The sequence below is a fragment of the Lactuca sativa genome, chromosome 7 (assembly GCF_002870075.4).
Source record: "Lactuca sativa cultivar Salinas chromosome 7, Lsat_Salinas_v11, whole genome shotgun sequence".
In the NCBI taxonomy this organism is placed as follows: domain Eukaryota; kingdom Viridiplantae; phylum Streptophyta; class Magnoliopsida; order Asterales; family Asteraceae; genus Lactuca; species Lactuca sativa.
Window position 1 is genome coordinate 206724070 of NC_056629.2, and position 71233 is coordinate 206795302.

Below are 71233 nucleotides of genomic sequence, written 5' to 3' on the forward strand. Positions count from 1 at the left end.
TTGAATTAATTTTTTTTACATGTCATTTTATGAGTTTTTCTGTTTTATTAAATTCCACATAATATTATAATGTAATAATTACAATAAATAGATATTAATTTAATTAATAAACTTACCTTTTAATTTCAAATTTTACACAATTAAAGCTCATTAGTTTCTTTTTTATTTAAATTATTTCTTTAAATGTAAAAGATAAAAATATTTTCATTATAATAATTCATTATTTTTTTTATTTTCTTAAAAATTCAAAGTTCTCAAATATTTTGACATTTATATTTATTATTATTTTTTTTTAAGTTAACTCATGTAATACATGAGTTTCACAGCTAATATATAATCAAAATACTAGAAATTGTTTTGTTTTGTGTTGGTTTTTCTCACATGTGTCCAAGAATATTTTACAATATAGTTTAAAAAAGAAATTGCACAATATAGTTTTGTCTATGGTACTACTCCGATACGGAAAACCATAATTATCTTTCAGCAAGACTACATTGCACCAGTCATGCTTTAATCCATGACAATGCAGCATCAAAATTCCAACCTATCCCATTTTATTTTGGTTAAGGGGTTGTTGGTAGCCTCTTAATTTAAAAATTAAGAAGTAACCTTTTAAAAATTCAGATTTAAAGTGTTTGGTTGTATCTTATTTTTTGCCTCTTAATCTAAAAATGTCTCTTAATTTTTCAAACATAAGTTTGCATTGGAAAAAAAAGGTAGAAGTGTGTTCCTATTTTGCTCAAAATATATTCCCTCCTATCTTTTCTATTTCAAGACACGACTTCCTCTCCCACATCTCCGACAACCTGCAACTCTCCACCACTCTAGCCACCGACCAGTCATCGCCTCCCTCCAACCCCATTCTTTCTCACATATGTTTCTTTCGCTCTTTACCTTCGCCACCGATAGATAGAGAACAACCGACGACCCTCATCCCCATCACCCTCTCGATCTGTTTCCACCACATATTTGTATTTCACTCGCTCCGTTTCTCTTGTTAATGGGTTAGATTATTATTATTATTTTTTGTTTCGGTCACTGAATGTGAGCATCCACCTATTATAAGGTATCATGTTGCCATCTTTGCAATGGTTCAATCTTATTATCAACATCAGACGTTTTACTTTTCCCCATTTCCAATTACAATTTTATTGATATCATTAGAAGTGTAGTTTTTTTTTTCTTCTAAAGAACATATAATGAAATTTCTGTGAAATTTCTTGTAAAAAAGACTTAGAACTAACTGCTCATTACATCTTAAATAATGCATGATTTTTTGTCTGCCTCTTCCAGAATTGATGGACCTAATGGTTTGCCACACGACCCATATGATCAATAACTGGTAAAATATTATGCATATCAACTCTTTGACAAAATGTCATCTCTATTCCATTTACGAGCAATACTAAATTTGAAATTAGACATAAACCTATATATGGAAATTTAATTTCAAATTTAGTTTTTTTTTTATTTATTTTTTTAAACTTGTTTATTGATGAGAGATAGTGATGAATAGGGAGGGTACATCCTGGAGTTCATGGTTATGCAATCTATGTGGGAATGAATTTTTCTGTGAAGATGAAAATTACATCTAATTTGATTCAACAACTGTGGTTTGAGCAACCAACTTCCCAATTATGATTATGCTCTTTATTAGATTACCATTTTGATTCCCTTATTACATGAAAACAAGGTTTATCTTTAAGTTAAGTAGGAAAACTAGGAGCCACATTAGTTTTTGAAATGACATTTTTTTTTTTTTTTTTTTTTTTTTTTTGAGAAGATTAGTTTGGAGCCACATGATTACACTGTTGATTTCCTATTTACAGGTCAAAAATTGTGATTTGCCAATACTTTTCAATTTTCATTTTTTTCGCAATTTCTAGTTCTCATTTGTGACTTTTGATAGTAAATAACAAATTTAATTTGTGATTTATTGTTTGTACTTAAATACAAAAATCATCATTTGGGTTTTAATTTGTTGCTCTTTTGTGTATATAAACTTTCTTGAAGTATAGAGAAAGTGTGGGGAAGAAGTTAATGTCTGACTTTTAATAATGCAATAAACACGGACCGACTATAAAGATGCTAAATTATACAAACTACTCTATTCAAGTGTTTGAGAAATCTTAAATATGACATTTTATAAAATTTTCTTATGTTTTTGATGTAAAGTTTCAATTGTTATATTCTGTTTTGTTTATTGGTTTGACAAAGTATGCAACTGGATCCTAGAGGACTTTACCTACGGGGAATTTTACCACTTGATAAGAAGGCAATTGCTATCATATATTTAGTTGCCTTCAAAATAAGTATTTTTTATAAGTATCTAAATGATTATTATTCTTTGTAATTATATTAGAATATAGGCGAATTACACGTTTTGCCAATAACTTTTGTATTTGTTTTAACTTTTAATAAGTTTCGTAGTGTTTCTGAATCAACACATGTTCTTTAACGTTAACGTCCATCTTCTTGAATTGTCTTAAATTAAAATTGTTCTTCTAAATCCATGTCTAATGATGAACATGTCCTCATCTTCTTTATTGTTCATATCTTTCATCTTTATGTTAAAAACCTTAAGCCCTAACATTAATTTGTATATGACAAAAAAAAGTTTAACCAAACATCGTATAAATATATTTTTAGAAGTATAAATACGCATTTTATGTTTTTTAGAAATATAAAGACATATTTTAAAAATATTAATATATTTTTGATATCAGGTTAACCTAAAAGCCTGTTACTACAGATAACAAAAAAAAAAAAAACTTGACAAACTTTAGGTATTAATGAAAAAAAAACAACAAAAATTGAAGAACTTAAGAACTTTCATATCCCTACTATATAAGCCTAAATATAAGTTTTTTTAGAACGACAAATATAAATAATCAACCACACAGACTTTTTTTATTTTATTTTAACCATTGTAGTGAATTGTGTTTTATATCAACAATACCAACTACTTATATTGTATTAAATGTAATTTTTAGAGTTTTATGTTTTACTCATCACCTCTCTTTTTTTAATAATGTTAAATTACTTCCTTATTTTTCTTTAAGCTTTATAAATTTATTATTTTTTGATTAATTATTTTTTAATCTCCACTATTGGATATTAAGTTCGATCATATTATTATTATTATTATTATTATTATTATTATTATTATTATAAATATCACATATGTTTAAAATTAATAAATTAGATGTTATGGTGATATATTGTTTTTATTTAGTTTTATTGTAAATTACGTTTTAATTTTATAAATATTACATATGCTTAAAAATAACAAGCTAGATAAAGGTGATTTATAAAATATTTAATAAAGATAAAATAAATTGATTAATTATATAAAAATAAACTTTTTAAAAATGGTTGATGATTAGAGAGGATTTAAACAATGTTGTAAAAATCGTTGAACGGTAACTCGACGGTCAACTGGTGTTAAAGGATTAATCGGTTTTGACGGAGATTAATCGGGAACCATAGATTATTAATAAAATATTAAAATTAATAAAATATTAATATATCTTAAGAAAAATAAATACATCAAAATTAGAAAATAAGAAAATTTGTAATTTGAAAATACAAAATTATGGACATTTTGATATAATATTTGAAATTTTGAAATTTTAAAAATTTGAAAATTTGAAAGTTTTGGAGTAAAAAAATTTGATTTTTTGAAATTTTTAAGTATTTTTTTTGACTTTTTTATTTTCGTTGACCGATTAATCCCGCCAAACCCGATTAATCATAAATTTCCGATTAATATTCTAATCCTCAATGGTTGGAAAACGCCAAACGATTAATCCCGATTTCTGCAACCATGGATTTAAATTAATAATATTTTATTCGATAAAGATGGTGAAAATATGACGTGACAAATCAAGAAAAACTATATAATAAGTCGTTGGTTGAAGATACCGGGAAAATTACAACAATGCAAACTATCTCCAACAATAGTTAAACTAGTAAAACAAATTGTCTTCACACATAATCATTCATTCACCAATCTCAAAAACAGGATGTCTTACATGAGAAGATGACTTATCACATTTATCTTTGCATAGAGAAATCACTCGTTTTTTGTTGCTTGATGCCCCAAGATTATTTGCAGCTAGAATCACTCCATTTCCAACACCACTACATTTCCTCAGATCCTTTAAGCTTCTAACACTTGTCACTGTTGGAGGAGTCTCTGGTGCATACTTTGGCACTTGTGGTCTTGGGTTGACTGAAGTCACTTCATCGTAAACAGAAAAGTACTTCTTGATAATACCCGAAACTGAAACTGATACTGATTCAAATGAATAAGCATCCGATCCTTGTTTATGTTCATTTTCCCTTTTCTTTATTCTTGATAAACCGTTATGAACAACTACTTGTGATTGTGGGGTTGATGGGATTTTCTTGTTTAAAGGGTATGCTTCTGTGTATAAAAACCATGTTCCTTTGGAACCTTGGAAAGCATGCTTTATGGGCATTGATTCAGGCAAGTGATAAAAGTAAGACTTCTTCTTGATCTGGTTAATAACAAGATGAAATTTTTAATAATAAGCATATAACAAGAGGTAACACAAGAGCTTAATTAGCTATACCATCAATCCATTGACTTTAATATTTCCTATTCCAGGGTAGCAATCTGAATGTATGCTCTCAAATTTTCCTACATAAATCAAGATCACCATGAACAACTAGAAGATCGGATAATCAATAGCTTAAAGGTACGGATAACCAGTTAAATTTGGTATTTTTATTTTAATGATCATCAGCTTCTTCAAATATTGTTTTTTTTTTAATCCTAAAATCAGAATCATTCAAAGTAATCGGTTAAATGCACATCCAAACGCCCCTAAACAATATCTGTCTATCTGACCCCTTTCAACATAGAGCAATCGTTTGATAACGAGGTTAATTTCGCGTATCCAAAACCCTGATTCTTTCTTTTAGTTCATTACATGTATTACAATAGGTAAAATAGTCGATGGAGCACGAGAAAAATAAATGAAATCAGTAAATTAGTTAGGAATGAAACGAAACAGGGAGTTCAATTTCAATGGCACTTGCATCAGAACCCATTCAACCAATTTGAATCTAAGCATAAAAGGGTTGAGGAGGGAGAGATTCGTGTTACTCTTAAATTCCGCGGCTGTAAGATGAGGAGAGACAGATATGGCAATGCGGGTGCCTAAGCTGGTGTCGATGAACACAGGGACTTCAATCTCAATGGCCCTTGAATCAGAACCCATTCAACCAACGCCCCCAACAAGACAACAAGGGTTTTAGGCTTTAGCAATTAGCAGTCTCGACTCTTTGCTTGATAGTCTATGGGGTCCGTTTCTTACTAAATAATTCCACTTTAGCCCTTAAAATATGGTTTTTTTTGTAGTTTTTAGGGGTCAAATCACAAAATAACTCTCAATTTTGCTTTTTTAAATTACTTATTTTTAATTAAGAAACCTTTATTATTGTGTGTTTGATTACAATACTATAGTTGATCCCAACTTTATGTGACGTTCCATGGACGATGTTATTGTCGGGTCTCAATCCATGGTACTAAACTGAACCGACCAAATTAACATTGAATCAATTTTATCATATTAGATTTAACAAACAATGTACATAATATAATGGATATAATATAAGGTGTTACAATACCATTATATCGTGATGAAATCTACTTAACGGTGTAATGAAACAGTAAAGAAAAGTTTATTGGTTTATTGAATACAATTAAAAGATGAATAGCTTAAAGAGTTAATAGTTAACGGTAACTATTTAATGGCATTATACATGTTCTCATTTACAAATTATATTTTTCCATCTACATAAGAGCATACACCATGGTTAAATAAGTCCAAAGCTTATTGCTTATGTCAAATCTATTAAAAAAATATTTTTAAAATCTTCTCAAATGTATAAACTGTTTTGAAATATTTTTTACTAATTAAACATTTATCTTCGTCTATTTGAAAATGTTTTGTAAAAGGCCTTCCTATAATCTTCTATTTTTAAGAACACACCATAATTTATATAGGTGTTATTTTATCAATCATGTAGTTAAAAATATAAAAAATAAAATGCTATAATTTTAATTTACATATTTAATAAATTAGATACAACATGAGCTAACACTAAAATGAGATAATGCCAGTATAAATACGATAATATTGATTTATTGAAACCATGTGTCGATGCTTACAAAAAGATACAATATAGTCGAACACTAATAATATATGTACATACAAATATAATTACATTGATACTAAGTCTATACTCATCAATACAAAAGATACAACATGTGCTAACACTAATAATATAGAGATGCTATTAATAATATGGACTAATACTAATCATATACATACACTAACAATGCATGTATATTATTAGTGTGAGCTCATGGTGTATCTTTTGTATGCATTGTCCATGACCATGATATCAGTGCATTTATACTTGTATTATCTCATTTTCAAAGACAATAAAGATAATCATTGAATAATATAAAAAATACCACAATATATAAATAATATATAAATAAGTAGCTGGTGGATAATAACGGATCGATGAAATATTAAAAAATACGTACTTTATATTATATAAATGAAGAAACCATGATAAATCATAAATATGTTTTAAGCCTCAAATATATAGTAGACTTTTTGTCTCACCTTTTGTTATATACACTCCTTGATAGGGATCAACTTTTTTACCGAAAAATCGAGTCGGAACCAGAACCAGTTAACAGAAATGTTGTTTTCAGTTTGATTATCGGTTCTCCCAAACACAAATTTTATCTCGTTTTCAGGCCACTGGTTATTTCGAACTTTGGAACCAGAATCGAAAAAACATAACTTATAACAAGTTTATGACCATTATCAATGTCGTATAAAATATATCTATGAAAATATTCAAGAACAAGACATTAAGTAATTATATCGTCACATGAAGATGTAAAACCCATTTTTGTTATATGTCAGTTACATAGTAAAATATAATATCCATATTATAAAAATATAAAAACAATGTAAAAAAGAAACTAAAATGGTAAAACGATCTTAAAAATATAAAAACAATGTAAAAAAGAAACTAAAATGGTAAAACGATCTTTTTACGTTTGAAATGGACTATAACCACAAAAAAATCTGATTTTGGACCACTATACAACAAGCTCAAAAGATTTTGGATCTTATTCACACTTTTTTAATAAGTACGTGGACCAAATTTGCACTTTAGTCTAATATTTAACTCCAAATGAAAAAACCCACATCTTCTTCTCTGCTCAAACAAAATCCCCATATCCGTTTTCTGTCGCTCTATTTTTCCTCTGAAACTATTTTGATGACAATTCTTCACTTGCCTGCAATCAAAGTGTTTTGCTTGACAGAGAAGAAGCATAAAGATGTTCCTAGCAAACCATTGAAGTTTGGAGAATCAAATTCAAGAAGCACAACTAACAGAAAAGGTAATGTCGATTCTAGAAAAGGCCCATCAAGATTGAAGTTAAGCTGCAATCTTCTTTCTTTACCATGAAGATTGTATCTACTTATTCCACGCTTAATGATTTCTACGTAATTCGTTTACCTATCTGTCTGTCTACTCACACCTGTTGCTGTCTATGAATAGGTTCTTTTCAACAAGAACGCAAGCCCAAGAAGGTGAGTCTGGAAATCTCACCTCATAGAGCTGGTAAGACTTTAATCTTTGTTGATAAACCGTGGGGCAATTTCTTATCTGAAATAGGTCCTGGGTAGCATAAATACGAATTTCCAACACTCGAGTGTTTTGTTTGCTTCGATTCGATGGTTCCTAAATTATTCTGTTATGATCATACAGTGTCTGCAGTGAGGTTAATGCGGATAGAGTTTGGTGGTGCTTTTGCTGATCTTTTAAACGAGAAAGGGAAGGGTTCAGGTGATAACGAGATGGGATATGTTGAAAGAACACTTGGGTTTTGCACTCGTGATTTGGATGATAGAGATCTCAGATTGGTCCTTCTCTTACCCAATAAATTAATTTGATTTTCCCTCCATTAAATCTTATCTTTTTGATATGGCCGATTATAGGTAACAGACATTGTTGGAGGTACAATTCGTTGGAGAAAATACCTTGATTATTTAATTTTGTCCTTGTGCCATGATCCAAACTCGTTTAGTCATATGGAGCCTCTGCTATTACAGGTACATTTTTTTAAAAGGGTGTTTTTGATCTGTTGAACTTACTAAATCCAATTGCTTTCTATAGATTCTTCGGATTGGATTCTATGAGATTGTAAAGCTAGAGGTCCCTTCATATGCTGTTGTAGATGAGGTAATACTAAATAGTAAATATAATGGTTTTTAAAAACCTGTAGGCAAATGTTCCAAATTAAAACAAAGTGAATAATGGAATTTGGCCAACATTATATGTGAAATTGCAGAACGTGCAGCTTGCAAAAATTGCCCTTAGACCGGGTGCTGGTAACATGGTGAATGGGATTCTAAGGAAGCTTGTTGCACTTAAGGTTTAATCATTCTCTTGTATCACTCAAATTTTCAAAAATTCAAAAGTAGTAATAAACAAGGATTTGTTATTTGATAATCATTGTATACAGTGCAAATAGTGCAATGTGAATTTGGAGTTTAAATTAAATTAGGTTTCACTGTATGCAGGAAAGCAACTCTCTTCCTTCACCTCAACTAGAGGGTGATGATCGAGCACAAGCACGAGCTCTTGCTACTATTTATTCTCATCCAGTTGTAAGTTCTAATTTCCATGTCAATGTCACTAAAATTACACTTTTACTTTTATCCATTAAGTCCTCTATGGCTAAAGTGACTGTTATATGTCTGGATAAAGTGGCTGTATACATAAGGTCTGTGTCTGAATGAAACTAAATGACCATTTTACCCTTACATTTCCAAAAAAAAATAAAAATTCACAGTATTCATCCGTTTTTAACGCTAGAGGAGTTGGAAGGGAAAAATAGAGTAAAAAACAGCCATGTATAGTTGTGTAGATGAAGTGGTTAACCATTAAGTAAAAATAGTGTCTGTCTATCTGCTAAAAACTTTGAAGCGTAGTGGATGGTGAGGCGCTGGACAAAAGACATGGGACGTGAAGAAGCTATTAAGCTTATGAAGTGGAACAACAGCAGTCCCAGTTTTAGTTTAAGGTTTTAATGCCTCTCTCTCTCTCTCTCTCTCTCTCTCTCTTTTTTAATAAAAGATAAATGTTACAAATGTTATCATCATCTCCTACGAATTAATTATGGCAGGGCTAATAGAGGAAAAGGTTTTACACGATCAGATCTTGTGTCACGACTTGAAACTTTGAAGGTGCACTTCTGTCTTCCCCATTTTGTTAAAATTTGTTTTTTTTAATTTTTTTAATTTAAAAAAAAAAGTAATTTGGTACCAACTTTTGTTAAAAATTTAGGTGCCCTATGAGCTCTCTCCTCACCTAGATGATTTTGTTCGTATCACAACGGGGATGCAGGTATATCTCAATTGTCAAACACTACACAAAAAAAAAAATTGTGAAAGACTTGTGTGTAGAATTGAGATTAGGGAATATGTTTCTATTTTTTTTTTTCCATGTTAAGTCCTGTATGGGTAAAGTAGGTTCATGGGTAATAATGTATGTCTGGATAAAGTGATGTGTTTGTTTCTTTTCTAGACTGAATCAACACTGTCTGAACGACAGACTAAATGACCATTTTACCCTTACATTCTAAAAACAAACTTCACAATACTATAGTCATCAATTTTAACATGAGAGGAAAAGCATTAAGGGTTAGTGTCTGAATACATTAAGCCAGGTTTTTTGGTTTTAACCCATAAAGTCAGTTCCTCCATAGTAAAGTCGAAAGGAAACAGCCATGTACACTTGTCCAGATTAAGTGCTTAATCCATTAACTCAAAAAGAAACAAGCCCCTCCTAGTTATCTGAATCTGGTGCATTTGATGATATTTACAGAGTGTTTTACAAGATGGACTACTAAAAGAAGGATTATGTTCTGTCCAAGATGAAAGTGCAGGTTGTGTTTTTCACTCAGGATTTCATCTAGTAACCCATATATATTCATGGCTAATGATGATACACTTGGGTTGAGGGGCAGGTTTGGTAATTTCTATTGTTGATCCACAACCTGGAGAGACCATAATCGACTGTTGTGCTGCTCCGGGAGGGAAAACACTCTTCATGGCTGCCCGTTTAAATGGCCAAGGTACTTTTCCTTCTACAACCAAACCAATATATATATATATATATATATATATATATATATATATATATATATATATATATATATATATATATATATATATATATATATATAACATATCTATTTTATTTTATTTTATGGGGTGTAGGAATGGTAACTGCAATTGACATAAACAAAGGGCGGTTGAGGATCCTCAAAGAGACAGCTAAATTGCAACAACTTGATGATGTCATCACTACTGTGCATGCTGATCTTCGTTCATTTCCTGTGAGCAAATTTCAGTGTTTGTTTTTCTATAATTTCCAGCATGCTTTACTCTTTCTACCAAATTTGGGGAATTTACTTTATCTTTTACCTGTAATAGAAACTGTTTCAGATCCAAATTATTGATTTTTTTTGTTTGTTTGTTTGTTTAAGGAGAATAATCATGTGAAGTATGATAAAGTGTTGTTGGATGCCCCTTGTTCTGGACTTGGTGTTCTTTCCAAGGTATTTTTATGCTTTTGATTCCTCTTCCTGCATCACAATATTATTATTATTATTTTTATATAAAAAATTGAGTATTTTGCAGAGAGCAGATTTACGGTGGAATAGAAAGTCTGAAGATATGGAACAACTTAAAAGTTTGCAAGATGAACTTCTTGATGCGGCTTCCATGTGAGGCATATTTTATATATAACTGGTCAAACGGGTACATTGTGAAGAAATTTTATATAAAGCGAACACCTGAATAATCGAGTAATTACAACCAAAAAAATTGGATGATGATTTTAATTAAGAGTAGATTGCTTTTTTGGTCCCTGAGTATAGCCGGTTTTTTTCGATTTTATTGCCAAATGGTTTTCTCTTACAATTTTGGTGCTTAGTTGAGGTTTCTGTAACTTTTTTTGGTCCCTGTTCCAGGTAAAATGATTATATTTTTTGGTCCTTAAGTATAGCTGATTTCTGCAATTTTGGTCCCAAAAATATAGACTTTGAACATGGAACAGGGATAAAGGACCCGTTAAAACAAGGACCAAAATTGCAAGAGAAAACTTCTTGGGACCAAAACTGCAAGAGAAACAGCTATACTAGGGGGGGATTAAACATGTAATTGTCATAATAGTTTTTGTAATGATATTAATTAATTGTTTGTGGAATTCAAAATATTTGTCTATGTTGAGCTTGATGAGTGTGCAGGTTGGTAAAACCTGGTGGAGTGCTAGTATACAGCACCTGCTCAATTGACCCTGAAGAGAATGAACAGAGGGTGGCTGCATTTCTTCTCAGGCATCAGGTATGCTACTATCCTTCTTTTTTCATTTTTGGTCCCAAAAAGTTTTCTCTTTCAATTTTGGTCCTTTATAATGTGTCTTGATGTATCAGGAATACAGCATAGAGTCTTCAGAGAGATACATATCGCCTGAATTTTTGAGTGAGGAGGGTTACTATTTCTCTAGCCCTGTCAACCATTCTCTTGATGGAGCCTTTGCAGCACGCCTCCTTCGTTGTTCTTGATTTACCATGCTTCTTCTGTTTTGTAAATTGGAAAGAACACCAGTATTAGTAAGCTCATTGGATTAACCAAGCTTTGATTTAGTGTTTTCTTAAAAAAAAAAAAAAAAAAAAAAAAAAAAGTTGACCATGTTCATGAAACTTTAATTATTTTGACAGGAGATGATCTTTAACCACAGAAACCATGCAGAATTTGACTTTGCAGATTTAGAGTTGATGTTCTGAGGCATGCAGATGGCTACGGGATAACACGAATGATGGTTGTGAAATGAAGAGGCTCAGCAGATAATGAAGAGGCACATCATCAACCTACTAGTTAGTATATGACTTATGGAACCCATGTATGTGGTTATACCATATCAAAAGCAACACATTTTAGGTGTCAGTGGTGTAAATTACTTCATGTTTGGAAAAACACAGTTTGTGCCACTAGAGATATACAGTCTCACTCTCACAGCAGCTCCAAAACATTAATAGCTTGTTTATCTCTTTTTCTCGGACCCTTCTCCTCCTTAATTATTGCTTGTATTCTATATATAATGGATAATAACTCGCTAACCTATTCAAGGGGTGGGTGGGATTTTTTAATTTCTACATCTCCTTCTCTTTTTAACCCTATTTTATTTGTGAGAGATATCGTGGATGTAAACCTGAGGGATAGGTGGTGGGTGGGCAAGGTTTCGTAGAAAGTAGGACCAAAATACTTTGGTGGATTTTCAGTATCCACCCAAAGAAATTTTGTTTCCACTTGAAATGTTGAGGGTCCACCGAAAATGGAAAAAATGATAGTCTGGGTTTTTATGCTTTGATATAATCTTTGTTGTTGCTATTATCATGGAGATGTTTTGTTCGCCAATGTTTGTAACCAAGATATTTCTTAAGTTTCATTTGTGTGTTATTGTCCTTGTTTTTACCAGAAACAATGTATGCTTTTGACCAAAAAATTTTGGTTGAATTTGTTGTCCAATTTTCTGTTTTTCATGTTCTCTTGGATTGCTTTTGTGATTTGTTGTTATTGAATGATGTGGAAGTTGGAACATGTAGATTACATATTTGTGGCAAGTGTTTGTGATGGTAGTGGAAACAACAATGGGGTTATAGCGGTTGTGATGGTGGTAACTTGATAATAGTGGTGGCAGCAACACCACAATGGTGTGATGGTTGTGATTGCAGGATGCTGGTGGTAGCAGCAGTGATGTGGTTGTAATGGTGGTGGTTGTTGGTTTTAATTCAAAATGTGTTCAAAATTAGGAGTAAGCAAACTTGAACCCATAAACTAAAAAACCAACAAAAATAGATGAAAAATCAAAATCAAACCAGATTTCAAAAATCAAAAAATTGGTTTTAGTTTCGGTTTTAGGTTCAGAAACCGACCCATTAAAATCAAACGGGCCTAAAACCCAAAAACTAACCCATAATATACATTTCTGATTAATTAATATTTAAAAAAAAAAAAACTAAAATATGGAACCTAACCCGATAGGTAAGGATTGAAGATTGGTGTTTTCATGTTTTGGTTGTAATTGACTAGTTTTGTTTTACTTTGATGCCTTGATGGTGTTTTCATATTTTAATTGTAAACTTCTAAACTTTGTAATTTTAATATTTCTTTAAAGTATTTAGTTGATTTGGTGTTTTGATTGGTTTTAAATGGCTGGAATAGTGGAAAAAATATGATTTACTTTGTTTACATTGGTTGGAAAATGGTTTAAAACCCATATCTCATAAAACGAATGGGTTGGACTCTAGAAACCGAACCCAATGGGTTCTAAAAACTGAAAGCTAAAATTAACGGGCTTGGTTCGGTTTTTCTCCAAAATTGACCCAAACTGACCCATGCTCACCCTTATTCAAGAGACACGTGTTTTTGCTTAAGTACATGTTAGTAATTTTAGTCGAAATGTGTTCAAAAGACGTATGATTTTAATCCAAATGTGTTCAAAATAATAATGGTGGTGATGTGGTGGTTGTGATGGTGGTGGGTGGATGTTATGGTTATGATTGTGGTATTGGTGCTGATGTTAATTGTAATTAGTAAGTGATTAGTAGTTTTAATTAGTAAATAATAAGTCAATAATAGAAGATAAACATAAAGGCAAGTTAGTCATACTTAAAAAATTACAACCAAGGTATTAATCTTGTTAGGCTTAAGGGTATTAATCTTTTTAGGATTAAGGGTGTTACCAAACCCCCTAAATAAAGACCATCCATGACAAAAAAAACAGAAAATAAGACCAAAAATGTTATTTTTGCCAACACAAAAATATATTTTACTCTAAAAATAATAAAAACATAATGCATATCCTTTCACAAAGAGCACTACAACTCCAAGAAAAGAAAATTATAAATTTTGTATTAGGAGGGTGTTTAGGATTGAGTTTTAAAAGAATTTATTGATTTATTGGTTTTTTGAAAAAGTTTGTTTAGAATTGTTTTTCCAAAACAACTTAGTGATTTATTGAGTTTTTGAAAAGCTAATAAAACAACAAAAAGAAGTTTGACAAACTCAAAAGCATTTTTAAAGATAGTTTTTCCATTAGCTTAAAAAAACTTAAAAATGAGATTTTAAAAAAATATGTAAATTTGACTTTTTGAAACTCTTTTTAACTTTTTAATCATAACAGCTTCGAAAAAGTGATTTAAGTTAAACACCATTTAACTTATTGATTTGTTGGTTTTTGACACCACATTAATCAAAACATTTTTCTTAAAAACTCTTTTGCCACCATCATAACTCAATAAATATTTTTGTTTAACAGTACTTTTTGTAACATCCCAAAATCCAGGTAAAGCTATTATATCCTTCCATTTTGTCAAGTTGTCAAAAGTGGTCCCTTGAAACAGTTCTTGTAGCAAATGAGTACGTTGGGCGTACTGGGGAGTACGTTACGCATACTCATGCGCTTAATTTGGACGCGGACTCGCTTGGGTACGCTGGGTATACCCAGGGTTACGTTAGGCGTAATGGTCCAGATGCAAACCCTAATATTTGACTTGTGCACTATATAATGGATGCTAAGGCTCATTTCTCAGCCTCCATATCAGTGAGTGAACCCTAAGAGAGCCTCCCCATCGTCCTTAGCTTGAGAGTGAGTGTTTTGGAGCTAAAAGTGCCTTGGTGTGTGAGTGAAGAAGAATGAGATGAGCTTGTGGAGGCTAGAGCTTGAAGTGCAAGTTTGGATCTGAGATCTACAGAGGAAGGAGCTGCATTTGGAGGTATAAAGATCAAAACTTTCCTCCTTATTTGGTTAGATGATTGCATGGACCATTTCTAGGGTTAAAAGTCCCAAAGGTGGAGACTTTATGAGTGTAATGTACTCCATGGACCTAGATCTGTCCCATTTCAGTGATATTTGTGTTATAGATCCATAAAGTTGCCATCTTGGTCGTTGTTATGAGGTCATGCTTGAGTTATGAGCTTTTTAGAGTTGGGAAATGGAATGTTATGGGTGTTAGTGACTTGTCCAGCCATGCAAAGGCTTAAAGTCACCAACTTTATGGATTAAGAGGGTTAGAAATGGTCAAATCTAGAAGTTGGACGTGGGTCTTAACTGAGTAAGACCCCAAAATGCTTAGAGTCTGAAACTGGGAGTTACGCGGGGCGTAATCCCAATACGTGCGACGTAAGGGGTCGCGCACCCCGTTTTCTGTGAAGACACCGAGTATGCCCAACATACATGTGTGGTACCCGCAGCGTAACCCCGGGGAGTTGACTTTTAGGGTTTGGTCAATTTTGGGTCTTAGGGTCATGAGAGGGGTAAAATGGTCTGTTATCCTTCTGAGAGTACTAAGAGAAGGAATAGTCTAGCCTTAAGGGGTGTATTGAGTTAGAGTGTTTATTTCATATGATTAGGCGGAGGCTAGATCGGATTTTTCAGAGTTTGAGATTTTACCGAGTTACCCGATGTGACTCTTCTCACTATACTTTACCTAGAGTGGTAATTAGAGTTATGTAACAAAGTATTTTGTATTATTTTGCATGATATGATTTCTATGTGATTTATGCCATGTATGTACTAGAGTTTTCAGAGTTAGGGCCGGAAGGTCCACAGAGTTAGGGTCAGAGGGCCCACAAAGTTATGGGACTGGAGGGTCCTACTAAGACACATTGACCAGATGGTTAAATAGAGTTATAGCCTCGAGTGGCTAATATGTGTTATGTGTGGTATTTTGAGGAACCCATTAAGCAATTATGCTTACAGTGTTGTGTTATGTGTTTCAGGTACCAATGAGGATCGCGGGAAGGCGCCAGTTTGATCAGTACACACTCGAGGAGCTTTTACATATTTTGATCTTGGGATGTGATGTTATGAATTGATTATGTGATACAATGATGTTTTTATGACAATTATGAATGAAAAGGTGTTTTATAAATGTGAAAAATTATTTGAAATTTTGGGTGTTATAGAATACTTGAAAACAGAAATAAAGAAATTTATTTAAGCCACAAAATGTCCCAACTTGAAGAAGCAACTCAAATATGAGCACCCCAAGTCTCGAAGAGCTAACAAAATTTACTAATTAATAATAATATTAAAAACAACCCAATAAACACTGACAAACAAAAGTAGCAGAAGATTACAAAACCTTAATTTAAAAGATATGGAGTCTTCCATTTCTCTTGCTGAATCGAGAAGCCTTTCTGATTGATTCTGACATGATTCACATGTGCAAATGCAAGCACTCACACTTTATAAATGATGAAACCCAATATGGCCTTGAAGTGGAAGTGGTTCAAAATTACTTACCTTTTGAATATATTGATCCAGTAGCATCTCAATTTCTTCCTCTTCTTATGCACGTGAGAAATGAGAATCACTCCAATAGTTAGAAATATTCAACAATGATGGGCATGGGAATCTACTTTGAAAACATGTGACAAGTAGGTACCCTCGACTATTTGTTTCTCTTGTGGGACAGAACACTCCAAAACATTGTTTCCACTTAGGATGCAGTTTCTTCCCACTATACAAATGTGACATATTTCATGAGAACCCGCAAGTATATCAAACAACATTTGTTTCAGTGCCCTTGCTTTTGATCCCAATTCAACCTTTAATGCCAAAAAAATAAAAACTCTAGTTATACATATGGCAAGTTGATGTGATGTAAAATTGTAAATGATGGCAGGTATAAATACCAATGTCTACTTGCTAATACGAAGTTGCTCCAATATGTTAGCAGTTATCTTATTTGGCAAAACCTCAAGTAAAGCTTGAACCTGAATAATAAATACATACAAAAAAAGCTTATCATCAACCCCATAAATTATAAATACGATCATGTTGTAAAATGAAAGATAATTACATATACTTACTATGTTTCCATACTCACATGTGGGTCTAACCCCATTAATATATCCTCAAACTGTTGTATTCACGAATGTAGGGCAACTTCAACTATCTGAAATATAAAGTTGAAACTTATGAAACTTTGAATCTAGAAATGGAGAGAAATAAGTTAATCACCACCTAATTTGACCATAATTACTTTGAAAAACTCAAACATTTTGTTAAAAAGTTATAGAAACTAACTGCAATGATCCTACATGTAATGTTAACCATTCATCCATTGTTCTAAAAGAAAATCAGAGTCAAAGTATTCTAAAAAAATCAGAGTAATTTGTAAACATTCAGTGCATAATAAATCTCCAAGGGATGTAGTGCAATCAAGTCAGACCCTTCCTTTTGAAAACAAAAATACCTAGAACCATAAACAAAGAACCGTAAGCACAAAGCTTAATGAGTTCCCCAAAATACCACATACCATACATATATTGGTCCCCGACCAACATTGGGTCCTGTCCAGTATAGATAGGTCATTCATATGTGGTGGGTCCCGCCCGCCCGATATACATATAAACACATGCAAGAGTCACAAAGACAACTAACATACTATAAACATAATCCAATGGACCGACATTGGTGCCTTCGACCTGCAAATACTGTGATGAGACTCACCTCAATCTGAAGATAACTGAATCTCAAACACGCTGCTGCTACAAGAGCTCCTCACACTAAACATATCAAAACCAACCCTAATTAATAATTATGGTGATAACCATAATCAAGGCCCATTTCATATTCTCTCTCACTAAGGGTAAAAGACTATTTTACCCTTCCAAGGCTAAACCCACCTAACTTGGCCTAAATCCCAAAAATGACTTATTTCTACTTTTGGGAGTACGCCATGTGTACTCCTTTTCTACACTTTGTGTACTGAGTTTCCACAAAAGAAAACGAGGCAAGCCCCATTACACACTGAGTACTCTAGGGTTACGCCTGCTTAATCCTCTGTTTCATAAACTTCCTCATTAAGTCCTTAATTCATGAAGACTAAACGTACAACACTCATATTTGACTCTTATGGATGTCTAAAGGCATAAAGTTCCTAACTTTATGACTTTGCATGGCTTAATGGAGTCCAAAACCAAACCCTAGTTCCTTAACATCCTCCAATGACTTAGAACCCTTACATGGCGCGAAAAGCAACCATCAAGATCCCATTTTTATGACTTAGAATCCTAAAAAATGGCAAGATATAACGATCACAAGCTCTGGAGTAGCTTTTACTCACAATAACCAAAACCATGAAAAACTTTAAGCTAACTTAGATCTTACCAAGGAATCATAAAGGTTCAAGCTTTATACCTTCTGAAGCTTGCAAATGGGATGAAAGTTCTGGATCTTCAAGCTCCAAGCTCACCAATGCTTCTTTAATGGATTCCTTCTTCACCTAAACACACAAAACTCACTTTAAATACTCAAGATCTTCACAAAGTAGTTAGGGTTTTGAAATGACTGCTTTGGGTAGAGTGGAGGTTGAACAGAAAAAGGCCCTAAGGGACTTAAGGTGTTTAAATAGGGTCTCAACCCTATATTTTAGGGTTTTGGAATCAACATGAGCACGCCTTGCATACTCCTCATGTATGCGCCATCGTACTCAATGAATTCCCAGTCATCTTTAATGAGTTGCGCCCAACGTACACATAGTGTACGCCCCGCGTAAGTTCAAAATCTCCATTTTCCACTTCAACTTCAAACAACCATAACTTCTTTGTTTCAACTTCGATTTTGACGTTTTTTATATGCACATAAAGGTATTGAAGTGCCCCATAATCCTATCTTATTACTTTTGACTTAAAACAAACCGAACTAAAATTGTTAATACACGCAAGAAGCCCGATCTATAACTTTTCCCCTTTCTTCCCTTTGGGTCCAACATACGAATCAAGGGCTTAGACCTCACAACCAATATTATCAACCTTTAACAAGGCCCAACTTTACTTTCTCAAAGCTCAAAGCCTTTATATGATCGAATTCCAGTCCACAACCCCGAATTTAAAAAACGACTCGAAACAGGGTGTTACACTGCATTTCCTCCGACAAATTCATAGGCAAAATGGATCAAACCACAAAAAACTATATTTTTGAAAAAACAAAATTCTAATTTCTTCAACAAACCCATTTGCAAAAACAACTCATTTGATAAAGACAAGCAAAAAAATCCAGAATTAGATGTCTAATTAGGAGACAAAGTCAGTCACACACATGAATGTAAAGAATAATCGAATAGAAAAAGAACATCTTACCCTAAAAAACGAAAAGTAAAGAGAAAAACCAATTTTAGGCCAAGCGTTCCCCTTCGGTTGTTCCAATCGGGACCAAATTGACCTGATTGGCCCTGGTGATAAGAGATATCATCTATAAAAACCATTAAACTTCCATCGCCAGTTCGAGCTATAAACCACTAGCGAAATTACATTCGTTATACACCATGACCGAAGACAATAGATGAAAGATAAAGAATAAATGTAAGTAATGGTGGTGGTGGCTGTTCATTAGAGGGTGTGACGAGGGTCATTTACCCAATATCGGTAAAACCTAAACCAAAACTGAAGAAGAGTAAGAGAAAAAAAATTCATCTGAAACGGAACCAACGAATTTAATCGACATTCGAAGGCCAAATACTAATGACGACATAGAGGCTATTTAGGGGTAGTGAGATTGGAAACAAAAACGTTGGGAAGGCGGTGGAAAGCACGAATCCGATATAGAGGCACAGCGAATTGAAATCAATTTTAGGGCTTCCCATGGGCACCACCGGTATATATATATATATATATATATATATATATATATATATATATATATATATATATATATATATATATATATATATATTATATTATTAAAAATATGTTTAAAAATGTTAAAGAAATTAAAATAAGGATCAAAACCATAGAAATTTTTTGATTTTGCACCTTAATTTTTTTTGGACACTATACATAATTTTTAACAAACTATATGGACCATTTTTGCAGTTTTGTAAAAGAAAATCATCGTCGTCGTTTTTCTTCTTTCTTCTTCGAACTCGGAGAACGCAACGTAAAACCCTAACCACTAATTGCTTCTCTGCATTCTCGCTCTCGCACTGCTTACAGTTTTCTTTCCCCGCCACGCCCCACACTCTCGGCTCTCGACGATCAGGTAACTCTTCTTTCCTATGGACTTCTCTCCACTTTTCCATGTATAAACCAGTTCCAGTTGTCGCTTCTTCTTTAATCCTCCCGCCGGAATGATAGAGACTCATATTTTTACATTCTTTACACTAATTTTTCATTGTGCATGCTCCGCTTAATCTCATATACCTTGCAAACATTAATGTTCTCAGCTGGTTGACAGAGCCTTTCAGAGTTGGGGTCATGAAGAAGTGTCAGATACGGTGAATAACATATTGTTATGAAGCAACATTGGATGGTTAGGGCACTCTCAAAAACCCTAACCCTGTTTCCAATTTCCTTTTCTTCCTCTCGGGCTTGCTCCTCCCATTCTTCGAGTTTTGCTATAAAAAATGTCACCAAATCCAACTTCGATTCGTCTCTCTCTGATCTTCGTCGTCACGTACGAGACTCTGATTTCGTGTCAATTGACTTAGAAATGACTGGAGTCACGAGCGCTCCTTGGAGGGAGTCGTTTGAGTTTGACAGATATGATGTTCGTTATCTCAAGGTAAAGGACTCCGCTGAGAAGTTTGCTGTTGTTCAGTTTGGAGTTTGTACCTTCCGATGGGACCCAACCAAGCAGTCCTTCATTGCCCACCCGTTAGTCTTTTCCTTTGCCTTCCTTTAAGTTCCCCTTTTGTTTTTGTATAATACTGTATGTACAGTTTTTTATGAATCCATCCATGATCAAGCTTTTTGTAGCTGTAGTATATGTCTAACTGTATGTGTTCTATGGACAGGCACAACTTTTACATATTTCCAAGGCAAGAAGTTGGAGGTGATGCTAGATCTTATGAGTTCCTGTGCCAGACATCCTCAATTGATTTCTTGGCAAAGTACCAATTTGATTTCAATGTGTGTGTAAAAGAAGGTACCTTATCCCTTAGATTATAAATCCTTTGTGAAGTTTATCCGAGTCTCTTTTTTGAGCTTTTACAACTTTGGATAAATTCAGGAATATCTTATTTATCCAGAGAACTAGAAGATGAAGCTAGATCGCAATTACATTCAGCACATGAAGATGAATTACCAGAGTCACCATGTGCAATGAAAGCAATTAAAGATGTCCCACTTGTCAGAATGGCAGATATTCTTTTTGTTGAGAGAATGAAAAACAAACTCAATGAATGGCATGATGACCTGTTACAGGTTAGAAATGGAGGGTCAAGCAGGATTGTTAAAGACTCTAATGCTTCAATTGATCAATTTGAGACCATCTTCTTTAGGATGCGACCAGCTATCAAACTTAATGGATTTACTTCCCGCCAACTAAGGTTGATTAAGTCGGTAATGTTTTTTTTTTGGTTAATATATAGTCTTGAAAAGTAATTTGGTCATGTTTTCTACTTGTTATCAGTTTGTGTGTTTGCACCAAATAATTTCGACATTCAGTGTTGTAATTTTTGTGGGATACAATGCAGATTGTAGAAAAGAGCTTCAAGGATTTAGCTTACATCCGTGTAAATGGTGATTCATGTTCTCAACAAATTATTGTCTACATAGACTCCAGACGGGACCTAGAGTTGCTTATGGTAAAATTCAAGCATTCATCTTAACGACTTAAAGGGGCTATTTTTTCTTCATTAAGTTCTATATGGGTACAGTGGCTGAGTGGTTTATGATGTCTGTCTGGAATCTGGATAAAGTTTTGTGTAACATAAGATCCTTTTCTTTCCTAGACTGGATACATTCCAAAAAACGAATTTCACTGTATTATTCATCAATTTTAACAGGAGAGGTATTGGGAGGATAAACGCTGAAAAGGCAAATAGGTAAAAGGTTTTTGGCTTAACCCATTAAGTCATGATTCTATACAGGTTAAGTAAAAGAGAAACAACCATGTATAGCTCTGGTGTCCAGATTAAGTGCTTAACCCATCAAGCTCATTAAGTCAAAAATGAAACAACCCCTTAATCTTGTTGCTTTTATTTCAAATATACAATTCAAACATTCCAATCACATACTACAATAAATTAGTATATCTTCTAAATGTTTATATATGATATGCAGAAAGAGGTAAAAGAAAGTCTCTGTAAGGAATCAGAGATGAAAATTGGAGCTGCCATTGGGTTCCGCCATGTAATTGACCTCCTTTCCTCTGAGCAAAAGCTAATTGTTGGACACAATTGCTTTCTTGGTAGGAATTCATTCAATTTCTATACCCCACTTATTTTCTGCCTTTGCTATCACTTATATTATATCATATGAAAACAGATATTGCACATGTTTGTAGAAAGTTCTTGGGTCCTCTTCCTTCAAATCTTGAAGAATATGTAACCCTAGTTCATAAAAACTTCCCTTACATAATCGATACAAAGATCCTTCTGAATGCAAGTAATATTTTGCAATTAAAGATGAAGAAAAGTAGCACATCACTCCCCAAAGCTTTTGCCATCATCTGTCCACATATTGCTTCTGCTTCTGGATTGGCTCATACCTCTTCTGTTGCAGTGGAGGTTCAAGTTGATGATATGCGGTATGTTTCTTTTTTTTTCTTTAAAACTTAAGGACGATTCCAAATGTTGGACTGAATTTGAAATTTTGTGTATACCCGTTTTTGTATTATTATAAATTTGCAGGTAGGTAGGTAGGTATATTATATTAATTTAAGAATATGTTATGTTGAATATTTATTTTTGTAAATGTAGATCATCAAACTGGAACTCAGGAGCTAAACATGAGGCTGGTTACGATGCTTTCATGACAGGCTGCATTTTTGCTCAATCATGCAAACATCTTGACATCGATTTCACCAATTCTCATTCTTCAAATCTAAATCTAAATCTAATCAAACAAAACAAGCTTCACAACTACATCAATCTTCTATACCTCAGCTGGAGCAGTGGAGACATAGTCAACTTAAATACCGCTCAAACCACAACAGAATCTTCAGTTTTTAAAATCCAACAACCCAAAATTCCCTTTCAAAACATCGCCTTAATATGGGGGTTCTCATCGAAACTCAAGGCAAGGGCAATAAAGGAAATTTTGTGTAAAGTTTTTGGGTTGACTTCCGTTACATCCGTCTACCATTTGGATAAGACTGCTGTGTTTGTCCAGTTTAGCAACCCCGAATTGGTTTCTGAATTTTTGGAAATGAAATCGAGTTTAGAGAAGAAGAAGAATGATGCAATTTACGTTTTCCACCCGCTTTCAGAGCTTCTAGAAGGCGGACACACATGTGCTGCTTCTTATGAGGCTTACAAACAAATCTGTGGATCGCCTGTTTCTAAAGTCTTGTTTGCTGATCAAGCTGAAGCAGTTGGTGTTAAGGTTGAGACCATAAAGGCTCAACAAAGTGTTTGTTTTCATAATTTGGATACCAAAAAACAAATAAACTGTCAATCAGGTTTTCCTAAAGGAGAGATGCTAGATGTTGTCTCCTGCTGAGACTCTTATAGGCAACCAACTAAGTTTGTGAAATCTTGTATTTTTTTCCTTTCCTAAAAAGAGATTAATATTATTACCAGCTTTAATTTTTGTAGCAAATTTTTATAATATATGCCGCCTTGTTAGTTTCTCATATCCAACCAGGTTTGTATAAATAACAACCTAAAAAGTTTAAAAAATAAGCTTACTTGTATCATACAAAACATAGCCTTAGCACAATTTATTGAACTTTAAAAAGTTCAATATATCATTTCACTTTTTATTCAATTTTGGTCTTTAATATCTACAATCCATTAAACCCTACAAAGTATAATGACTTTTCCATATCATCACCATCATATTTTTAAACACAACTATTTAAGAATTAAGAATTTTTAATTTAAAAATAAAAGATATAATAATTAAAAAAATACAATACTTAAAAATACATTTATTTAAAAACTATGAAACCTAAAACATACAATATGTAAAGATACACTAATTAAAAAAAAGTTATCTACAATTATGTTTTATCTTAACCTCTTAACAATATTTCTTTTGAATGTCTCATCCCAACTATAAACTCTGACATGGTGTTTGGATCAGAAAAAAAACGAATGTAATATTTCAATCAAAGTTAGTTTGTAACAAATTTGTGATTAATATATTTTCATTTTCGCGAGTTTTTATTTTTAAACATTTCATTGGATTTATTGATTGAAAAAATATGATAAATTATATAATACAATACCCAAAAAGATGATATAATTTCACTTATGGTCTAATTAGAATAAAAAGAAAATCAAATACAAAAATAATACAAAATTAAATGTGATTATATTGATTTTTGGTTTGAAATTTAATTGAAACATAATAACATTAATTCCCTCCAATTTCATTGAAGCATTCTATCGATCAACTCTCTTCGTGTCATCATCTACAATCCATTCAACTCCTATTCAATTATAATCAATATCTATTCAACTACTATGAAGCTCTCGTTACGGACCCTCTTATAGTTATCACAAAGTAAAACATTCATATTTTGGTATTATTGTATATACATCTGGATTTTGTTATTCATATAAATAATCATTTGGCCCATCATATATCAAACATGTCAAGTAAAATTTGATTTCTCATCCCAAACACCATTACGTTAATTGTATTTTTTAGATGGAGTGAATTGTTGTCACTTTAACGGACAAAATTATATCAAAATATTAGGCTGTTCTATATTTTACGACGACGTTTTATTTATTTTTTGTTTTTCAATGCCATATAATTATTCCTAAACAAGCCTTTCAAATTAAGTATGAGTTTAAATATCTTTTTGTTAATTAAAGAAAACCTTATGTTGAAGTTATATATATGATGACGTCTCCTAAATTAAGCAGAAAATATAAGTTGACTTTTAAGCCAAAAATTTCACAACCGCGTAGGTCATCGACGACTAGCTAGATTAGATTGTTCCCTAATCAACACACACATGCATGCACCCGCCCCCATGGAATTAAGCTAGCTTTTTGAAACAGTGAATGATCGCACCTGATTCCATGGGTCAACCCCGGCCCCTCCCCCACAACACATACACACACAGAGAGGCACCCTATATAACATCCAAAAGCTCCATGTTTTTTTACAGAACATTAAAGCAGAATCAAGTCTCTTATTAATTAAAGACCTTCTGATCTCTCTCTTCTCTATCAAATTCAATACAATGTCGAAAATCATCAGAGTACTCTTCATGGTGGTCGTTTCCATGGCCATAACCATCGTCCTCATCACTATCGCCTCTATTGGTGACAACCACGAAACCTCACTTCCCAAATCACTGGTCGTGAAACCGTTTCCGAAGAGGGTAAGTCGTTTCCTAGCGGAAAACAAAAACCCTAGAGCTGCTGCAGACCACTGCAAGAAAGATGACGAGATTTGCTACATCTTAGAAGGCAAAAACTCGACTTGCTGCAACAACAAGTGTATGGATTTGAGCGACGATAAACACAACTGTGGAGCATGCAAGAACAAGTGCAAGTTTACCAGCTCGTGTTGTGGAGGAGAGTGCGTGAATTTGGCTTATGACAAGCGGCATTGTGGGTCGTGTGGTAACAAGTGCATGCCTGGTGGTTATTGCATATATGGACTCTGCAATTACGCCTAACAAACACATTATATTATTTCATTTTGATCGTTATATATTTTCATGCTGTCATCATTTATGTATTCACATATTCTTGTGTGAAAATGCTTATTGGAGCATCCAACTGAAGAGATAAGTTTATATATGTATTCACAGATTCTTCTTAGAACTGCTTGTTGTGTGATTTTATTGAAAACATTAATAGATCAACTTGCTGTTGAGTTGTGGAGTCTTATATATTGCTTCTAGACTTTTAGCGTGATTCTGATTTCGTGTCTGGCCCATATGCAGTTTAGAGTCGAATTGGAATACTTGGCAGTTTTAGGGTCGCGCGAAATCAATATATAATTTCTAGCTCCATATATAAAATCTTCATATAATCGTAGTATATCATTAGTATGATTATCAGATTTAGTTATAGACTTGTACATTATATATTCCCATGTTGATTATATAATCAGATAATTACAGGCAATTCAATAATAAAACCATTATGATCATTCGATGATATAGATCATGCAAACCTCATAAACAGTAGCTTTTTTATGGAAAAACCAGCAAAAAAAATAGAAAGAGAACAAAACCAGGAAAGAAAAAAGAACACGGTAAAAAGGTACAAATAAGGGTGTTTTGCAAGAAACAACATGTGCTTTATAGTCGACTTCTTAAGGGAAACTTTCAATTTGAAACATAAAAAGTTTTCTACTCTCTACTTCCAGTATACGCAAACGATTCTTAGCTGGATATATTATATACAAGGTAACACGAATTGAACATGGCCGTTCGCTACACCTTTTTGGTTGCCAAAAAATAGCCACCCATTTACTCTTTTCCTCTAGTGATTATAATCAGCCGCTTAATTAGTAATTACATATATTAGCCAACACGATCTCCATTTAACAATAATCATGTCTCTCGTGCAGTCGTGTTGTCTAAATCACAATTTTGTCTAGTTTAGTGATGTAATGTAACAATGGACATGAACCCCTTTTCATGGTAACTTACTCGATATAATAAATATACTGAGAAAATGACTTATAAGTCCAACGAAGTTTCCAAACGGTTCAAAAAACTTTAGTTATATATATTTTGTTTGTTCAAAAAAACTCAACGAACTTATAATTTTAATTGTCTAAAAAGCCCCAACTAAATTACACTTTTGTTCAATTCTCATTAGGGTCAATCGACTAATGAAAGTCACCGAATGACATGACTTATAACGTGTACTTAAATATCAGAAAAATGACTTATAAGACCAATGAAGTTTCAAAACCGTTCAAAAAGCCCTAATCATATTTTGCATGTTTAGAAACACCCAACAAACTTACGTTTTTGTTCAATTCTCATTAGAGATTTAGGTTAAATGACATGACATTATATTTAATGACATAGAATAAATAGATTATAATATTTCCCTTTATATATCGATTTAGAGCTTGAAGAAGAGAAAAACAAACGGTGTCTATGTTCGATTTATTGTAATGACTACTTCTTCTTCTTCCTCTCAGTCGTTGATGTCCAACTCAAGATCTATAAAAAAGATATTTGATGATGAAAACCCTTGTGGACGTGGACGTCTTTTTCGGATTTGGATATCTAGAACGGATGATCATCCAGAGAAAATTTTCAGGGCTTGTTCGAACAAACGGTAAGTGCAGTTGAAAGCTTTATTTGTTTGGTTACTTCAAAAACTAGAACTTATTAAGATGAACATGATAAAGCTTTCAATTACACTTACCCATCTGTTTGAACAAGCTCTTGGCTTTTTCTCTAGATGATCCTCCATTCTAGATATCCAAATTTGAGAAGGATGTCTACATCCAAAAGGGTTTATCAAATATCTTTTTTGTAGATTAAGAACATCAACGATTAAGAGGAGGAAGAAAAAGAGTAGTCATTACAAGAGATTGAACACAAACATCATTCGCTTATCTCTTCTTCAAGCCCTAAATCAATATATAAAATGACAAATTCTAATCTGTTTATTCCATATCATTAAATTTAATGTCATGTCATTTGCCAACTGATTGTATACCTAATGAATCTCGTTGCCTCTAATTAAAACTGATTTTTTGAACAGACAAAACCTGATTGAAGTTTTTTGAACGGTTTCAAAACTTTGTTGATCTTATAAGTCATTTCCATGATATTTAATTTCACGTCATAAGCAATGTCATTCTTTGACTTTCATTAGTGAGTTGACCCTAATGAAAACTGAACTAATAGTTCGACTTTTTAAACAAAAAGTTAAGTTTGTTGAATTTTTTTGAACAGACAAAACATAATTAAGTTTTTTTTAACGTTTTGGAAATTTCGTTGGAATTATAAATCATTTTCCCAAATATACTCGATCGGTAATTACATAATATTATTACTTGACACATATCATTTATTGATCGAGTCAAATATTTGGTCACGTTGAAAAGTTAATTTGCTTATAAAACAGAAATTTAAGTAGATTATAAATGCCTTTGTGTGTGTGTATATATATATATATATATATATATATATATATATATATATATATATATATATATATATATATATATATATATATATATATATATATATATATATATATATATATATATATATATATATATATATATATATATATATATATATATATATATATATATATATATATATATATATATATATATGTTACTACGTACAATACTTGTGTAACCAGGCAGCATACATGCCTATGAACAATTAATTCATGCAAGTATCATCGATCGAGCAATGAAGAACCTCTCAAACACATGATGAGTTACATACGATTAAGATTAATTAATAATGCATTTTGATGATTAGGCGTAATTGCAAAGCCCGTAAATGCAATAACCGCCAGGCATACACTTGTTGCTACACGACCCACAATGCCGCTTGTCATAAGCCAAATTCACACACTCCCCTCCGCAACAGGAGCTCGTAAACTTGCACTTGTTCTTGCATGCTCCACAGTTGTGCTTATCCTCGCTCAAATCCATACACTTGTTGTGGCAACAAGTCGAGTTTTTACCTTCTAAGATGTAACAAATCTCATCGTCTTTCTTGCAGTGGTCTGCAGCTCGAGGATTATTGATCTTCTCAGCTAGAAAACGACTTACCCTTTTCGGAAGTGGTTTCACATACGGTGTCTCTGTAGTCACCATTAATGTTTCTTCATTGTTATCACCCGTGAAGGTGATGGTGATGGCGGCGGCCATGGCTATGGCTATGATGAAGAACATTACCTTCATAATCTTCATTGTTGAATGTTGAAATTAACGAAGATATACAAGGAAGAGAAGGATCGATCAGATTGGAGTACTGTTTGAATTGAAGGTGTTTTGTTGTTAAGAGATTGATCAGGGAGGTGAGTTGAGGTGAGGTGGGTCGTTGTAAGGTTTTGGAGGTTATATAGGGTGGCCGGAAACGGTGGGGGTTGACCGGCGGGGATCCAGGAGAAGGGCATGTGGTGGAGTAACGATGTGAGTTCAATTTTTTAGTACTATTTGGAAAGGTTCATTAATTATGCATGGAAACTGCAAATGGAAGTTAACTTTTGTTCGATGACGAACCTCTGTAACTGATTAGTTTAAGAATAAAATTAGTGTCTATAAACCCTATTTAAGGAAGCATGCATATAGAAGTTAATTATTCCTTAAGAAACGATATTTTGTGAATTAATTACTTGACCAATTTAACGAACATCTACGTTAAGTACTTGAAGTCAGTAATTAAAACTTGAAGACACGCGCAGTCGCATGCAAAACTTGCGTTGCATTATATCATACTAATAATACGTTATTATAATAATGGGAAAAAGAAATTTATTCTTAATCAACTGATTTCTTAATTTAAAAGTTAAGGTTTAAGAATCTATATTAATTAACAATAAATAAAATAAAATATGGTTGATAGTTAATGCTTGGTGCCATCAAATCCAAGAAAGAAGATAATCCAAGAATAAGATATTCAGGTCCGGGACAAAAAAAAAAAAAAGACCCCTTAAAATTACAAAAAATTATATAATAATTAAATTGAAGTTAAATTTTTTCGAAGACTGTTGGTAATAGACAAAACTACGGATCCTAAATGAAATTAATTTATTATAAAAAATTATAATTGTATAGATTTATATGTAAATAATTTCCAATAAAATAATTAGAAAAAAATCAAAATCAATACCATCCCATAACAATCTAATAAAATCAAGCATTTAAATCATTTGGAATATGTGTTATTATTTTTTTTATTGTTTATAGAATATAACTTTAATATACATTATTAAAAAATAAAGCAAAGTAAATGTAGAAAAAAATGAAGCAATTAAAGGTTTGAATTGTGACAGATTAAAAAAAATGGTTCATATCCCGTAAGATACTAGATTCATTTTATTAAAAAAAAACACAAAGAAAATGCAACGGTAGGAATTGAATATGCCTCAAAATATAAAATGCCCATAACTAAAGGTTATTTCACATTATGAATTACAAATGTCCTTATTATTAAACACATACTCATATAAATTTGGCCCCAAGTTGCTATGGGCCCTGGACAGCAGTCCAGTTTGACCCCCTCCTAAACCGGGCCTGAAGATAATTAATGTAAGAAACCATTTGTTTTCTCTGTAAATAGCTAGAGTTAACAATTTTATAATATACAATTATAGTATTTAATTTATTAATTTCCATTCCTTTACTACAGTCGTGTTTTTTCATTCTGCAATATCATATAGCCACGTGGTGGTGCACAGAAAATTAATTTATATATAACTATGTATAAGATTCGTATACTACACGTGTTGATTAAAAAAGTTAAATACAAAACGAAAACATTAAGTACGTTTGAAATAAATACAAATGAAATAATGAATAAACAAATAATTCAATCTATACTAAAAGAAGTATTGAAATGTTTTAAATAAATGTTGAATATCAATGTGTAAAAATTACGTATTTTTTAAAATAACTTTCGAAATAAATACAATGAAAACATGAACATTACTAGAATATTTGGTTTTAGCTACAAAATATTTCCTACGAAAATGTTTTGTAGGAAATATCCTTCGAAATTCCTGCAAACTTACGACAAAAATATAATCCAACAAAATTCCTACAAATTTCCTACGGAAGTAGATACCCTAAAGATTCCGCCGGAAAAGCATTGGAAGTTTCCTACAAAATACCAACAGAATATTAATTAATATTTAAAATTGTAATATGTTGGAATTTCGTAGGAATTGTAATAGCGGGAATCTAGAAATTGTTTCCCAAGCCCCTTACCTTTTCAGCCTCTATTGCCCTTGAAATGAAAACCTCGAACCCTAAGCCACCTTTAGTGTATTGTGAGCTTCTTTGAGAGTTTTTGGTGATTCTTTAGAGTTTTGAAGAAGAATGGAGCTTGGGAAGAAGCAAGGACATGGGAAGAGCTTGTAGATCTATAAGTTTGGCATCATTTCTGATCCATTGAATTTATAAAGTTTAAAGCTTGACCATTGCATGCTTAGATCTAGTTTTAGGGTAGAAAATGTCATCTTTTGGTCCCAAAGTTTGGATTCTTGGAGTTAAGCAAAGTCAGACCATATGAGCTGTCATTTTGAGCTCTTGGAGGTGTTTTGAGTCATAAAAATCGGAACCATCCAGAGTGCTTATGGACTTGATTTTTGTTTTGAGCCTCCTTCTTTTTTGCAAAAGCATAAAGTTTGCAACTTTATGGATTAGGACGTTCCTAGGGACCTGGACATAAGTTTTGGACGTTAGGTCTTACTCGATTGTGTCTTCGGAGGCCAAGGGTATAATCATAATGTAATATCTTGATCTTTTGGGTTTTGGGTTTTCTTTGGGAGGTTTTAAGGTTTGGATGTGTTGTTAGGAGCGTAGGGATTCTCGCCACTTTTTCTTGGATATAAGGTTTGTTGGAAACAGACCTATGATGAGGGAATTATGGTATTTTAAAGATATTTACAAAATTGGCCCCTTGATGGAAAAATGTTGCATTTTGGTCCATTGCATGCAAAGATGGCATGCGCTTATGTACGCCCAACGTAGTATTGGAAAAATGGACGCGGGTGTTTGAGCTTTACACCCAGTGTACTGGCACCACACCCAACGTAGTGTGCAGGATCCCAAAACCCTAAATTTTAGGGCCGACTCACTATTTAAACACCTTAAGTCCCAGGTGTGAGCCTCTCTTTCATCCTCCATTGTTATAAACCCTAATCTCGAGCTATAGCCTCATCTTAGAGTGTTGTGAGCCTTTTTATGTGCATCTTTGGTGGGTTTTAGAGTATATTCATAAATGGAAGCTTTGTGCAAGGTGGTGAATCAAGGGGAAGGCTGGTGGATCTCGACTTTTGCTCCATTTTTAGTTCATTAAAGGTAAAAAGTTCTAACATTGCTGATTTGAAGTTAAGATCTAAGATTATGTGGGTTTTTGGTCCCATTTTGACCTTATGGGTGAGATCTAGTGGTTGGACACCACTCTATCGTACCTCCTTTTGGTCGAGATCCAGATTCCCTCGAGTAAGTCCAACATAAGCTGAGCGTATACCCCGCGTTCGTGGATCTGTGCGATTTGGGATTTTTTTTCGTCTTTGGGCTTGATGGGTTTTGTTCATGGGTTAGGCTTATATTATTTCTGGGCTCGTTTATGTCTAAGGACTTTTAAGAATTTGGTCTTGTTATTGGGTTTGACTTATTGGATTTATGATTGTGGTTTTGGGCATTAATGGGCCCAATGGTCTTGAGCCTCATAGCGTTTTGGGCTTTGTTCTTTGGGCCTTTTTGGGTCATCTAAGATCAACTATTCGATTAGGGGAATTATTGGGCTTAGGTTAAGGGCCATATGGGGAGTGGGCCCAATTTGGAAAATTGGACCATTAGTGGGCTCTTATGGATCTGGTAGTTTTGGGCCTTTTGGTTTTTGGTTTAGGCCTCGGTTTTTGTTCAAGTTAGACCAGGGGTAAAATGGTCATTTTACCCTAAGAATGGATTATAGATTCTAGTTTGGAACCCAATTATTAATTGGGTGATATTTTGGTATTGTTATCTTGGGAAGTTGTCATGGCAGCAACTAAGGATTTCTTGGAGTGAGCTTCAACATTCGAGGTGATTCTCATCATCGTCTGTCATGTCGGCCCATTTGATTTATGTATTGTAGGAAGACCCGGGGGTAACCCTTGACATTTTGTATGAAAGACTTGGAGGCGGCTCCGGAAAATTTGTATGCAAGACCAGAGTCTGAACTTTGGTAATTGTTAGTTAAGTAGTTGTAGATTGTATGCTAGTTATCTTTATGATACTTGCATGGAAGACGGGGAGGTGGCTCCTGGAACTTGTCTGTGAGACCCAGGGTTATGGCCTCGTGTCACACCTCCAAACCAAGGATGGCGGAAACGTCCGGGGGTGGAGGACTTCATGTGTAGTATCATAACAACAAGTATCATAGTGATTCAAAGCAAACATAACCATCATAAGTATAATTGAAAAAGTTACATCGTAGTATAAGTTTACATGTTTCAAAATCAATTACATTATGATGTCAAAATATAACTTGTTTGACGCCTTAGCGTCCCATCCTCAAAAGCAGCTGGTTACCTGTTTTACTGATTTTCTAAGAATACAAGTAGTTTTGAAAGAGTGTCAACAATTAAGTTGGTGAGTTCATAAGCTTTTGAATGTACTGATGAAAACCTTTTCTTGTAAAAGTGATGTTTGTTCCAGAAAAATCCAATATTTTCCTTAAAGTGTGAATTGTATTCTTAAAATCCAAAGACCGAAATGTACCGGTAATTTTCCATACTTATAGTAAAGCAATGCAAGTTTAAATCGACATAATGTAACATCCCAAAAATACGAGCCAAAAATTTCATTTTTAAAACATGTACTTAGCGAAACATTAGGAATAAAACATTCAACGATCATATCATTTCACAAAAGATAGTGCATGTCTGGGAAACATTTTTATAAAACATAAAAGTGTCAGAGTACAAATCCCCAGGAAGATCCCATGATGCGGTATACTAGCATGTGTGTGATGTACCGCTACCGCGCCAGCTCCTTCCCCTTCGAAGAAGAGGTACCTGAAACCAAAACTGAAAACTATAAACACGAAGCTTAGTGAGTTCCCCCAACATACCACATACCATACAATCACATAACATACATATATTGTCAGGTATATCTGGGTGCCCGACCTACCCCATCGGTCCTCTCGACCGGATACTGTCTAGTACATCTGGGAGTTGTCCTCCCTTTCGTTCCTCTCGACCGGATACTGACCAGTATATCTGGGAGCTTGCCTCCCCTTCGGTCCTCTCGACCGGATACTGACTAGCATTTCTGGGTGCTGGTCTCCCCTTCGGTCCTCTCGACCGGCACTGGGGACTATTTCACCCCCTACTATTACCACATAACACATATATCACATAATCTATCTAGCATGGCTGGGCATGTCCGCCCCTTCGGCCCTATCGACCAGTAATCTGGGGGACTATCTCCCCCTACTGTCACTATCACATAGCATCATATCATACTAGCACAATAACATATCACAGGTAGTAGCAACCCTAGATGAATATCACAGAGACAATCATCTATCATACAATTCCTACTGGTGGGCCGGCATTGTGGCCATAGACCCACCGCTACTGGAAGGTAACTCACCTCAAAGTAGCTGCTGATCGGTATGGGAATTGACTGCCTGCTGCTGCTGCCGCTCCGGAACTCCTCCGACTATAATTCCCACAAAATACTCAGTCAAACACCGCTAATTGACCCTTGGGGTAAAATAACCATTTTACGCCTGATCAAGTCAAAAGTCAAAGTGAGAGTCAACTTCCAGTTGACCCGACTCACCGAGTTGGCTCGCCAACTCGTCGAGTCCCGTCCATTCGATTGTCCTTAATCCCGTCTTTACTCGTCGAGCTAGGTATTGACTCGACGAGCTCGCCTTCTAAACTGATGTCCAAGTCCTTCATCCTACTCGCCGAGTTGTATGAACAACTCGTCGAGTTCATCTTCATCCGATGAACACTTTATGCTGTGACTCGCCGAGTTGTATGAACAACTCGTCGAGTCTGTTCTTGATCTAAGAAGGTTGCCTTGAACTCGCCGAGTCGGGGAATTGACTTGCCGAGTTCTTTCATGGATGAGTTCGGCTTCCAACTCACCGAGTCCACCCAGGACTCACGACTCTACTCAGCATGAATGAAAAGGGGGGAAAAACTCGAGGACTCGCAGCTCGACTCGCTGAGTCTGTCACATGCAAATACTATACACTCGATCCTGTTCGAATCCAGTTCGTGCCATTTACAAATCTGGGTTCTTAGGGCAGGATTTTCATGTAAAGTTTCCAACTTTACGTGTAGAAATGCATAGAATGGGGATTAAAGGCGAAATAAGGGTTAAGAAGGTAGATCTAGGACATTCAAGCAATTTACTCCCATAAAGGTTATATATCTGAGCTTCTGGAGCTCAAACATGACTAGATCTAGCGGATAATCAACCTATTGCGAATTCTACTTCATGCACAAGCTTGGAAAAAGGTTCAAGAAGAGCTCAAAAGGTGCTCTAATGGGGTTTTAAGCATACAAACAGAAAGGAGCAGAGATATACTTCAGAGAACTCTGAAATAGCACCAAGATATCTGGTCTCCTTCTTCTCTTCTTGATCCACTCTCCTTCTTCTCCCAAAATCTTCAAGAAATCACTCTAAACACTTCAATCTCACAAGAGACGAGTTAGGGTTTGATGTAGGGCGCTCTGAGGGTGAAAGGGGGCGAGCTTGGGCCGCACAAGCTAGATTAAATAGGGGGCAAACCCTTGGAATTAGGGTTTCATCAGACAGCGGGGACTCGCCGAGTCTGGAATATGGACTTGCCGAGTCGTCAACTTAAACATGCTCCGGATCCCGTCTCTACTCGGCGAGTCGGACCTACAACTCGCCGAGTCCAAGGCTAAAAATGAAAAACACTAAGATAAATTTTACGTACCAGGAACTAGGTGCTACACATAAACCCGTTCATTTAGTGAAATCCCCGTAAATCCTATGTTTTGTTAATACTTTTTATGAGTTATTATAACCATACTATGACCTAGTGTGCCTGAAACGATGTTCTTCAGGCGTCGGAAATGTTAATGATGTTTGTCACCCCAGACCTGCCGATCTAGCTGTTGCATACAACTAATGTGTGGGTTTGTCAGACCCAATATAGATCTATATACAACTATCACACTCTCCCTACACGAGACTCTGGTTATAATACAGGACTTAAAGTGCATTACTTGAAAAGTAATATGAAGTGAATGTCTCACAATTTAGTCATTAACGGATTTATGTGTAGTGAATGAAAACCCTTTTTGTGTAAATGAAACCTTTGGTAATGAACTTGTTGTGTAAGTGCATCATAAACTATACCTATTAGATTTTATCAAATAATGGTAGTAGTAGTGAACATAACTATACTTACAATAGTTTGTCAAAATGTTGGTGTGCAATGGATATAAACTTTGTTTATTATAATTAATTACCATACTTGTGAAGGTAAAAATATCCATTTATTTTCTGATGTATGTCTATTTACCAATACAAAATGACATATAATATAACACATACATTCACATAATGATACACATCTTGCTCAACAAGTTACAAGGGGTAAAAGAAATTGATAACATTTTTCTAGTCTTAACTTTTCTGTTTCCTGATATTAGAAAATATGTAGAAAAATCATCAAAGGTCCAAATCAGAATCCGTAAATTCTAAGAGTTTAGAAAACGAGTCTAGTTTGTTCATAATTTTTATTATGATTTTTAGTGGCTTTTAACTTGTGTGAAAATGTCCATTTTCACAGGCTGGTTCGGATTTGTTCTTGAAATGATAGGCAGTTTTGTAAAAATCACCATAAATTGTAGAAAAATTGTATGGAGATGTGCAAGTAGTCATTTTAAAGGCATGAACCTTAAATGTTTCCAACTAAATTTTTTTTGAAAACTAAAAAGTTTAAGTTGCCCAAAACAGTCCGTGAATGGAGATAAACTTTTCTGATGAAAGTTGATGGATGAGTTTAGTGTTGTTCTTGGTGTTTTAACTTGTATTCCCCCCCCCCCCTTAAAACTTAAGAAAAACATGAAAATATAGGGTTATGAACTAAACTTGACTGATTTCAGTAGATGGATGATGAAGAAAAGAAGTTTCCAAGTCAAGAACATTTGGGAGATACTTGAGGATTTGAATATCTAGCAACAAATATGGTGATATTTGTGTAAGGAATCCATGATTTTAGTGAAGTAGTGAAGAATGTTTATGTGTGGGAAGGAAAAACTTACCAACAACAGAGGAAAAACTCGTGACTCCTGGAGGAACTCGAGCTTTTAGAGAGAAATATGAGAGGGTGTAAAAAGTGTGTCTTGGGAGGAGGAGAGTGGGGTTTTATAGGGAGGAGAGTGAGGGATTTGGGTGAGTTGATGGGGAGATCTGATTTAGGTGTGGGGAGATCTCGATTTGACTAAGTTAAGGTGGGAATAGTGACATGGAGTGGGTGGGTGGTTGGTGTCATAAATTCTTGGCAAAGTCAACACTCCAAAGCCGTATCTTGTACAAGATTTTGTCCAAAGATATGATTTTCGTTCAAATATATGATTAAATTATGGATCTATGGAGTTTAATATATAAAAATATGGGTTTGGGTGAAAATCCCGTGTTAAAATCATGAAAAACGGGCTTAAAACAAAGTCATGGTCGAAAACCGGGTGAAAGGGGCGAAACTGCGAAGCTTCTCGGATTTAGGCCGAAGGTTCGGTCCCTGCTGCTAGGCCCGAAGGTGAAATAGACCAAAATGGACCGAAGGCGAAGGCAGGAAGAGAAGCGAAGGTGAAGGAAGGTTCGGCTCTGACAACTTCGGGTTCGGTTTTGAGTAGTTCGGTCCCATCAACAGAGTTCGGTCCCTATAGGGAGGCTTCGGTTCTAGGAGGGACTTCGATCCTATAAGGCTGTTTTTCATAAGAACTTCCCGTTTCTAGCGGTTTTTCACCAAGTTAAGTGTCGGGACGATCCAAATGATTCTATAAATTTAAAGGAGATTTTGAGAGAGATTTGGGAGAGATTTTGGAGAGATTTTAGATTGATAAAGAGAGATTGAAAGAGACTTTGTTTGTGACCTTTTTGAATGTTTAGCTTCGCAACTCAAGGTTTGTAAACCCTGTTAAGCCATGTTTAAGAGTCTTACACACCCTCGAAGGGTATGCAGTAGTGTTTTATCGTTTTGTTACCTCACTTACCCCGTTTAGGGTTTAAGAATTTCGATTATATGAACTTTCCAAGTGATAACTTCTTATTAAAATAGAGAGTTGTACAGTAGCTAACATATTGTAAACCCTAATATATAAGGGTTAACGGAGTTGACCGATTTGACTTGTTGACTTTATTTGACTTTGACTAGTCTGAAAATTGACGGTTGTCACATCCCGGCTTGGCAAGGAAGACCATGAGGCAGCTCGTGGCATAATGGCAAGACTATGGATGACACATAACACTTTTATTGACTGTGATATATGAATGATATGTATGGCTCGATGATATGAATGTTAATTATGGCTCAGTTGTTATGCATGGTGTGTGGTATTTGGGTAACTCAATAAGCGTCGTGCTTACAGTTTGTGGTTTTGGTTTAAGGTATTTCCAGTTCGGAAGCAAAGGGTCCGGCTTGATCGCAGTGCATACACCCGTGTTTTCCGCAATATGTGACGTTGGGATTTAACTCTGATAACTGTGTTACTTAGAAATGATTTTAAATGTTTAGATCAAGTTGCATCTATGTTCTGATTATAATAAAAATGAAAATTTTATCCTTGATTTTTGGGATGCTACATTTAGGCTAGTAGATGTAGTGTCACACTTGCCACGGTCTACGTTGACGTCACATCATTTTTGTCATATTTTTGTCAAAAATTGTCATTTGCATGAGGTGGGTTGCCACATTTGCCATGTTAAATATATATATATATATATATATATATATATATATATATATATATATATATTAATTTAGAAAATAAATATTGCAAATATATTATTTTTTTTAAAAACATAAATTCCATTGAAAAAACATAGAAATTAAAAAAAACATAGAAATAAAAAAAACATAGATATTAAAAATATCACAAGACCACTAGAAATTCAGAAAAATCACACTAGAAATTCAAACACACAACCCACTAAAAATTAGAAGATAAAGACTTCAAATTTGACGTCATTTTGGGCTCTGCCTCACAATTTTCCAAAAATCAACAAGTTTGAAATCTTTGTCATTTTCAACACGGTAAGCCTCAAAAGCATTCTCTAGCAAAGTATTTTCATTTTCACCATTTTCGGCATCATGCATCACCTTATGAAACCCAATGGTAAACCAAGTTGCGAGTGCGTGTGTGTTTCACCATTTGACGTAGAGTAGATCTTTTCTTCAAGGTTGAAGGGCTTGACGGTTGTATATGTCGGCAACTCTACTCCAAAAGGTAGTCGAAGGGTTGTCATTGTGGTGTGAATCTTCTGCTACATCAATCCATGAACGAGCGAGTAAAATATTTTCTTCAGTCGACCAAACAATAGTCATTTTTAGCGATGACGTGTAGAAAATGATGAAAAAAATAAGAAAATTAAGAGAATAAAATTAATGAGATTTGAATGAGGTAAAGAGTGAATAATGATGAAGATATTTATAGTTGAAGATTGAGAGTTTAAAATTTAAAATTTTGAAAAAAAATGGTTATATTTTTGAAATTAGGTATTTTTTGGAAATAAGATAATTTTTAAAAAAGAGGTTTGAGTAATTAATGAGTAAAAAAAAATCTTTCATCGGTGAACCATCGCCGAGTTGCCGAGCCGAGCTCGGCATGCCGAGGCCTCGGCTTGGTATTCATCGATGTCACCGTGTTCGTTGTCGAGTCCACACCCACTAACATAAGAGACAAGGGTAAACTGCTATAATAGCAATGTACTCAAAATATCATCTTATTGTTAAATTTTACTTAAAAATATTTTAGCTTAAATCATCATCAATTAGTATGCTTTAGCATCTGGTTCACTTATATGATGTCCTAATGCACCTCCATTAACGAAATGTCAATTTTTGGAGTCTAATTTGCGGGTTTTACATCCGTCCACCTCACCTTTCGGGGAAATCAAAACACGATAAAAACTAAAATCTTTCTATTTTAATAAAAGAATAAGTTTAACATTCTATTGACAAGTGTCATTATATTAGAACTCCTCATTAAAATTATATGTCCCTTATCATGCCACTTGTCAACATATTAATTATCCATTTCAAAATTCAAAATTTAGATTTTCCATCCTAATTATATTAAATTTTAAAATTTTTCTAATTATATTAAATTAATAACATTAAATTAAATTAATACAGATTATAATATAAATTAATACCTATTATAATATGATATAAATTTACTTATTTATTTAAATCAACTATTATAATTTTATGTTATTAAAAAAATATATTTGAAATAAGATTTTACTTAATAATTTTGAATTTTTATTATAAAAATTTATTTAATTTTATAACTGCGTTCACACCCAATGCTCGTTTTGGGCGCTCTCTGTCTCTCATATGGTGATGGTGTCGTCAACATGTTGGAATGACAACCTCACACTTTCAGTGGTTTTGTATAAACCGGAGGACCCAATTCTCATCCATGAGTAGGATCAACAACAGAAACAGAAACAGAAACCGAAACCGAAACTATAACACCAGAGAGAGGCATCATCCAGAATGGCTGCTCAGGCTGTGGAGTCTGCAGCGGTGACGGCTCTGCGATCGGTTCTTCACCGTGTCCGGCATGCGGCGGAGAGATCTGGTCGCCATGCCGATGATGTGCGGGTGGTGGCAGTGAGCAAGACTAAACCTATCTCTCTCATCCGCCAAGTCTACGATGCAGGACACCGTTGTTTTGGGGAAAACTATGTCCAAGAATTCATCGAAAAGGCTCCTCAGGTACTATTTTGTCTCTCAGTTCATTTATACCGAATCGATTATCTAAAGCCTATTGGCGTTGAAGAAATCGATTAATTCATGCAGCTTCCAAAGGATATCGACTGGCATTTTATTGGACATTTACAGAGCAATAAAGCAAAATCCCTACTCGGTAACGGATCCACCATCATAGAATGGGGCTATTCTTAAATTAATAAGATGAATATATATAAATGATGTTGTTTATCTTGTATCCAGCTGCTGTTCCAAATCTATCGATGGTGCAGGGTGTAGATAACGAGAAGGTAACCTAACTCCAAATCGATAGAATGAATAACAGAATGACGAATGTGTTGACATGGATTTTGGATTCACAGATTGCAAATCACCTTGATCGTGCAGTTTCAAGCATTGGAAGAAAACCTTTGGCAGTTATGGTCCAAGTAAATACGAGTGGAGAGGCATGTAAGTGAACAAGCATCATGATTCCTTTTTAGTTTTTAAGACAAAATCATATACATGGGCTGATTGTAAGTAACCATTAATTTATTGTCAGCAAAATCTGGGATTGAACCTTCAAGCTGTGTAGATCTTGTGAAGCATGTTAAGCTTAGTTGCCCAAATCTGGTGTTTTCTGGGTTAATGACTATTGGAATGCCAGATTATACATCGACTCCAGAGAATTTCAAGGTAAAATCTTGTTTATTTATGTAGGTATATAGTTTAGTAAATTGTATGTGTGATCTGGATGGATGGTATAGACGCTATCAAGGTGCCGAAGTGAGATCTGCAAGGAACTTGGAATGGTAGAAAAGCAGTGTGAGCTGTCAATGGGCATGTCTGGGGACTTTGAACTAGCGGTGAGTTTAAGTTTAAAAAATTGTGAGGTCTGATTGGAACAAGTTGATTTATGAATTATATACTTGCAGATTGAAATGGGAAGCACAAATGTAAGGATTGGATCTACCATTTTTGGACCAAGGGAGTACGCCAAGAAACAGTAGCAGAGCTGAATTGGTTTGGTTTGGTTTGGTTATACATACATACATATGTTGTAAGATAAGTCACCATAAACATGTTACTAAAATACTCAACCTTATATTAATTAATTCAATTGAAAATGAAAGTGAAAATGAAAAATCTGGGTAAAAAAAATATAACCAAACCATAGTCAGATTCAAACACTAGTACAGAAACCTACAACTTAATTATTTTGAAGAAATTCTTCACATCAAACTGCAGCATGGGGGGTGACCAGATGCAAGCTTTTGGAAGTGAGTTTGGGAAGAAGAAGATTTAATGGGAGTTATTGGGTTTTGTATATGATGTCCACAACACTCGGAAGCATTCCCTGCACATTCCAGATGGTTGAAGGCGTAGTTCCTCCTCCTTCTATAATTATAATTATAATTGGGGGGATACCCATTATTATTAATCGGGGGCAAGGGCAAGGGTGATTCTGTCTTTTCAAACAAGTTGCTTGAACATTCTCCATATTCCCAATGTACTATCTCTGCTGTTTTTCCTGCTTTCTCCAGACATTTTAGAAGTAGGGTTGGATTGATGTATCCCGAAATATTCACCTTTCCGTTGTTCTCCATTCTGAAATTAGTCACCCCTTAATTAACAACAAACTATCAACCAACAATCTTTAAGGAGAAAAACATAAAATGATTGGTTAATTACTAATTAACTGAATGAGTAGAAACCAACGTACAATACATTACCTTGAACACTGTTCAATACATTTTTCACTGCCTTGGTCCATGAACCTTCAACGTCTACTTTAATGGTGAAGTTCTGCATGCAATAACAGGAACAAACAGATTACATGATCATGTATATTATATATCGTTGGCTATACACACACACACACACACACAGAGGGTGACACTTGGATATATTTTAGAAGGAACGAACCGTGAATGCTGGGTATTCTTCATTTTTGGACTTCTTGGATGTCATGAACGATATGAACACCATATATTTTTATTTTTTAGAACCGTGAATGCAAAAGGGGAAGAGGATGTGTGTATTAATAGATTTAAGACGATATCATCACATATCTTTAATTATTTAGTTTCTATTCTAGAAGTTGATACAACTTCCTTTTCTGCAACATATGTAAGATATAAATCCGATTTACTTGGATTTTTTTTCCTTATAAACAAAAATGGACATGATCTTGAAGAAAAACAATTATTCCAAATATAAAAGGATAGGTAGCTTTGCTAGGATTAGGATCGCAAGATTGTTAAGGAAAATAATTTGTTTCTCCTCGGTCTCACCCTAACCATGACCCACCCAGTAACATTATTGTTGTCTAGTGTTCTTTAATCTCCATCCCCTAATTAATCACAATTAATCAATCAATCAATCTCACTTAATAGTTTTAAGTATTTGAAAATGTCTTTGGAGAATATTTTTCCATGAACGATCTCATTTTTATTGATGAATTTGTATAGACGTATATTCTGTGTAAGGCCTTGGGCTGAGATATACAATAGATACAAAGTACAAGTGGCCCTATACATATACAATCTAATATGTCCCGCACTTTTTCTGAAAACTCAAATTGGTATGGAACTTGGTAAACTCTGTCTCTGTGATGGTGGAAGCCCTTTAGTAAAGATATATGCATACCACACGGAAAACAAGAACATGACCAATGACAACTTTGTCTTGAACAAAGTGTTGTCAAGCTCAATGTGTTTCGACCAACGGTTCTTCCCTCACCCAATATTGGCCTTCATAAATACTCCATCTATCCCAGTATTATTGTCTACAGACAAAAAACGCACACATTAAAAAAAATATTAATTACCGTTAACTTTATATAATAAAATGACAATTTTGTCTTTACTTTGCATTTAATGTTTAGTTGGTTAAGTCATAATGAGGGGGTATTTTGATAAAAATGTTATTTATTTTTAGAAGTGGACTATTATTTTGGGACAAACCAAATAGGAAAGATGGACTATTATTTTGGGACGGAGGGAGTGTTGTTTTCCGTAATCCCTTTCTCATGATCTGGAAAACCTAAATCGTGCCACCATCACACAACCACACCAGTATATATTAAAGTTAAGCATCGATTTCAAGCCCTAAACCTCACTCTTGATCTTAATTTTGATTTTTCTTCATGTTTTTTGTCATGTCATTTTTTTTTTCGACTTTTGTACAAATTTTTGTGTGTATCTATCTATATTATGTTTGGAGGGACTATTCTTTCATTAGTTGTTCCAATGGTCAGTGAATGTTTACATTTCTTATTTCTCATGAGGTATATATTATTTTCTTTGAGTAATTTTGATGGTTTAATTTTTTGTTGTTGTTGTTTTTTTTTTTTTTTATCAATTTTAATAACTTAAAATTTATATTTTAAATGTTTTTGAAGATGCGGGATGAAGGGGAGTCCAAGGCGCGCACCCAATGGTTTGAACAAGCCTAAGAGCTATGTTCATGTCTTTTTTATGGCTAATGGAGGTTAGTGAAGTCTATTGTTTATATTTCTGTACATGTTAATCAATTATGTCAAGCTAACCAAGGGAATGATAGTATCATAGAAATGAAAGTGATATATATTCTAAAAAAACAATAATCGGGTAGCTCTTGTGATGTTTCATTTGTGTCGACAACCTTGATGGTGGTTGGTAATTTTCTTAAATATCACTAATTTACAGTCAGGCCTTTTAAATATGAGAAATTTGCACCAGAAGAGGAAAACATGTTTGTTTCTTTGCTTTGCATATATTTGTTGTTATTTCTTGCATATTCGGGTTTTGTTCACAAGCTTTTGTTACAATTACGTGTGGTATATTAACTTTTAACTCTTTCTATCTTTTTAATTTCTTATGTAATAATTTGTCCTTAACCTATACACCTTCTAAAAATTGTTTCAAATGCATATTCAACAGGTCTGGAGGAGACTAGCTTGGAAGGTTTCATAGTCATCTAATAATAATTTGATCACATGCTAGGTAGGAACAAACAACTCATATAATAATGTTTTTATTTTCTCAATATTATCCTGTTTTTTGTTCCTACTTAAGTCTATATGGCAGTCCAAATATACATTATAATAATTTCACTATGATCATGGCCATAGAACTAAACATAACGTTTTTTTTTTTAACTTTTTTGGTTATTATTAATAGTATTCTAAGAGGGTCTCCATCTTCACCTTCCTTTGTGTGGTTACTTAAAATTCCTGAGTTTGTAACACACGATTAGAGACAAGATTTTAAATTTTATCATGATTTTTTTCGAGTCTAACTCACACAATGATGATTTATTGAATAGTTTGGGTTTGGTTGTGAAAAGATTGATTTTCAAGGTCATGTTTGTCCAAAAAGTTTGGTTGTGAAAGATTGATGTTTTGAATAACAGAAAAGTGTAGGAAAATCCATCATTATTTGGTTTATGGGTTTTATGATTAAAAAAATTATCTTCTTCTTAAAAAAAGTCGATTACAACAAAATTGTTTGATGGTTCTTTTTTACAAATATTGTTTGGGTACTACTTTGAGATATTAGATAATTTGTACACATTTTGCATTTAGCAATATACTTTGGTGGGAAGTTGATTTTGTGGAGGACATTTTCTTGGGATAAAGAGACTGACTATTTGGTAAAAAAAAGTTGAGGCTTTTATAATTTTATGTCTTTAATTTTGTTACTTTTACATTAATTTTAATTATCGTAGATCGGAAAGATTTGGCTATTTTGATGACATTATAACCGAACTCATGTGTTGGTGTCACCAAAGAGATCTAAGGGATAAGAGTTGCATGATTTGGTTTTCAATCAATTTGTAATTTTTTTTTTGGTTTAGTTACGTTTTCAGAAATAAATGTTACAATATTTATCTATTTATATAAACTAGATGGAATTAGTTGCGCTTTTGGCGCCGTGTTTCTTTTTTTTTTTTCATTATTTCAAGGTGTAGTAAATAAGAAAGCATATTATAATTATAAATAAGAAAGCATATTATAATTGTTATGAAAGGATAAGTTAAAATTCATTTTTAATATATAATTATAGGAATGTATAATGTTGTTTTTGGTCTTCGATGAGAAGATAATCAAGATCACCGTGTCAACATGTTTCAAAAGGGAAATGTTGTTTACCTTGGAAACTTCACTTAACAGTTAACACACACCCTTAAATCGTATGGGATTTGGGTTTTTTTTTTTTTTTTTTTTTTTCTTTTTTGATTCTGCTTTTTTGATCCATTCTTGCATTTAATAGTCCTAAGTGTAGAGATAAACAAACATAAATATGAGTTGCCTTTTGAGGAACATTAAAATTCATGAAAAAATATTTTTTAAATATGTAAATTTAATAAAAAGATTAAGAAATTACCTTGATCTACCAGTATGGGCAGTATCACAATACTTGATCATATATGCAAGTAGAATTACAAATCTTCTCAAGCACCTGGTCCAAGAACAAAAGTGTTCGACTTTCCTGAAAGAAATCATACAAACAAAATAAATTATAATTTCTTATGATTAGTGTACCCATAACATAATACATCTCTCACAAACACCATGCCCAAATGTTAAAAATACCCATGTATGTCCCATTAAAGTTGAGACATTTCACATAGTAAATACTTTACTTGAATTGTTTTAACATGTTTGGATATCGGTAATTTTTCACAGTATTAGTATCAATCCGTTTATAATGATGATAAAAGGGTAATATGTAATTTATTAACCTTATATGTAAAGGCGGCTATCCTGAACTCAAGCTCATTGACTATATCAAAGGCATTGTCAATTTATAGCTCCAAGGGTAGATTTGAAAATACAAATTTATTTTGTAAAAAAAAAAGTATGTTACGAATTTTGTAAGCTTGTCTATCAGGTTGTCTAATGTGAAGACGAGAAACAACCACGTGCCAAGAACTGTCCGACATTCATCTTCATATTTTGCACCGTCGATAGCACCATCAAGAAAACTATACAGTAGATCCAAGAATCTGTAAATAAAAAAAAAGTTAAAAAACTGACGAACGAGAAAATTGGGAAAAGAGAAAATAAATAGAACACTCTGCACAAGTGCCAATCCTGCAACTTTATCTTTAAGATCACACCAATAATATGATAATGTAGTTGCAACATCCACAACAGCCTTGCTACGACCAAGCAACATCACACGTTTACCAGAGCCCCAATACAATTCTTCAATATATTGCTTCAAAACCTATGAATTGTACTCCACTGATGCCTTCATTTTTTTTATAAAAATCAAGAAATATTGGTGAAATCAGAAGGGTTTAATGCAATTGCAAATCTGATTATGCCTAATCACAAGATAGAAGTAGATTTTATGCTAATAATGAGAAATACCTGTAAAATAACTTGTTATAAATTATATTTGTCACTTAATACTTAATACTAATTCTATCTTAAAAAAGTCATTTTAACAGTCATATAAGTTCATAATTCACAAAAGATTACAAATCTTGATCTCTAAAAGAAATTATGTATATGGATTAAAGGGGTAGCATAGTAACTATTACTTGAAGAAATAAAATCACCCATCAAATGAAACATCTTCAAGAACACATGTTAGTTACCATAAGAATCATTCGGGGATATAAATAATCACATGTATCCATCAACAATCAACATACCCTGGTTCAAGCATTTCATTGACCAGTTGGCATGCATAATGAAACTCTCCTTCAAATGTCCATATCAAGTGGGTTGCACTCCTAATCAACCAAAGAATTTCGTACTCAATCAATATACTGAAATCGAAACCTATATATAAGCAAGTAGAGCATCAATAAAATCAAAGTAAAAAAATTTACCTCATGGATGAAAGCTTGCATCTCAGGCTTCAAGGTCAGAGCATAAAGCAACGAAAATCTACTTATCGGGATAACATGAAGGGATACTTGCTTCTTTTCTATTTTTCTTTAGATTCGATTGTTTGCGATAGAAAACAGACAAGTTGAATACCAATTTCAGTTTGACAAAAAAAAACGTTGGAAGCTGTGGGAAATTGGAATCCATAAGAACGCAGCAGGTGAAGAGGAAGGAGGAGTAACGAAATAAGATTAAAAGAAATTAAAAAACGACAACAAATACCATTGGTCAAAAAGGGCGGTGAGGAGGTAAGAAGCAAAAGATGAGGAGAAGAAAACATATTAACTTCTCTGTTTGAGAAAAGTCGATGGAGGAATAAGACAATGGAGCAGAAACTGACCTCGGACCGCCGCCACCAATAAAACGTCTCCGTCCTTCAGCGACTCCAACGTCGTATCCGGTTGGATTGTCGACTCCATGAAATAAAATTGATTATAGAGAGACATCGACCATATTAAGTGGGGTGTGGTGAGAGAGGCGGTGTTTATATGATTGAAGGTGAAGTCGGTAATGAAAGCAGATAAAACGCAAAAGAAGAAGGAGAAAAGGGATTTGTGATTGTGCCCTTAAAATGAAGATGAAAACTTCCGTGGCAAAAGAGGAAAGACAAAACTTATTCCTACCTAAACTAGGTCTTAAATCCACCTATGTCCATGACGGGACTTGAACCCTCAACCTGAAGGAGGGAGGACAACACCAGATACCGCTGATTTAGAAGCCCTTTGGTAAATACATAAATAAAAAAAAAGTAATGATTTTATTTCATTTAATATTTGTTTTGATTACTTCATTAAGATCTTATATATATATATATATATATATATATATATATATATATATATATATATATATATATATATATATATATATATAATACGAATAAATTTATATAAAAATAACGGAAAAAAAGCTAAATTTGTCGATTTTGTTTTCAAAAGAAAACTATATCACCCTTTCGAAAGCAAACAACTCACAAAAAAAGAAATTAATTCCAGAAGAAGTTTAAATCCATAAAAGTAGAACTAAAACAAAAAAAAAAGTAAAGTCGACCAGAAAAAACGTGAATTTGAACCGAAAAAACTAACGAAAAGTACCGATAGACCAAGTTGCGCTTGAACGAAATCCAATCGGAAAAAGACACGCCAGAAAAAAGAAATGATAAAAAAGTGGTACGAAAATAAGCGACCGACACTGATCAAAATATGTTGAAAGCAAACTATTTTTCATCTAGGAAAAAAATGAATCACCAAAATAAAATTGTGTCGCTCGCTGCATTGCGCGGGTACCCTACTAATTCTGCGGAAGGGGAGTGATACTACCTTCGTCTACTTTTACTGCATATAGTGGCCCTACATGTTTTAATAATATCTACACAATCGACAATGTAAAATACCCCACATTTCGAAAAACAGTTCTTGAAAGAGGGTTAATAAAATCCGATGATGGTTTATCACAATGTCTTCCAAAGACATCTTGTTGTTAGTTTTCCAATGCTCTTAGAAGGCTATTTACAATGTTATTGACTTTTTGTGAGCTAGGAGATGCTCGAAAGTTATGGGATGATCATTAAAATGCTCTTTCAGAAGATTATAAGCGACAATACAAAAGTGTATAGAAAGTTTGATCTTCTAAAGGAAAATGAAAATGTCGATTTAGAATATGGAGTTTTCATGAGGTACAAGAAGAATTCTCAATGGTTTGAGCATCTGAACATTTGCATGCTCGAAATTTTCTCAATCCTAAACAAAAATTTACGCCTGATGAAATCATGTTTCATGTCCATATCAATATTCAAGGACTCTTCTTCATAGATGGTCTTGGTGGAACAGGAAAAACATTTTTATACAAAGCTTTACTTGCTAAAATTCATTCATGTGGTCATACTGCACTCGCGGTTACTTCATCAGTTTACAAGATTACAAGACCAAGTGGTACTACTCAACTACTTCATATTGCAAAAATAATCATATGGGACGAAGCGTCGATGCCATGTTCCTATTCAAGCTAAAGATGAAAATAGTTTCCAATCTGATTATGTTATGTGATTACAATAAATAAAGTTATCATGGACAAACAATTCCAAATCCAGGTATTTATCTTCTAGAATCAGTTTTTCTCGCATGGAAAACTTTATGTGGCATTATCCAGATAAATATCACGTGTCAATCCAAAAGTATTGGTGGAGCCCGACGAACCATTCAACGGTAGTGAATTTTATACATCAAATGTGGTGCAAAAAGAAGTGTTGCACGTTTAATAATGCACAATCAATCATGTGTTCATGTACAATTGTAAAGAATCTCTACTTTTCAATTTTAATTTTTATCGAATTTTTTTTTTTCTGCTAACATGACTCTTATTGATACTTATTTACAAGTAGTAAACTATTTGCACAAAAAAAAACTAATCGCATCTAGAAACTAATTTCTGAAATAAATTATTCACATCCGTTGCTTGACGCAGGTAAACGGCTAGTGTGTGTGTGTGTGTGTGTGTGTGTGTGTGTGTATATATATATATATAACACTCGAATCCAGGTATTCTTTCCAAGTCTTTGTAAAATAAATCATTTGTTGGGTGATAAGTTCCTTCGTACGTTAGGCATACATATATGTACAAATCATGATGATCACTATTGCAACGTTGAAGGGAAGCACAACCAAAGGGATCAAACTCAACAGAAACAGAATTATCAATAGTAAAACGACGAACATAAATGGAATAGAACCCAAGTGTTAATTGGGTGTTATTGTGTACTGTTATCTTGAGGAGTCGTCAGGGCAGCAACTAGGGATTTATTTCAGTGAGACTCAACATTCGATGTGAGTTTCCTCATTGGGTGTAGCGGGTCTAAGGCACTAATGTCGACCCTTGACTGGTTATGTAACATCCCAAAATTTAAGACCAAAAATTTCATTTTTAATACAAGAAAAGCACTTAATAACTTTGTGCCAGGCGTTGAAAACATTTCATTTAAAATAAATATCAGAGTCAAATTCCAAAGACACATAATGCAGAATAATATGCATGAATGCGATGCGATCGTCCCGAGCTCCTTATCTGAAAATTGAAGGTACCTGAAACCAAAACTGAAAAGCGTAAGCACGAAGCTTAGTGGGTTCCCCAAATACCACATACCATACATATCAATTGGGCTATACATGCCATACATACTGTGAGCCATACACATCAATCATATATCAAATAAGTTGCTATGTGTCGTACACAGTCTTGTCGTTATGTCACAGACCGCCACGTGGTCTTTCTTGCCAAATCGGGGGCCACCCCCTAGGTCTTACAGATAAGTACCAAGAGCCGCCTCTTGATTTTCCATGCAAGTATCACAAATACAACTAGCATACATACTACTTTACTTAGCTAATGAACATATTGTGTGCCAGGAGCCACCTCCTGGTCTTTCATACATATTTCCTAGGGCTAACCCTCAGGTCTTCCTACCATACATAATAGCATACAGCGTGCCAGTAGTCGCCTCCTGGTCTTCCATACACAATGCCTATGGCTAACCCACGTGTCTTCCTACCATACATAAACTAAATGGTTCGGAATTGGTGCCTTAGACCCATACAAACAGTGAGGAGACTCACCTCACAAGCTGACTGCAGAACCTCGCGAATAAATCTCTTGCTGCTAGCTGGTAAATCCCCGAATTGTTGATCTTACGGCTCCCCGAGCTATCGATCATCATACAAATTAGACAAGTCTGGGATTCTTATAACTTAACCATAAGTCCTCATTGGGGTGGAAGACCATACCAACCCTCACATACTCTTGTCCAAATGCCTTCAAAAGTCAAACTAGGTCAACATTGGTCAAAGTCAAAGTCAACGCTCTGAGTTAACTCAACTCATCGAGTCACCCCCTGACTCGTCGAGTTCCCTTGCAACTCATAGTCGCGAAAACACGAACCAACTCGTCGAGTCCCTTCACAGACTCATCAAGTTCCTCCTGTATAGATTCGGGACAAACCATCTCAACTCGTCGAGTCCCTCCATGGACTCGCCGAGTTCCTCAGTCTGCTTGGGCCTTCTTAATGGATTAAGCCCTTACTCTTCAGATCTAAGCTTCATACTTCTCATATACACTGAAAATGTCCTTTTAAGGGTAAAGTTTCTCGCTTTACCCGTTAATACTCTCACTTAATGGCTATAGCTCAAACCCTAGTCCTTTAAGACTTAGATCTTGATCTAAACATCATCAACACTCTAAAACAAGGCATATAAACTGATATCTGGGCTTTAGATACTACAAAACACGTAAAGCTTCCACCTTTTTCCTTCATGCATGGCCTTTTGGAGTTTAAAGGCCAAAACAACACCTATAGCTTGCATGGGGCGTTAATGGCCATAAAGTTTGCACCTTTATGCCATGAAAGCCCTCCATGGCTCTAGATCTGGAAAGATGTACACTTGGGACGTCCATTTCCCAAGGATCAAGCTCCTTGGACCAAAAACCCATTAAAGAGGTAAGAAAGGAGATCTAAGTAATTAGTGAGCAAGATTGAGACTTTCTTAACCAAAATTGATGAGAAAAACAAGGTGTTTTTGGATCTACTAGCTTCTTCTTGATTCCCCCAAGCTTCTTTTTCCTTCCCAAGCTTCAACACTCACACGAACACTCAAAAATGACTCACTATGGTATTAGGGTTCGAGATCTAGGGTTTGGAAAATGGAGGCTGGAGATGAAGCCGAAAGGTGGAGAATAGGATGCTTAAATAGGGTACAAAAACTCGGATTTAGGGTTTCCCAAACCCTGACCAACTCGTCGAGTAAGTTTCCCAACCCGCGTCCCAAATCTATTCTTACTCGCCGAGTTCTCCTCCTTTGAGTCGACGAGTTTCCCTCTTGATTTGGGGTTTTTCTTTCCTTAATTGGCCTTCAAGTTTTCCGGGTGTTACATGTTATGTTGATATAATTATTGTCAGTGTGATACTTGTATGTGCTTGTATATGTATGTTTATTGGGCGGGGCCCGTTATACGAGGGTGGGCGAGGCCCGTATCTCATTGGGTGGGGCCCGTTATATGATATGTACGGTATGTGGTATCTTGGGGAACTCACTAAGCTTTATGCTTACGGTTTTTAGTTTGTGTTTCAGGTACTTCCGGTTTCAATGGGAAGAGCTCGGGTTGACTGCATCGCACACACCATATGGATTATGTTTATGGGACATACTCTGATTTTTATGATGTTGACATACTTATTTTATTTGGTTGTATGAACAATGTGTTGGAATACTGTTTTTACTTAAATCAAAAAAGAAACTTTGGGTCATAATTTTTGGGATGTTTCACAGCAGAAGGGTAGGCACAATCTTGAAAAAACAATCTCCATAATATGTAATCCCTCGTGATACAGCAGCAGCAAACGGGAACATAAACAACAACCAATCATAAAAAAATGAAACAACAACATTGCAGAGGTGTTGTTGGATGATCAGCTTCAGACCTATTGTTGGAGCTTTGGTGGCTGGCTGGGATCAACGACAAAAGACGCGCAGGAAGTGAAGGTGCCGAAAAAAAATCACGAGGTGCTCTGGATTGATGTGAGACTCAATACCATGATGAAATATGTGGAAAACCCTTAATTAGGGTTACTTATATTAATTAGTATATATATGATACATATTACACAATCACCCCTATACTATACAAAAGGAAATAAAACAGCCAAAAGTATAATCTATTTAACAGTTCTATTATTTTTCACATAATTGAAACAAAAGTAAAACTTGGAGGGGTAAAAGGGACCTCTTCAAAACAAGTTTGAGGTACTTAGGTAGAATAAACATGAAACTTGGTTACTATTTAATGACATTAACCCTAAAAACTAATACAAAGGGATTGATTATTCATATGTACAAAAAAAATTATCAAGGCTCATTTGTCGCATTGACATGAAATGACATGATAGAATATGTTGGCATGTATTTTGACATTGCTAATTTTTGCAATCTGTGCACAAGCATCTACTAGTAAGGTCAGCATAGTGATAGTTCATTAATAACTTACCACAGACAATATTTGAAGCTTTCATGGAGCTAATAGCCTAACACTCTATGAATGAAGGTTGGTGTGAAGGATTCAAAACTTCGGCCTTTATCACTAATTAACTAAATAGGAAATATAATTTTGGCTACATCATTCAATTTTCCAAAGCAGCATGAAAACAAATAAATCAGAAAATCCATTTAATATGTTGTGCTCATATTTTTTGTTTGTTCTGATTCTAAAGTATCTAACATTTATATCTTTTTATTGTTACAAAAGCCAACAAGTAAATATTGCCCTTATGATTTCTTCCATCAATTTGGAGGAGATGGATGCTGAAGATGCATAAGTGCTTCAACAATGGTGGCCCTAAACCTTGAAAGATCAATCGTCATATTCTGGCCATCCACATAAATAGCCCTTACAACTTCATAACCTCTAGAAAATAAGGAATCCGGATCAGCAATTACAGGATCATTTGGTCCATATGAACGTATCAAGGAGCTCTCATCAACAACAACTTTGTACTCCAAATACTTCAACCCCATCGCCATTGTTGGGCGGCCAAAATATGTTTCAGAGGCCCATGTCAATGCGTAAGGTAAAAACTCTCTCTTTCTCTCTCTCTCTATTTAAATAATTAAAATAAAAAATAAAAAAACACCTCTCTCTCTCTCTCACACACACACATATAAACACAATCCATATTATTTGGGTTTTTTCTTCAAACTCAAAAACACACACTTATAACACATAACCATAAACACAAACACATATAATGTAGATTATCTAAGTTCCGTTCAAAACATAAACAGACAAAACAAATACCCATTTAAGAACACACACATACACACACTTATTTAAAAACACAGACACACACTTATGAACACCTACCCTATACCACTAATCGTGTGTGTTTGCACAAACAATTTTTGAAATTTGTGTTCTTAACCCAATGTGATGATTTTTAAATTTCCGTTCTCATTCTCTCTATATAAACCTGTTGTTTCTGGGTTTCAAGATCGCAAAAACTAATCCATTCAATAAACCTCTTTTACAGCTTTAAAAAGACACAAACAAAAACACAAAAACAATTTCAGATTCAAGAACCGCTGCCATTTTCTATGATTTCTTTCTTAATCGAATCAAGCACCAAAAATCATAGGCCCTTTCACTCCCTTCATTCTCTTTTTTTCCAGAATCAATCGAGCTCTAATCGATCACAATCCTTCGTTCTTCTCTAATTGATCGCAATCCTTCCCACGTTATGACTCACTCTTAATCGACCCAGGCAGTAAAAATCGCACCAAATTCGCTCCCTCTTATCTAATCGATCACAATCTTTCCATCTTCTCTTGAATTCGAAATTAGGTACGTGCTAGTGGGTTTTTCAAGGGCAGTTCACATGGTGATAGTGTTTGGTGGTAGCTGGAATGGTGGGTGTTCTTATGACGAATCATATATTTCCATAGAGTATATGTGTGTTATATGGGGGTTCTTATAATGAAGCAGATGTCCAATCCTTCATTAGTCACATGCATGGAGGAAGAAAGATTAATCTGTCCCTAGCTACTAACTACCAACACCCAAACTTACTCTCTTTGTCTCTAAACGTCCAAAACTTCACCTTCTATGCAAATCGAGTTCGATCGCCAAATCAGAAATTAATACATCTTCCCTGAAAGGTTTCTGGGTTCAAAATCAAAGCAGAAGATGACGAGGGCAGTTCATCAGATCCCAAAAACGAGTTGTTCTTGTGTATATATAAAGAGAGAAAGAGAGAGGGAAAGAGAGAAAGAGAAGTTTATTATTATTATTTATAATTATTTAAATATATAAAGCAAGAAAGAAAAATATAAAATAAATATATAAGGGTATTACAATAATTTTAGTTTTCGGATGGACTAAAATCACATACAAACATGGTCAAAAGGACCACGAAGCCAAAAAATCGAAGTTTGGACTAAAAACGGAAAAAAAAATACATATCACGTGGACCAATTTTGTCATATCTTCTATTCTAATAAAAAATAAGTTTATTCTCTTATTGACAAGTGTCATTGTAACGACGTAAATTTTCAAAACAATTTTTCACATTTAAAAACACCCTTTCATTCATAAGAGTTATAAAATGTCATTGCATCACATAACAACCCATAACATTAGATCCCAAGATCATAACATGTAAAACTCCTAGTGTGTGTACTGATCATGCCGGCGCCTTCCCGCGATCATCACTGGTACCTGAAACACATATCATAACAACTGTAAGCATAAATGCTTAGTGAGTTCCCCAAAATACCACACACCACACATACGCCTTTCCAGGCCATACTCTATGGAATCTTCCGATCCAAGTGTCTTAGGGGACTTCCGTCCCGAACTCCGGTAGACCTTCTGGTCCTACTCGTATCGACCTTCCGGTCTGCACCCACTTGACCTTCCGGTCTATATCATCTTGACCTTCCGGTCCTTAGCATACATAACATACATACCACATAAACATCATCTTGACCTTCCGGTCCTTATCATGCATAACATACATAGCACATACATATCACATAACCGCATATACAACATACATTCTATCATACAAGACCTTCCGGTCACACATAAGTACCCTTCCAGGTACAGTATATTGAGAAGACTCACCTGGCACGAAGAATCATCCTCTAGTCACGCTGCTTCCTAACACCGGCCTCTAACTCTGTGCCAAATCCCATTATTGCCACTATTAGAAACTAGGACCAACCTTTCACTTATTAGGTCTAAAGATAGACCACTTACCAGCCCATCAATGCTCTAAATCCATTGGGCGCACCAAGGCCCATTAATAAATGGGTTTCCCCAAGGTACAACCTCACCCTACAAGACAAGCCCAACATGAGGCCCAAGACATCAATTAATTCTCTGCTCATATGCTCAACTACGCAGGCCCAAGGATTCAAGCCCAACACTTAAGGCCCAAATATCAACTCTAGTCCAAAAGCCCACAGAGGGGTTACGCGGTGCGTACCTCCTTGGTACGCTCAGCGTACATAAACGCCTAAGGAACTAATCAGGGACCTCAACCCAGTACGCGGGACGTACTGGAATTACGCGGCGCATAACTTCCGTTTCACTTAATCCATTTTATGGGTCTTAACCCGTTAAGACCTTAGCCCATCTCTTGGATCTAGGCTCCCTAACAGTCCTTATAACATAAAGTCAGAACCTTTAAGCCTTTGCATGGCTGTAAAGGTCCCTACACTCCCTAACACCTTTCCTCCTTCCTCAAAAGATCTAGATCTCATGCATGGCTCAATAATCTCGTCCAGAGATCACATTTTTATGAACATACAACTCTTATAGTTCTGAAATATGGAAGATCTAGGCCAATGGAGACCATTTGCCCATAAAGTCTCCACCCTGGGACCAAAAACCCTAGAAATGGGTCCATAAAGCATAAAACAAGAAAGGCTAGGAAAGATAGAAGCTTTTTACCTCAGAAGGAAGCTCCAACCTATGTAGAACTCGGATCTACTCTTGCTCTCCAACTTCAAGCTCTCCCAAAGGCCTCCTCTTCACCTTCTTCACCTTGAAATGGCACCATCAAGCTTAAGAACACACACACACAAGCCTACTACAGGTTTTCTTCTCTCTTAGGGTTCACTCTCTGAAGTATGGTGGCTGGGGAAAAGGCCTTAATATTCCTTTTATAGTGCACAAGTCAGATTTAGGGTTTTGAGTCTGTGCTCACTACGCCTAGCGTAGTTAAGGTACGCCCAGCGTACCATGTGTAAACCGCGTCCAGCTTAAGCGTATGAGTACACGCAGCGTACTCCTTTGTACGCCCAGCGTACTCATCTGCCACAATTTCATTTAAGGCCAAACTTGACAACTACAAGAAGAAGAAGAGCTAAATAAATATACCCCAAATTCCCAGGTGTTACAGTCATACTATTAAAACTCCTAATTAATATTAAATGTCACATATCATGCCACTTGTTACCCAATTAATTATCCATTTCAAATTTCAAATTTTAAATTTCTCAGTATAATTACATTAAATTAGTAATTGATTCTTCATTTTAAATTTCAAATTATAAATTTTCTCACTATAATTATATTAAATTAATAACATTAGATTAAAAAATAAAATAAAATTAATACAACTTATAAGGTGATATAACTTCATATATTTATTTAAATCAATGATTAAGATTTTATATAATTAAAAAAATATCTCTTAATTAATAATTTATTTAGGGTAAATTACACAAATGGTCCTTATGGTTTAGGGTAATCTGCGCGTTTGGTCCATAAACTCTTTTTTTTTAACTCGGACAGTCCTTATTATATATTTTTGTTACGCGTTTGGTCCATGTTCAAGATAAAAAGACTATATTACCCTTATTAAATATTTTTTACTTTTCTTTTACTCGTTTTATTATTAATATATTAAAAACAACAAATATATATTAAAAAATGCCCTGAAATTGCCGGTTCCAAAAAACAGTCGTCGTATGACGCTTTCCCTTCTTCTTCATTATGTCTCTTCTTCCACCTGCATCGTGTCTACTACCTGCATTTCCTCCCACCTTCCGGAAACATCTTTATAGCCAACATCGACTGCCAATTTTACCCCAATATCCTTGTATCCTTCCCCTTATTGCTCTATATCTCCGATATTGAAGAACAACCCATAACCCTCTCCCTTTCTTGCCTTTTATCTATCGTCATCTCCTACGCCGCCGCCACCACCCTTCCTTCGTCTCGCCTTTTCACAGTCGCTTACATCCCCCCTGGTCGATTGCATCTTGAATTTTACATCCCCCCTGGTCGATTGCATCTTGAATTGTGGTTTTTGTGAGCCTCAATTACTATCTCTTTGATTCCATGGATTTGTTTCAGAGGTATTCTTGGAACTCCTCGTCGGAATTTATGAAGTATCCAATCGCCATAGAGTGCTTTCGTTAAAGCCCTTGCTCGAAACTTCCCTTAAGAAAAAAAAAACAATTCACAGGTGGGTTTTGATTTGGTGCTGCTTTTTTCTTTAAATCGACCCCTCTTTCTTTCTCAAAATTCGATCGATACCAAATATCTCAACTCCTCTCTAAGTCGATCGCAACCTTCTTTCTCTCCACCACTCAAATTGATATTGTTTTCCCTCTTTATTTTTCTCACATTCAATCGACACTTTTGTATCTTCTTGAATCGATAGCAGGTCTCCTTCCCCTTTCTAATTTTATGTTTTGAATCGAAACTTCAGGTCAGTAGTAACACAAGAATAGGGGATCGATATGAAAGGGTCAATGGTGGTGACAGGGTGAAAGATGGTTGAAAGGAAGGTGGTGTAGGGTCTTCAATGATGGCTGTGTAGTGGGTTCTGTTTTGGCTAGATTCAATAAACGAAGGTGGTGTTCAGGTGGATGAAGGATGATTAAGGAGGTGGGAATAGAGATGGAGAAAGGTTGTATTGGGTGGTTAGCGGTAGTAGAGGATGGCTGACGAAGGTGTTTATTGAGTGGAAGAAGAGTGAAGATGGTGGGTTCTCAGTTGGAATGGTGGAGGTATAAGGTGAAGAATGATGGTACACGGTGGATGTTTAAGAAAAGACTAGTTTGAAGAGACAAGGGGTAAGGTGGGCCCCTTTTGCATTATCTTTTATAAAAAAAACAATAATAATAAAAAGTAAAGTAAAAATAAAATTAGAAGGGTAAAACTGTCTTTCTATATCGACCAGGGACTAGACGTGCAATAAAAGCAAACAAAAAGGACCGTCTGAGTTAAAAATTCTTCTCAGGGACCAACTACGCAAATTACCCCAAACCACAGGGACCATTCGTGTAATTTACCAATTTATTTAAAATGATTGATTAATAATTTTTATTTTTTTGATATGAAAATTTAATTAATTTTAGGGCAAATACCATAAAAGCCACTACATTTTCACGTGTTTTTAAGAAAAGCCATATTATTTTTTTTGGTTGGCTCTGGCCACAAATTGGACATAGAGTTACCACTCTAGCCCATTTAACGATTCATGGTTAAATCTGTTAAATTTGTTGCAAAATCAGTCCTAAAAGTTCAAATTTGGTTCCTATAGTTTGCAAAAATTTACACAACATGTCCAAAACTCGGTTTTATGTTTTTTAACTTCTTTATTTTCATTTATTTATTTATTTTTTTAATTAAAGATAAACTTGCTTTTATATATTTTTTGTTTTTTTAAATATATTTTTTGTTATTTAACTTTTTTTTTGTTTTTTTATATTCATTTATTTTTCATATATTTTTCTTTTTTTTTTATTTTTCGTTTTTTGGTATTTCTTTATTTTCATTTTTTCTTTATTTTCGATTTTTCGTTTTTCTTTACTTTTGCTAAAATAAAATTTACGTTATGTTTTTTTTGTCAATTTGATAACTTCTTTCGATATTTATCAAAATTTTTAAAGTGTATGAATATTTTTTATATTTTTCGTATTTGTTTCGTATTTTTTTGTTTTTTTTTTTTTTTTTTCGTATTTGTGTTACGTTTTGTTTTTCGTCAATTTGATAATTTCTTTTGATAATTTTCTAGAAAATGTAAAGTGTATGAATATATTAGAGTATAATACATTTTTAGTGTTTGAGTTTTTTTGGTTTTCTAAAAAAAATGAAAAAACAATTAAAAAGAAAAAAAAACGAAAAAAATATATAAACAAATATGAAAAATAAGTGAATATCAAAAACGAAAAACACGAAAAAAAGAAGTTAAACAAAAAAACCAAAAAAATGAAAAAAGAACGGAAAAATATAAAAAATATAAAAGCAAGTTTAGCTCTGATTAAAAAATAAAAAAGTAAATGAAAATAAAAAAGTTAAAAAATATAAAACCGAGTTTTGGACATGTTTTGTAAATTTTGCAAATTACAGGGACCAAATTTAATTTTTAGAACTGATTTAGTAAAAAATTTAACAGAGTTAACCATAAAATCGTTAAATTGGTTAAAATGATAACTCTATGTCCAATTTGTGGCTACACGAACCAAAAAAAATAATAGGCTTTTCTAAAAAAACACTTGAAAATACAGTGAGTATTTGCCGTTAATTTTATAACCATGGTTTATGTTTTGCGATCCGTTACTTAAACGATCCAGCTAGAGAAAACGATACGTTATTTTTACTCACCGGCCACCGCATATGAGGGTTGAAATAAATTTAAATCATATAAAAGTATAAAACCCTCTCCTGCCTCACCCTCGATTCTTGTTCACTACATCGACATTGATTTTGAAGATTTTGCAATTGAAGGAATTGGCCCAAATCAGAGTGTCGTTCCCCATTACAAGTAGAACAACACACTGTAGCTTTTGGAGACGATAGAGGTAAATTTGTATTTATGTTTTCAGTTTAAGGTTTTGATCGATTTTGATGATGATATGCGTTTCTGGGGTAATGTATTGTTTGGGTTCATATTAGTTTCATTAGGGAAAGCTATTGCCACGATTAGTTGTGAAGCAAAGCATCAATTATCCATGGGAGGCCGAGGTCAATAGTGCACACAAGAAAGCTATTTTAGTATAAATAATGGTATTGTCCGTTTTCTGCCATACCAATCACCTATTTGGGAATTCCATATAATAATGATAAGAGTATTCAAAAAAATCATGAAAGATATTTTCAATTTCCTTCCTCATATTCACTTTGAAATTTTATCTTATTTATCACTTAATCTATTTCCTAAAGTTGTTCTTCTTTCTAATCTTTAGATTTGTTGAGGTTGCTCGGGCATTAGATACCATAAATGATAAATGCAACCCTGCCCAACCCCAACCGGATCAAAATCAAATATTATAACATCATACATACTTTTTACAGATATGCCGACTTTATTTTCTCAATCAAAAAAGAGAAAAATGTTGTCGGATGTACATTTGGAGAAGATTGTGCACACGTACAACATTGACATTGCCCCCTACGAAGAAAGTCAATCATCAAGTCAATGCATGAGAAATATGTCAGATTCCATTGATTCTGTAGAAGCCATATTGAGGTATAAGTTCAATAACAGAAGTTTGTTGGAAGCAGCCCTAACGCATTCTTCATATACGGAGTCTGAGTCCTACCAACGTCTGGAACTCCTTGGTGATGCTGTTGTTGGACTTGTCATCACAATTTTTTTTTACTTGGCTTACCCTGATGTTGACCCTGCTCAAATCTCTCTCCTCCGCTCTGCCAATATTAGTACCGAAAAACTTGCACGTGTGGCGGTTCGCAACGGCCTTTACAAATATGTCCGCCACAAAACCATTCTTCTCAATGATAAGGTATTACCTATCTATCTATCTATTGTATATTTATTGAGAGAAAATACCAAAAAACCCAACGTATTATCCCCTGTATATTTACAATCATTATGTTTTCAGATTTTGGTTAAAATAATGCTTCACGATTGGATAACCCAATAAAATTGGTTGCATATCCTAACATGGAATTAAAAAGCTTACATGACATTTTATGTTTCGGAAACTGTAATTGTTATTCCAGATGATTGTTACCGTGTTTCCAGAAACTATCAATATCATTGCTATTCCACATAAGCTTTTATAATTTTAAATTAACAATGCCATGTAGTCTTTTTAACTCCGCGTAAGCTATACAACCGTTTTTCTTGGGTTACCAAGATTAGAAAATATAATGGGTTTAACGGATGCTAAAATAACATATTGTTTTTTTGAGTTCAGATTTTTGATATTTTTTCCTTTATTTATGCATTTATGTCGTTATATTTTTATTTTTTGTAATTGAAATCTGAGAAAATGGTGTTTGTTGGTATTAGGTTAGGAAATTTTTGATTGCGGTCGAAGATGAAGATGAGATGGTGGTGCATGGTGGGCAAATGAAAGCTCCAAAGGTGCTTGCTGATATTGTTGAATCGGTTGTTGGTGCTGTTTATGTAGATTGTGGGTTCTGTTTGCAAAGCCTGTGGACGGTGAGTAGTTGTGTGTTATGACCCACATCGGCTGAAAGTACTATATGTTGGTGGCTTATAAGTCTAAGTGTCCCCTCCTCCTACAAGCTGGCTTTTGGGAGTGAGTTCTACACTTAGGCTTATGGCATGATGCAGGCCTAGTATCATTGTGATCCTAAGTCCTAACATTTAGCTCTTTCCCAAACTTGCCACTTGACCTCTGTTTCTTTTTTATTCAATAGGCTTAATGTTTTAAGACATTAACCCTTTACCTATTCAGTCTACAAAAGAAACAAACCTTATGTTAAAGAAATGAACAACCACTAAGCCACTGTTTTGCAATGAGGAATAGTTTTTGTAGAATGACTCGATAATATAATTTAGTAGTGGATCAAATTGCTTTGAATTTTTTTTTGTTTTCAGATAATTAGAGAGCTACTTGAACCGATGGTTATGCTAGATGTTCTCGAGAAACAGCCGCAGCCTATTACCATGCTATACGAGGCATGCCAAAAAGAGGGGAAATTTGTTGACATCAAGAATTGGAGGAAAGGTTACAAATTCTCTATAAAACTAATATTATATGCTAACAGTAACATGCTAATGTATTTGCACCTTTTTTTCAGGTGAGAGAAACATTGCAAGTGTTTATGTCGACGGAAAGTTTATTGCCTCTGGTTCTTCAGAGAACAAAGAGAACGCTAAGCTTCATGCAGCTGAGGTTGCTGTATCTAAGTTAACAAGGCTAAAAAGCATTGATGTGATAAGTAGTAGTAGTAGTGTACACATGATGTATCCTGATTGTTACAAGAGTGAATGCAGCAGGGACATGGAAAATTCCATTGCAGCTGTAGAAGCCATATTGAGGTACAACTTCAAGAAGAAAAGTTTGTTGGAAGCAGCCCTGACTCATTCTTCTTACACCGAGTCTCGATCCTACCAACGTCTGGAAATCCTCGGTGATTCTGTTCTTGGACTCGCCATCACTAATTTTGTCTACTTGGCGTACCCTGATGTTGACCCTGGTCAAATCTCTCTCCTCCGCGCTGCCAATATTAGTACTGAAAAACTTGCACGCGTGGCGGTCCGCAACCGCCTTCACAAATATGTCCGCCACAAAACCATCCTTCTCAATGATAAGGTATTACCTTATCTCTTTATTTAAATAAAAACCCAACGTAGTATTATTCCCTAATGCTCAAAAAACCCATTACGTTACTTTTGTGTCTATTAAAATCATTATTTTTTTGTAATTAAAAAGCTTACATGACATTTTTGTTTCTGGAAACTGTAACTGTTATTCCAGATAATTGTTACCATTTTTTTTTTTTGCAGAAACTGTAATTGCTATTCCGCATACGCTTTATAATTTTAAATTGATAATGCCATGTAACTCCACGTTGGCTATGCAACCGTTTTTCTTGGTTTATCTGGTTGCAAAGCATTAATTTAACCAAAATCAGAAAATATAATGGTTTTTTGAGCATCAGGTTGGGGGTTTCTGGCATGTTCTCTTATATTTATACATTTATGCCATTATTTGTTAGATTTTATAATTGAAATTGGATTATATGGCTTTTGTTGTTGTTGTTGTAATTAGGTTAGGGAATTTGTGATTGCGGTCGAAGAAGAAGAAGAGATGGTGGTGCACGGTGGACAGATGAAAGCTCCAAAGGTGCTTGCTGATATTGTTGAATCGGTTGCTGGAGCTGTTTTTGAAGATTGTGATTTCAATTTGCAAATCCTGTGGGTGGTGAGCGGTTGTCATCCTTGCAGACTATTGCCTAATTAGATTTTGGAGTCAGAATAAGCTCTGATTCCTCTAAACTATCAGGCTGTTTCTTTTTTACTTAATCTGGACGGTTGACCCAAAAAACTCAGCTTAATGTTTTAAGACACTAACCCTTTACCTATTCAGCCTGGAAAAGAAACAAAGCTTCTGTGTAGAACGACCCCGAACTGATAACATATGATGAATTACTGACTTTTTGTTTTCAGGTAATTAGAGAGCTACTTGAGCCAATGGTTATGTTAAATGTTCTTGAGAAACAGCCCCAACCTATTACCAACCTATATGAGGCATGCCAAAAAGAGGGGAAAATTGTTGACATAAAGAATTGGAGGAAAGGTTACAGCTTCTCTATAAAATGCTCTGAGTTTTTGCCCTATAAAACTATTATTATATGCATTTGCATCCTACGAATAGTGTGATATCATATGACAGTATCTTATATATTTGCATCTTTTTTCAGGTGAAAGAAACATTGCAAGTGTTTATGTCGACGGAAAGTTTATTGCCTCTAGCTCTTCAGAGAACAAAGAGAATGCTAAGCTTCATGCAGCTGAGGTTGCTCTATCTAAGTTAACAAGGCTTAAAAGCACTGATGCAATGAGTCTACAAATGAAAGATGATTCTGGTGAAGCCACTGAGATTAAAGGTGCTAAACGAAAAATACTTGAACTTTGTAACAGGAGAAGGTGGCCAAAAGCGACTTACAGGTATGTAAATATTTTGCCTTTATTACTAATTAGATCATTTTGCCTTAATTACTAATTACAAAATCCATTTAATTTTAATGGTTTTTTTTTTCTTGCAGAGTTGAGCAAGAATCGGGTCCTGCACACAATAAAAGATATATAGCATCCGTGCAAATTGAACTTTCTGGTAAGATATTTTTCATGAAGGGAGAAGAGAGGTCAAAAGTCAAGGATGCCGAAAATTCTGCAGCTTCATCTATGTTTTATTCTTTACGAGAATTGGGATATTAATGAATGTCTGAAAACAAAAACTCACACATATGCATCTAACATTTGCCGCATCTGATTGTCACAAGAGTAGCAAGTAAAAACTCCAATAAAATATATATTTGTTTATAAATACAAAAAAGGACACCAGATTCAAAATGGAAAATCATATCCGTTCTAACGACTTCAATATGGAACCGAAAAGTCCAATCTTTTTTTTTTTTTTTGGAAACGGTGAGATGTATAAACTAACAAGACATCACGACTAGCAAGGAACTATAGCGTGGGCGGAAATAAGATACAGTTATGTTTAAACCAATTGAAAGATAAATAAATTACATTATCCACAATATTGGTAGGGGAAGAAATAAGGTTTTCAAATACCTTGTTATTTCTCAACTACTAGACACCACCACAATGAACAGATGATTGACGTGAAGAGTTTGTGATCGAGAAGTTCCACAACACGAGTGAATTGTTGCCATGCCATTTTAGCACCCATTTTATGACATAGTCAGCAAAATCACATATGGTTAAAATGTTGTTAGCATATTCAATGAGTAAAGCTTGCACAAAGAAGATTAAATGTCTGCATCTCTAGTTAAGGCTGATAATTCGCGACATGACTCACAACACGACACGAAATAAATAGGTTTGGGTTGAGTCTTTCAACCCGGTAACCCACTAACCAACCAATCCGTTTATTAAACGGCTCATATATGGGTTTCTCAAAAAATAAACGGGTTTATTCTTAATAAAATAAATTATTTTATGTTTAAATGCATTTATGTATCAAGTATTAATATTTAATAAGTATTATATAATATATACCATTGATATATAGACAATTTGACTGTTTTGACATTTTGACTCGTGGTGGATGGTCTAAGGTTGTAAGTCGTAACCTATAAGGCTAAGTCTGTAACATGTTTCTATGAATATTTTTAATTTTCATTTGGATGTTTAAGACTTAAATGTCTAAAATTTAGATATGTTTGCATCAACCATCAAAAAGCTGTTCATGTTTAATTGTCAATTTTATTTATCAAATATGACCCGCGAACCCAAATCCGACCCACGAACCCGCCAACATGTGAACCCGTATAAATAAATTGGTTGGTGGGTCATATATGAGTTTATGTTCTAAACCCGTCAACCCGTGACCTATATATTTAAATGGCTCATGTTTGGGTTGACATATTTTGACCCGCCAACCCGTGACCCGCCAACCCGAACATGACACGATTGTCAGTCCTACCTCTAGTAATGAATGTCTCGGTAGAGCCAGGGAGTCTGCCAAGGCAAGCCCTCCACATCAAACATGTGATTTTCAAAGAAACTACTTTATCGATCTGATAATTAGCACCGGGGGCTGTGCAATAGGAATCCAAGTACCATCGCAAGACGTTGACTTTGAAGCAATCATTCGGGGATAAGTTAACATGCATTTTGAAATACTTCCACCTAGATTTTGAATCCCCCTAATTTCCTATGGTTGATTTATTAGAACTGCAATAGATTTAACAAGCTTATTACCAATTTTATAATGACTAGTTACCTTGATCCGATTAACTAATATTATTAATTATGAAGTAACTAACACAAGGATCATGCGATTAGCTAACTAAATATCAATTAAATATTCGAGTTATGAGTGAATTGATCTAGTGATTTCTAATCGATGGTCATGACAATCAATCGAAACATGTCATGGATATCTAGTACTCTCTCACACATTTAAGTTTACAATAATATCGGATTTGGTCCATATCACTAGTCCCAACCCTTTATTTTTCATAAATCCGTTAAATTACAAGTCAATAAAATTAGATTGGTCCTCATAACTATATCAAACTCAGTTGTACGCAAAAAAAAAAAAAAAAAATTAAACGTTAAGGTAAAAAGATCAATCAAACAAACTACATAACCAAACTTTATAAATCCAACTAATAAATCAAATCATATTAGTTAGAGTTAATCTACATCTAAGCGGAAGTAAAAGGGTATTTGCCATTATCATTGTTGGTGTAGCACCTGGTTCTTGGTATGTAATTTAATTAATTAAGTATTTTGCATTTTTGGCCTTGGACTCGGCGAGTTGAAGGACCAACTCGCCGAGTAGAAGCGGGATGAGACTCGGGATTTAAGTGATGGACTCCTCGAGTCGGGTCCCGGACTCGATGAGTAGGCTCTGACTGGACAAAACCCTAATATGAGGGTTTGCACCCTATTTAACCATCTCTTTCAGCCACCACTCATCCCTATTGCTCCCAGAAACCCTCCATAGCAAACCCTAAGTGTTTTGGTGCAAGATCTAAGGCTTGTGAGTGATTTTTGTGGGTTTTGACCTCAAGGAAGAAGGAAGAACATAGAAGGATCAAGAGGAGGCTGAAGGATTCGAGTTTGGTTCATCATTTGCAGTCTTTGAAAGGTATAAAGTCTGTACCTTGCTTGCTTGTTTGTTAGATCCCTTTTTGGGGAAGATTTAGGGCTTTTTTAAGCCATATGAGGTAGCCAACCATGATTGCAAACATGGTTGGGGTTCAGATCTAAGTCTTGGGAGGAGTCACAAGGCAGATTTGGGTTGCTTTTGCACCCAAGGAAGGTCCCATGCAACATAAGAGCCATTTTAGAGCCTTTTAGGCTCAAAATTCCCATGCATGCACGTAAAGTTCGTAACTTTACGTGCTAGATCGAGCTTAGGGGCTTGGATCTATCTTTTGGTCAAAGGTTGTACATTAGAAATCGAGGATTTAGGGTGTGGACGTTATCGACTCGGCGAGTCCGTTCTTAGGACTCGACGAGTCCAAGGCATAAAGTCCCATTTCTGTTGAGGGTCAAAGGAACTCAGTTGGGTGTTAGAAGGGTTGTAGAAGGTCCGAAGGAGCGACCCAATGTATTGGACTTAGCCTTAGACCTGGAGTTCATGGGACTCGACGAGTCCAAGGCAATATCCTTATGGTTGAAGATGAACTCGACGAGTTTTTCATAAAACTCGGCGAGTCAACGACACAACATTTTCATCTGATGAAGGTGAACTCGACGAGTTGTTCATACAACTCGGCGAGTCGGATGAAGGTTCATTCGATGATCATATAGAGGAGGAACTCATTGAGTCGTTGCCAAACTCGACGAGTCGAGTCGTGGACAAGGAATGATAAAGGGTTAGGGACTCGACGAGTTGACGGCCCAACTCGGCGAGTCGGGTCAACTAGAAGTTGACCTTGACTTTGACTTGATCAGGGGTAAAATGGTCATTTTACCCTATGTGTAGTTATCAGATTATGACTGAGTGTTTTGTGGGAATTATAGTTGGAGGAGTTCCGGAGCAGCAACAACATGCAGAGTTTCCCCGCTCAGATCATCAACAGCTACTAGTGCGAGGTGAGTTACCTTCCAGTAGCGGTGGGTCTACGGCTATAATGCCGGCCCACCAGTAGGAATTGTATGTTAGATGATTGTCTTTGTGATATTCATCTAGGTTTGCTACTACCTGATATGTTATGAGCTAGTATGATATGATATTAGATGCTAGTAGCAGTAGGGGAGACAGTCCCCAAGGTTACCGGTTGATAGGGACAAAGGGGGGTGGTTATACCCGGTCATACTAGATAGAATATGGTTATGTGTTTCATGCTATGTGGTAGTAGAAGAGGGGTGAAATAGTCCCGAGCATCCGGTCGAGAGGACCGAAGGGGATGCCAACACCTAGGTATGCTAAGCAGTATCCGGTCGAGAGGACCGCTAGGGAGGCCAGCACCCAGATATGGTAGGCAGTATCCGGTCGAGAGGACCGAAGGGGAGGCCAGCATCCAGGTATGCTAGCAGCATCCGGTCGAGAGGACCAAAGGGGCAGGTCGGGCACCCTGATATGCCTGGCATTATGTGTATGTTATGTGATTGTATGGTATGCGGTACGATGGGGGAACTCACTAAGCTTCGTGCTTACAGTTTACAGTTTTGGTTTCAGGTACCTTTTCAACGAAGGGGAAGGAGCTGGCACGGTAGCGACACATCATACACACACTCATCGTTTCTGTACTATGGATATTCTGGGATTGTACTCTGACATGTTCTTATTTTATGACTTGGGTTTCAGACATGATACATTATTTTATGAGATGATGTGATTTCATAGTATTTTCTTAGGAATGTTTTTATGAGACAGTTAATTAAAAAGAAATTTTTGGTCTTGAAAATTAGGTCGTTACAGTTGGAAAACAGAAAATAATCAAATAAGTGTTAAACATGGTGTCTAAAGCAAACCTAACGATTTTAGAACGTTTCCAAGCTTTAACTTTCAAAACGATGCTAAAAAATTGTTCTTCATCCTTGATTTCGACTAAAAAAGGTGTTACACGAATTACCTTTCGTATTTGAGGGTTGGTATCTCCAATATTTTTCAGCATAGTGATTAGAATGGAAAAATTGTGTATTTATAGAATTCAGAGATGTCGCATCACGTGCATGTATTTTCTGTGTTGTTGAGAATATTGTGCCCCGATCCTGCTCAAACTCTAAAGCTAGGTCGTGGCGCTACATGCTCTTTGTCGCGTCGCAGTTTCTCGAATTTAGGAAACTTTTTATCTTTATCCATATCAACTCCATTCTTGTCCTAATCTTTTCCTTTTTCTTAGCAGCTCTAATTTTAACTATATTTATCCAATTCAAAGCTTATTTTTAATGTATGTAGATTTGGGCTAAACATATAAGATATATTAGATAATCTTAGCTAAAGATGTAGTAGTCGTAATGATTATCTTATGGATATAAGGAACACTTAAATCCAACTTCGTATAAAGAAGTTATGCTTCTTCGAAGTTTTGTGATTAAACCAACACATCTATACGTGTCATAAATAGTGAATCGGAGATAGGTTGGTTATTAGCCATGCAATGTAAACGATAGTCGTAGTAACTATAAAAGAAAATTCGTGCATATAGAGAACACCCAAATCTGACTTCATATGAGGAAGTTATGATTTTTCGAAGTTTTGGTATAGCAGTGTGCGACACAGAAACCCAATTTTAGATCGGTTGATTGTTAGGAAAAACAATCTAAACAGGAATCGAAGATCTCTTGAAGAGGAATTCGTCAATACAAAGATAGTCGAGAACAACGGAGGTTGTATGAGAGAGTTATGACTTTTATACAGACTTTAACAGTCTAAACATGTTAAAAATATACCTTTAAAAATAAAGTAAGAATTAGCCTACGAAGACTAAACGAAAGTTGCAATACTTGTCAAAAGGTACGCATGGATCTAAAAAATATCAAAACGGAGCTCGTATGAAAAAGATATGAATTTCTAAAAGATATTAGGTTTTTGCGTACACACATGAGCTGCGTGGTGCGCTTGACAAGAGGACGTAGATTTAACATGTGTCACAAAGCCAGAGTAGTGACGTCATCTGATAGGCACGACACGCCTAGAAAGATGCGCGATATGCCCTCCCTGTGGCCCTATATATATATATATATATATATATATATATATATATATATATATACATATACATATACATATATATTTCGATTTCGGCCCTATATATATATATATATATATATATATATATATTTCGATTTCGGCCTATTTTCCCACTCATTCACTCCGCAAACCTCTGGAATCTCTTCCTTACCCATATCCGCTATACTCCCTAATTCCCCACTACTTTAACGAGGCACTAGACTGTCTGAGAGCTTGGAGAAATATGTCTTTCAATTTCGGAGTTATGCCTGTGTAATTTCCTGGTTTACGCTAAAATTTATGTAAGTTAAGCTATACTTATTTTATTTCAAGTGTACCTTATATTTATGTTCATAGTCATTATTGTGAACATATAAATAAGATTTATCAGTAATTACAAGTCATAATACTGATTCATTTACTTAAAGAAAGGATGTCTTGGATAGATTTAGTGAGGTGCGTTTAAAGTGGGTTTTCCAAATAGTATACTCGTGCATACCAAACGAACCCTACC

The 71233-nt window shown here is 34.6% G+C and overlaps 7 protein-coding genes across 12 annotated transcripts; 5 read left to right on the plus strand and 2 right to left on the minus strand.

The window, feature by feature from the left end:
• Positions 1–3878: 3878 nt before the first annotated feature.
• LOC111907970 (uncharacterized) lies at positions 3879–5309 on the minus strand. Its single transcript, XM_023903783.3, has 3 exons — positions 5135–5309; positions 4599–4666; positions 3879–4523 (listed from the first exon to the last, which is right to left on the minus strand). The coding sequence occupies exons 1-3, from the start codon at positions 5247–5249 to the stop codon at positions 4002–4004; spliced, it is 705 nt and encodes a 234-aa protein (XP_023759551.1). The 5' UTR covers positions 5250–5309; the 3' UTR covers positions 3879–4001.
• A 1956-nt stretch (positions 5310–7265) lies between these two features.
• On the plus strand, positions 7266–12197 carry LOC111907969 (uncharacterized). Its single transcript, XM_023903781.3, has 18 exons — positions 7266–7462; positions 7624–7686; positions 7834–7988; positions 8064–8177; positions 8242–8307; positions 8417–8500; positions 8649–8735; positions 9060–9151; positions 9254–9314; positions 9415–9474; positions 9955–10015; positions 10097–10204; positions 10350–10468; positions 10619–10690; positions 10773–10858; positions 11381–11477; positions 11567–11746; positions 11855–12197. The coding sequence occupies exons 1-17, from the start codon at positions 7339–7341 to the stop codon at positions 11696–11698; spliced, it is 1581 nt and encodes a 526-aa protein (XP_023759549.1). The 5' UTR covers positions 7266–7338; the 3' UTR covers positions 11699–11746; positions 11855–12197.
• A 7790-nt stretch (positions 12198–19987) lies between these two features.
• Positions 19988–23721, plus strand: LOC111907968 (poly(A)-specific ribonuclease PARN). 4 transcript variants are annotated; one of them, XM_023903776.3, is made up of 8 exons: positions 19988–20184; positions 20369–20798; positions 20939–21069; positions 21154–21485; positions 21620–21730; positions 22209–22335; positions 22413–22674; positions 22847–23721. In XM_023903776.3, the coding sequence occupies exons 2-8, from the start codon at positions 20437–20439 to the stop codon at positions 23586–23588; spliced, it is 2067 nt and encodes a 688-aa protein (XP_023759544.1). In that variant the 5' UTR covers positions 19988–20184; positions 20369–20436; the 3' UTR covers positions 23589–23721. The 4 variants fall into 4 exon arrangements, with proteins under 4 accessions (XP_023759544.1, XP_023759545.1, XP_023759547.1 ...); XM_023903777.3 differs by having other exon boundaries at positions 20380–20798; XM_023903779.3 differs by lacking the exons at positions 19988–20184; positions 20369–20798 and having other exon boundaries at positions 21173–21485.
• Positions 23722–25227: 1506 nt separating this feature from the next.
• Positions 25228–25982, plus strand: LOC111907961 (stigma-specific STIG1-like protein 3). Its single transcript, XM_023903768.2, has one exon. It carries the CDS (start codon positions 25288–25290, stop codon positions 25726–25728), a length of 441 nt encoding a protein of 146 aa, XP_023759536.1. The 5' UTR covers positions 25228–25287; the 3' UTR covers positions 25729–25982.
• Positions 25983–28443: 2461 nt separating this feature from the next.
• LOC111907960 (stigma-specific STIG1-like protein 3) lies at positions 28444–29075 on the minus strand. Its single transcript, XM_023903767.3, has one exon. It carries the CDS (start codon positions 28959–28961, stop codon positions 28521–28523), a length of 441 nt encoding a protein of 146 aa, XP_023759535.1. The 5' UTR covers positions 28962–29075; the 3' UTR covers positions 28444–28520.
• Positions 29076–40346: 11271 nt separating this feature from the next.
• Positions 40347–42271, plus strand: LOC111907966 (uncharacterized). Of its 2 annotated transcripts, XR_002855724.3 has the most exons (8): positions 40347–40704; positions 40789–40855; positions 40942–40988; positions 41061–41148; positions 41240–41373; positions 41445–41543; positions 41613–41737; positions 41926–42271. XR_002855724.3 is itself a non-coding variant. In XM_023903773.3 (7 exons), the coding sequence occupies exons 1-7, from the start codon at positions 40483–40485 to the stop codon at positions 41685–41687; spliced, it is 732 nt and encodes a 243-aa protein (XP_023759541.1). In that variant the 5' UTR covers positions 40348–40482; the 3' UTR covers positions 41688–42271. The 2 variants fall into 2 exon arrangements, 1 of the variants encoding a protein (XP_023759541.1); XM_023903773.3 differs by having other exon boundaries at positions 40348–40704; positions 41613–42271.
• An 18432-nt stretch (positions 42272–60703) lies between these two features.
• Positions 60704–65326, plus strand: LOC111907965 (ribonuclease 3-like protein 2). Of its 2 annotated transcripts, XM_023903771.3 has the most exons (10): positions 60704–60921; positions 61016–61126; positions 61415–61863; positions 62376–62528; positions 62931–63060; positions 63134–63648; positions 64108–64260; positions 64506–64635; positions 64760–65006; positions 65105–65326. In XM_023903771.3, exons 3-10 carry the CDS (start codon positions 61417–61419, stop codon positions 65274–65276), a joined length of 1947 nt encoding a protein of 648 aa, XP_023759539.1. In that variant the 5' UTR covers positions 60704–60921; positions 61016–61126; positions 61415–61416; the 3' UTR covers positions 65277–65326. The 2 variants fall into 2 exon arrangements, with proteins under 2 accessions (XP_023759539.1, XP_023759540.1); XM_023903772.3 differs by lacking the exon at positions 61016–61126.
• The last annotated feature ends 5907 nt before the right edge of the window (positions 65327–71233 follow it).

What these genes read in the sequence shown, in the direction of transcription:
- LOC111907970 (XM_023903783.3), bottom strand. Translation starts at nt 5,249, where the DNA reads ATGGGTTCTGATTCAAGGGCCATTGAGATTGAAGTCCCTGTGTTCATC. An exon ending in TACAGCCGCGGAATTTAAGA is followed by an intron (nt 4,667 to 5,134) that starts GTAACACGAATC and finishes TGATTTATGTAG; the next exon opens with GAAAATTTGAGAGCATACAT. An exon ending in TTAAAGTCAATGGATTGATG is followed by an intron (nt 4,524 to 4,598) that starts GTATAGCTAATT and finishes GTTATTAACCAG; the next exon opens with ATCAAGAAGAAGTCTTACTT.
- LOC111907969 (XM_023903781.3), top strand. Translation starts at nt 7,339, where the DNA reads ATGACAATTCTTCACTTGCCTGCAATCAAAGTGTTTTGCTTGACAGAG. An exon ending in TGTCCAAGATGAAAGTGCAG is followed by an intron (nt 10,016 to 10,096) that starts GTTGTGTTTTTC and finishes GTTGAGGGGCAG; the next exon opens with GTTTGGTAATTTCTATTGTT. An exon ending in CTTCTTGATGCGGCTTCCAT is followed by an intron (nt 10,859 to 11,380) that starts GTGAGGCATATT and finishes ATGAGTGTGCAG; the next exon opens with GTTGGTAAAACCTGGTGGAG.
- LOC111907968 (XM_023903776.3), top strand. Translation starts at nt 20,437, where the DNA reads ATGAAGCAACATTGGATGGTTAGGGCACTCTCAAAAACCCTAACCCTG. An exon ending in CAGTCCTTCATTGCCCACCC is followed by an intron (nt 20,799 to 20,938) that starts GTTAGTCTTTTC and finishes TTCTATGGACAG; the next exon opens with GCACAACTTTTACATATTTC. An exon ending in GTTCAAGTTGATGATATGCG is followed by an intron (nt 22,675 to 22,846) that starts GTATGTTTCTTT and finishes TTGTAAATGTAG; the next exon opens with ATCATCAAACTGGAACTCAG.
- LOC111907961 (XM_023903768.2), top strand. Translation starts at nt 25,288, where the DNA reads ATGTCGAAAATCATCAGAGTACTCTTCATGGTGGTCGTTTCCATGGCC.
- LOC111907960 (XM_023903767.3), bottom strand. Translation starts at nt 28,961, where the DNA reads ATGAAGATTATGAAGGTAATGTTCTTCATCATAGCCATAGCCATGGCC.
- LOC111907966 (XM_023903773.3), top strand. Translation starts at nt 40,483, where the DNA reads ATGGCTGCTCAGGCTGTGGAGTCTGCAGCGGTGACGGCTCTGCGATCG. An exon ending in TAAAGCAAAATCCCTACTCG is followed by an intron (nt 40,856 to 40,941) that starts GTAACGGATCCA and finishes TCTTGTATCCAG; the next exon opens with CTGCTGTTCCAAATCTATCG. An exon ending in CTGGGGACTTTGAACTAGCG is followed by an intron (nt 41,544 to 41,612) that starts GTGAGTTTAAGT and finishes ATATACTTGCAG; the next exon opens with ATTGAAATGGGAAGCACAAA.
- LOC111907965 (XM_023903771.3), top strand. Translation starts at nt 61,417, where the DNA reads ATGCCGACTTTATTTTCTCAATCAAAAAAGAGAAAAATGTTGTCGGAT. An exon ending in GTTTGCAAAGCCTGTGGACG is followed by an intron (nt 62,529 to 62,930) that starts GTGAGTAGTTGT and finishes TTTTGTTTTCAG; the next exon opens with ATAATTAGAGAGCTACTTGA. An exon ending in ATTTGCAAATCCTGTGGGTG is followed by an intron (nt 64,261 to 64,505) that starts GTGAGCGGTTGT and finishes TTTTGTTTTCAG; the next exon opens with GTAATTAGAGAGCTACTTGA.